Here is a 72,089-nt window from a genome sequence, read left to right as displayed (position 1 = left end):
AATCGATTATACTATATCATCTTTTGAAATTTTAAGTGCTAAGTATATTTTGCAGGGGACATTACTTAGTCTGCTACTATTAAACATTTCTAAAATTAATGATTGGGGTGATGAACCAGAGTGTCTTTATGAAATTTGCTGATGACATCAATTTGGTAGGACAATTAGCACATTTAAAAACTGGATTAAAATTCAAAATGACCTTGATGAGTTGGAGAGGAGCCTGGATATAAACAAGATGAAGTTGATTAAGTTCCTGTAGAGTAATTCATTTAGCCTATTTCACATTTACAGTGGCCAAACCATTATGCAACTCTGATCAGAACTTTTAACCAAAATAGTTTGAATGATCTATCTTCATTGCAGTTTAGTAACTGCAAATGTGAAGTCAAGATTTTTGTGCATCCAACTGGCATAAAAACTAAGTTATTAGTTTAATCAAAATGATGTTGCTGCCAGGGTTCTTCAAGGTATGAATGCCAAGGTTTGGATGGAAATATATCTACTAGAAATCACTTAGGACATGACAGTTTTTCTAAATTGATTTTTTTAAAAAAAATCACTGGAGAAGTCAAAACTACCATGTAAGTTGACAAAGGTGTTAAAAAGGAAAATAGTGTTCAACACATGATTACATGAAATTTGGTAAGTGTTTTTTATATGTTAGTAACTTCATGTTTTGGAGAGAATTTCTATATCTGAACTGTGGTGTCAAGACTTCGAAAAATGAATTATCTGTGAATAAAGTATTTTACGTATAAGTAAACTAGCTTAAGGAATAGTTATGAATGTTTAACAAAATAATTTTAGAATTCAGAAGTAACATTAACATGATTTCTTTAATGGAATTGTTAAAATTTTGGGGTCAAGTTCTATAATGAGAATCTCACACAAATTTTCAATTACAAGGAGAGAAAGTTTTCACACAGATCCAGAAATTTTGTCAATATCCTAAAACTCATCCATGATACACTTCCTCCGGTCAATATATTCAAGGTTAAGAAACATAAGAATTGTCTTCTCAATATATATGGTTTCAGGGCACTTCTATTTTTTTTCTAATTAATAGACTTTATTACCTAGAGCAGTTTTAGGTTTATAGAAATATTGAACACAAGTACAGAGAGTTCTCCACTCAACCACAGTTTCCCCTATTATTAGCATTTTGAATTAGTATAGTAAATTTGCTACAATTGGGGAGCCAACAGTGATAAATTATTAACTAAAGCTCACACTTTACAGTAAAATTTACTCTTTGTATTGGACAGTTTTATGGGTTTTGCCAAATGCATGTCATGTATCCACTATTACAGTATCATACAGAATTTATTGCCCTAAAAATCTGTACTCAGATATATCCATCTTTCTTTTCCTTTCTCCAATCCCTGGCAACAACTAATCCTTTTGTTGTCTTTATACTTTTGCATTTTTCAGAATGTCATGTAGTTGGAATCATGCAGTATACAGTCTTTTCAAATTGGTTCTTTCACTTAACAATATGCATTTAAGTTTCTTCCATGTCTTTTCATGGCTCAATAGCTCATTTCTCTGTATTCCATTGTATGAATGATCCATAGTTTGCTTATTTATTCACCTATTTAAGGACATCCTGGTTGCTTCCAACTTTTGGCAATTATGAATAATTGCTATAACTTGCTGTAGATATCTGTGTTGTTGTTTTTGTTTGGACAACACTTTTTGGTAAATATCTAGGAGTACAATTGTCGGAACGCATGGGTAAAACTGTTTAGATTTGTAAGAAACTGCCAAACTGTCTTTGAAAGTAACAGTACTGTTTTTCATTTCTGCTTGCAAAGAATGAGAGTTCTCTTTCTCTACATCCTCTCCAGCATTTGATATTGTCATGGTTTTAGATTTTAGCCATGTTAATTGGTATCTCATTTTAATCTGCAATCCCCTAATGATATATGATGTTGAGATTTGCCATCTATATATATTCTTTGGTAGGGTATCTATTAAGGTCTTCTATACACTTCTTAATTGGGTTGTTTGTTTACTTAATGTTGATTTTTAATAGTTATTTGTATTTCTTAAATACAAGTTGTTTATCGTATATATATTTTGCAAAAATTTGCTCCCAGTGAGCAGCTCATGTTTTCACTCTCTTAATGGTGTTATTAACAAAGCAGATTTTTAAAAATTTCAATGTAACCTAACATTTTTTTTTTATTCATTGTGATTTTGGTGTTGTATTTGATAACTCACTGCCATACCCAAGGCCACCTAGGTTTTCTCCTTTGTTATCTTCTATAACTTTTTTATAATTTATGTTTTACATTTGTTTCTAATTTCTGGTCTGACATATAAAGAGCTTGGAGATTTTCTCTCCTGTTCTCGCAACAAGACCAGAGTTCAAAAAAACTGGAAATCAACAATATTTCTTAGATTCATCAGAGAACTGAGGTAACAGAGCAAACTGCTGCTCTGAAAACTAGAGAGACAGATAGGTAGATACAAAGAACCACAGCTTATGGGGAACAGAAGCCCAGGAGCAGAATCCTACAAGTGGATCCAGTATCAGAAGGAATACTTTAAATTGTAATTGATGGATTGCTGGAGGCTCAGTGTAGACTAGCTTGAGATTTTAAACTACAAGTGGGCCAAGAGGGGAAAAAAAACTTACAAAGGAACAAAGATAAGAATTATATCAAACTGCTTATCAGAAACCATGCAAACAAGAATACAGTGAAGTGAAATACTTAAAGTGCTGGAAAAAAAACACCATCATTGACTTAGAATTTTTTAACCAGTTAAATTATCCCTCAAAAGTGAAAGAGAAATAAAGAATCTCTCACACTAAAATTGAGGGTCTTTTTTAACAGTAGAACTACCTTGCAATAAGTGGCCAATAAGGACTTTGGGGAGAAGGAAAATGATACAAATCAGAAATTCTGATCTACAAAAGGAAAGGGAAAATATTAGAGAAAGAGTAAATGAAAGTAAAATAAAATATTTTAATTTTCTTATTCATTCATTGGGGGTTGGGAAATGGAGATATTCTAATTCTAAATATTTATTTTTATTTATTAATTTGAATAATTTTATAAAAAGGTGGTTTCCATAGTATACTATTTGGTTATCCAGTGCTATATAGTTCATATGGTGATACAGGATAGATGCTTGATTCTTTCCCAGTAACCAAGTTTTAATATCATTAAAATCTCATGAATTTGATAAAACTCTATACTGATTTATGATACAAATCTCAGCAAAGTAGGAATAGAAAGAAACTTTCTAACCCTGATAAAGGCATACTAAAATACTACAGCTAACATTATACTTAATGGTGAAAGACTAGGATGAAATATTTAAACAACACATATCTGATAAAGGACTTATATCCTGAATATGTAAAGATTTCTTACAACTTACTAATAAAAAGAAAAATAATTCAATAAGAATTGCTAAAAGATTGAAGCTATACCTCACCAAACAAGAAATTTAGCTGATACTTAAGCACATGACAATGTAGTCAGTATTATTAGTCTTTAGGAAATGCATATTAATACCATGATGAGATACCTTTACATTCTTACTAGAATGATTGAATTTAAAATGACTGGTTATTACCAAATATTGGTGAAGAACTCTGATGCATTGCAATACAAACTAAACTAGCTATTTTCAAAAATAATTTGACAATTTCCTATAAAGTTAAGCCTATGATTACCATGGAATAAGCAATTTCACTCTTAGGCCAGATACCAAAGTAAATTGGAACATGTGTATCTCAAAGACAAGATTTCAGACATTTACAGCAGCTTTCTTCATACTATTTGAAAATTTGATAAACTGTTGTATAACCATATAATGAAATCCAAATCAACACTAAAGATGAATTGATTTCTGATAGACACAGTAGCATGATGTGATATTGTGATTTATAAGAAATATATATTTGGTCTTTATCCCTTTTCTGGTATAGTGCTCTTAAAACTCTTGGAATTTTCTAAGTGATGAAAATGATAGAGATGTCTTTTGTTATGTTAATGATGTGACTTTTGGACCCCACATAAGAATGGGGCTGGTTGTCACAAGAACCGATCATCTCATTAGAGGGTTAGAACTTTCAGTCTCACCCCCTGATCTTCTGGGAGGCAAGAGGGGCTGGAGGTTGAATGGATCACCAATGGTCATTAACTTAATCAATCATGTTTATGTAATGAATCCTCCATAAAAACCCAAAAGAACAGCCTTCCAAGACCTGTTTTGGTGAATGCATGGAGATTTGAAGAGAATGGCGAGCTTGGAGACAACATAGAAGCTTCATGCCTTTCCATATCTCTTGCCTTATGCCTCTCCTTCATCTGACTGTTCCTGAGTTATATCCTTTTATAACAAACCAGTGATCTAGTAAGTAGAATGTTTCTCTGAGTTCTGTGAGCCACCCTAGCAATTAATGAACTCTGAGAAGAGGGTCGTGGGAACTCTTATTTATAGCCAATCTGTCAGAAGCACAGGTAACAACCTGGGCTTATGACTGGTCTCTGAGATGGGCTGTTGGGGTGGGGGGCAGTCTTGTGGGACTGAACCCTTAACTTGTAGAATCTGATGCTCTCCCCAGCTAGACAGTTTCAAAACTGAGTTAAATCACAGGACACCCAGCTTGCTAGTTGGTGTGGGGGCATCCCTCCAACATTGGGATTGGGACCAGGAACCCCAAAATAAATGGATAATTCTCAAAGACATTTGAAAGAAGCCAGCCTCCAAAGACTTCATATTATATGTTTTTATTTAATGTAACGATATAAAACAGTTTATATATTGCCAATAGAGGATATTAGAAGATTGGTTGCAAAGGGTCATAAGGGAACGTTTTGGTTCTAGAAATGTTCTATATCATGATGTGGTAGTGATTAAATGATTGCATACATTTAAAATTTTTATCAAATTGTATAATGAAACCTGATTAATATGATTACATGAAAATCATACATTAATAAAATCTGAAATAAATAAATAAATAAAAGGGTAAATCATCTGAGTAAGATCATCTAATTCTAAGGGTAAAATGTTTTGCATTATTCTACACTTCCTTTTTTGGCAAATACTATGATGTGCAATAATCATCATCATCATGCGTCCAAAAAGGATTTAATTCTTTAAGTTACTCATTGGAAATACAACCCCTAACATAAACAAGACTGCTCTTTCAGGGAACAGTTTCTTGAAGAAGTTTATTCTAGTCTGATGCTACACACATATTGTCTTACTTCAGTGTCTATGTATGCTTCCAGACTTCAATTTTAATTTTATTTTGAGCCACATTTTCCAGCCTTGGTTTGCCACATCTTCAGACTCCACACAACTTTTTATTCTGTTCTACAGCCTCTGATAGATTGCCTACCACCTAGATAGGCACTGCCCCCTCCTCTACATATCTGATATTTAGAAAAATATATGACTTACCTTTAACATCCCTCTCTTCCACAGAATGTCCACCACAAAATTGTATCTTACTCTCCAGTAGGTGGAATACAGAAAAATGGGCAACTATAATGCAGTCGAAAGGTAATCAGCATTTAATAAATCATGTGTGTGTGTATTTTAGAAATTTTACATTTCAGAAATGATAAATGACATGCTATTCAAAATTGTATGGAAAATAAACATTATTCCATCTATAAGTTTACAACATAGAAAAATTGAAATATAACAGATGTTAGACTTTTATGGATGGCAAATATCTGAAAATAAAACTTTCGCCGTTATTTTAAGAGATTGTGAATGAGTACTCCCTCGCTCTCTTAATTCCTCCCTCTCTCCCTCTTTCTTTTTCCTCTCTCTTTTTCTCTTTATCACTCATACAAAAGACCTAGAGAGTAACTGAATGGCATAACTGAAAAATTAGATCACTTAATGTGGAACAATATTGCCAAAATGGAATATCTTTAAAATTCTAGAGCCAAAGACACATTGTATTGAATATCATGCTTTCTTATCTCCTAATAATGTTTCCTTGACTTCCTGAAAGTGGCAAAATTCTTTCTGTTTTTGGTATGATAACTTGGTGGAACTGTCAGAAAGATCAAATTTCTTTCAGAGTATTAGATTTTGTTACAAAATTCACAAGTACCAGTTCCCCTGAGGCAGATGTAAATATACTGTCAGTTTTTTGTGTTTGCTTGCTCCCACACTGTGTGATGTACTGTCTCTTGGGAAGTAGATTTGCTTCACTTACTTCTCAAAAGATTTACTTTGAACTAATAAAAATCACTTTAGAAAATTCAAGGTGAAATCAGTTTTAATCAACAATTGATTATGAAGTTTTTGTTTCAAAATTGTTAAAGTTTTAGATATAAACTGAGATGATTAAAATAATTAAGATGGTAAATGTAATATTATGAATCTTTATCAATAAGCCAAATTATTTTACTCAGTTTAAAATCACTGTTGGCATCAAATAATTAACCATTTAAAATAGACATAAACTATTTTATATTCAACTAAGGTGTGATGGTAAAAATAAACTCAGGATTATTTGATAAAGTATAGAGCCATGATAAGTTCTAACATGTATACTTTGACATTACCTTAATAAATAGTAAAAAGCAAGAGAAACAAAACCAAGATAAACTATAAATATAGTCTCTAATATTTAAGCTTCAAGAATTAAACAGAATATTACCTAAATTTGTAGAAAAATTTTAGGTAGTAGATATCTCAAGATTTAAGAGATATAATTGAAAATGTAGTAAAAAATATATAGGTACTTTATACACTCATATAAACACACTCATGCACAATCACATCCACACTCACAAAGTCCAGACTTCATAAAAACGCCAAATATCTGGCATGGTGATATTGACTAAGCACTTGCCATTTAATGTCATTTTCACAATACTTCAGTGTATGCACCCTTTTAACAAATAAGAGCATTGAGATTAATTGGTTAAATAGCTTGCAAAATCTTGTAAGTGGCAACGGTTATATTTCAATTTAGATTTGACCTTTTTAAAGAAAGTTTATTATATTATACTTACCGTGCAGCAGATGTTTGCTGTATGACAACACAAATGTATAAATGGACAACAGTGAGACAAAAATACAACAGTACAAACTAATGTGGTTAGCAAAGTCTTTTATCCAATTGTATCTCCCTGATAAAGAGGCAAAAAAATATTTCTCTCAAAAGAAAAATGTTTGCTGACTTTTTTTCCCTGTATGTGATCTTCAGGATGATTTATAATGAATTTTTAAAAGAGCAATGTTCATACAATGTAGGCATAACTGCCATAACCAGTAAACTTTCACAATTTTCCAGTGTTATTTCTAGGACTCATGTAAATACTTTTCAGTAGATTATTTAATGACATCTGATTTCAACAGATGTGCAAATCAACTGAGATGATATATAAATATGTAGAAAAATGATAATAACAAGAACCTAAAGAAAAGGTTGAGCATTCCATAGGGACTTGATAAAATGATTTAATTTAAAAAATTAATACAACAAATTCATTAAATTGTTTAACAGATTTAGTGAGATATAATTCATATGCCATAAAATATACCCATTATTCTTAATTTTTTTAGTATGTACACAAAGTTGTGCAGCCATCAACACAATTTATATTTAAAACATTTTCATCACTCCAAAAGAAACCCTATGTCCATCAGCAGTCACTCCTGTTCACGTCACACTCCCCCAGATCCAGGGGATCTTTCTATCTCTATAGATTTGCCTATTCCAGATATTTCATACAAATAGAATTATGCAACATGTAGTCTTCAGCATGTATCAGTATTTTATTTACATTATATGGATAAATATTCTATTGTATGGATAAACCACATTATATATATATATATATATATCAATTTGTCAACTGATATACATTTTTCCCATATTCCAGCTAAACTGAATAATGCTGCTGTGAACATTTATGTTCAACTTTTTGTGTAGATATATGCTTTTAATTATCTTAGGGACATAACTAGAAGTGGATAAACTTGGTCATATAGTAATAATATGCTTAAATTCTGAGGAAATAACAGTTTTCCAAAGTCCACCATTTTACATTCCCACCAGAAAAATATGAATATTCAAATTCTTTAAAGTCTTACCAACACTTGTTATCGTGTGTCTTTTGGATTATTGTCATCTTAGTGAATATGAAGTGTCATCTCATAGATTGATTTGAATTTCTTTAACAGCTAGTGCTGTTGAACATCTTTGCCTGTGCTGATTGGCCATTTGCATATTTTGGTGGAGAAATGTCTATACAGATCCTTTACCCATTTTAAAAATAAGGTCATTTGCCTTTATTATTGAGTTTAATAATTATTTAAATATATTCTGATAAATATAAAACTCCAGAAGTCATTGAATATATCTTCTCCTATTCTGGGGGGAATGTTTTTTCCCTCTTGATAAGATACTGCGTACAACACAAAAGTTTTGAATTTTCATGGAGGAAACTTTGTTTTTAATTTTGTCAGTTGTGTTTTTTTGGTGTCATATTTAAGAAAACATTGTCTAACCATATATAATGAAGATTTACTCCTATATTTTCTTCTAAGAGTTTTAAAATATTAATAATTACATTTACTTCTATAATGTATTTGAGTGTATTTTTGTGTATGATTTGTAGAAAAGATCTAGCTTCATTTTTTTGCATCTGGATATCCAATTTTTCTAGTAATATTTGTAGAAAAGACTTTTCTAATTGAGTCATCTTGCACTCTTCTTTGGAATCAATTGACATACATGTAAGGGTTTATTTTTAAACTCTCAACTCTATTTCATTGATCTATGTGTCTACCATATGACAATACCACGGTGCCTTGACTGCTGTAGCTTTGTAGTAAATCTTGAAATCAGGAAATGTGAGTCTTCCAACTTTGTTCTTGTACTTTAACTGTTTGGACCATCTGAGTTTCTTGCTTTTCTATATGAAATTTAGGATCGTTTTAACAATTTCTGAAAGAAATGCTGTAGGAATTTTGATATGGTTAAGTTTGAATCTGTGTGTCAATTTAGGATGTGTTGACATCTAAATAATATTGTTATATTGTTTTCTGATCCATGAATATGAGATTTTCCCCATTTATTTAGAATTTTAATTCTCCCTATACAAGTCTTGCATGCCTTTTGTTAAATGAATTCCTAAGTATTTTATTATTTTTGATCTTATTGTATGGAATGTTATTTGAATTTTTCATTGAGGTTATACTAAATTAAATTTATTAAAATTCAATTCAATTTATTAAAATTCAATTTATTATTTTATATTAATCTTGCTGAACTTGTTTATTAGTTTTAACAATTTGTAAATAAATTCTTTAGGGTCTTTTGTTTATAAGAATATGCCATTTGAAAATTCACAGAAATCATTTTACTTCTTTCTGGATATCAGTGTTTAATGTTTGATTGTCTTGGTTAAACACACCAGTAAATTTTAGATAGAAATGTCAGAGTGGATATTTTTGCTTTTTCTGATCTTAGGGGGAAAGTATGCAGTCTTTTTTTTTTTTAAACATCTTTATTGGAGTATAATTGCTTTACAATGGTGTGTTCGTTTCTGCTTTATAACAAAGTGAATCAGTTATACGTATACATATGTTCCCATATCTCTTCCCTCTTGCATCTCCCGCCCTCCCACCCTCCCCATCCCACCCCTCTAGGTGGTCACAAATCACCGAGCTGATCTCCCTGTGCTATGCGGCTGCTTCCCACTAGCTATCTATTTAACATTTGGTAGTGTATATATGTCCATGACACTCTCTCACCCTGTCACATCTCACCCCTCCCCTTCCCCATATCCTCAAGTCCATTCTCTAGTAGGTCTGTGTCTTTATTCCCGTCTTGCCACTAGGTTTTCATGACCTTTTTTTTTTTCCCTTAGATTCCATATATATGTGTTAGCATACTGTATTTGTTTTTCTCTTTCTGACTTACTTCACTCTGTATGACAGACTCTAACTCCATCCACCTCATTACAAATACCTCCATTTCATTTCTTTTTATGACTGAGTAATATTCCATTGTATATATGTGCCACATCTTCTTTATCCATTCATCTGATGATGGACACTTAGGTTGCTTCCATGTCCTGGCTATTGTAAATAGAGCTGCAATGAACATTTTGGTACATGACTCTTTTTGAATTATGGTTTTCTCAGGGTATATGCCCAGTAGTGGGATTGCTGGGTCGTATGGTAGTTCTATTTTTAGTTTTTTAAGGAACCTCCATACTGTTCTCCATAGTGGCTGTATCAATTTACATTCCCACCAACAGTGCAAGAGTGTTCCCTTTTCTCCACACCCTCTCCAGCATTTATTGTTTCTAGATTTTTTGATGATGGCCATTCTGACCGGTGTGAGATGATACCTCATTGTAGTATTGATTTGCATTTTTCTAATGATTAATGATGTTGAGCATTCTTTCATGTGTCTGTTGGCAATCTGCATATCTTCTTTGGAGAAATGTCTATTTAGGTCTTCTGCCCATTTTTGGATTGGGTTGTTTGTTTTTTTGTTATTGAGCTGCATGAGCTGCTTGTAAATCTTGGAGATTAATCTTTTGTCAGTTGCTTCATTTGCAAATATTTTCTCCCGTTCTGAGGGTTGTCTTTTGGTCTTGTTTATGGTTTCCTTTGCTGTGCAAAAGCTTTTAAGTTTCATTAGGTCCCATTTGTTTATTTGTGTTTTTATTGCCATTTCTCTAGGAGCTGGGTCAAAAAGGATCTTGCTGTGAGTTATGTCATAGAGTGTTCTGCCTATGTTTTCCTCTAAGAGTTTGATAGTGTCTGGCCTTACACTTAGGTCTTTAATCCATTTTGAGTTTATTTTTGTATATGGTGTCAGAGTGTTCTAATTTCATACTTTTACATGTACCTGTCCAATTTTCCGAGCACCACTTATTGAAGAGGCTGTCTTTTCTCCACTGTATATGCTTGCCTCCTTTATCAAAGATAAGGTGACCATATGTGCGTGGGTTTATCTCTGGGCTTTCTATCCTGTTCCATTGATCTATATTTCTGTTTTTGTGCCAGTACCAAACTGTCTTGATTACTGTAGCTTTGTAATATAGTCTGAAGTCAGGGAGCCTGATTCCTCCAGCTCCATTTTTCGTTCTCAAGATTGCTTTGGCTATTCGGGGTCTTTTGTGTTTCCATACAAATTGTGAAATTTTTTGTTCTAGTTCTGTGAAAAATGCCAGTGGTAGTTTGATAAGGATTGCATTGAATCTGTAGATTGCTTTGGGTAATAGAGTCATTTTCACAATGTTGATTCTTCCAATCCAAGAACATGGTATATCTCTCCATCTATTTGTATCATCTTTAATTTCTTTCATCAGTGTCCTATAATTTTCTGCATACAGGTCTTTTGTCTCCTTGGGTAGGTTTATTCCTAGATATTTTATTCTTTTTGTTGCAATGGTAAGTGGGAGTGTTTTCTTAATTTCACTTTCAGATTTTTCATCATTAGTGTATAGGAATGCAAGAGATTTCTGTGCATTAATTTTGTATCCTGCTACTTTACCAAATTCATTGATTAGCTCTAGTAGTTTTCTGGTAGCATCTTTAGGATTCTCTATGTATAGTATCATGTCATCTGCAAACAGTGACAGCTTTACTTCTTCTTTTCCGATTTGGATTCCTTTTATTTCTTTTTCTTCTCTGATTGCTGTGGCTAACACTTCCAAAACTATGTTGAATAATAGTGGTGAGATTGGGCAACCTTGTCTTGTTCCTGATCTTAGTGGAAATGGTTTCAGTTTTTCACCATTGAGAACAATGTTGGCTGTGGGTTTGTCATATATGGCCTTTATTATGTTGAGGAAAGTTCCCTCTATGCTTATTTTCTGCAGGGCTTTTATTATAAATGGGTGTTGAATTTTGTCGAAAGCTTTCTCTGCATCTATTGAGATGATCATATGGTTTTTCTCCTTCAATTTGTTAATGTGATGTATCACGTTGATTGATTTGTGTATATTGAAGAATCCTTGCATTCCTGGAATAAACCCCACTTGATCATGGTGTATGATCCTTTTAATGTGCTGTTGGATTCTGTTTGCTAGTATTTTGTTGAGGATTTTTGCATCTATGTTCATCAGTGATATTGGCCTGTAGTTTTCTTTCTTTGTGACATCTTTGTCTGGTTTTGGTATCAGGGTGATGGTGGCCTCGTAGAATGAGTTTGGGAGTGTTCCTCCCTCTGCAATATTTTGGAAGAGTTTGAGAAGGATAGGTGTTAGCTCTTCTCTAAATGTTTGATAGAATTCACCTGTGAAGCCATCTGGTCCTTGGCTTTTGTGTGTTGGAAGATTTTTAATCACAGTTTCAATTTCAGTGCTTGTGATTGGTCTGTTCATATTTTCTATTTCTTCCTGGTTCAGGCTCGGCAGGTTGTGCATTTCTAAGAATCTGTCCATTTCTTCCAGGTTGTCCATTTTATTGGCATAGAGTTGCTTGTAGTAATCTCTCATGATCCTTTGTATTTCTGCAGAGTCAGTGGTTACTTCTCCTTTTTCATTTCTAATTCTAATGATTTGAGTCTTCTCCCTTTTTCTCTTGATGCGTCTGGCTAATGGTTTATCAATTTTGTTTATCTTCTCAAAGAAACAGCTTTTAGTTTCATTGATTTTTGCTATTGTTTCCTTCATTTCTTTTTCATTTATTTCTGATCTGATCTTTATGATTTCTTTCCTTCTGCTAGCTTTGGGGTTTTTTTGTTCTTCTTTCTCTAATTGCTTTAGGTGCAAGGTTAGGTTGTTTATTCAAGATGTTTCTTGTTTCTTGAGGTAGGCTTGTATTGCTATAAACTTCCCTCTTAGCACTGCTTTTGCTGCATCCCATAGGTTTTGGGTCGTCGTGTCTCCATTGTCATTTGTTTCTAGGTATTTTTTGATTTCCCCTTTGATTTCTTCAGTGATCCCTTCATTATTAAGTAGTGTATTGTGTAGCCTCCATGTGTTTGTATTTTTTACAGATCTTTTCCTGTAATTGATATCTAGTCTCATAGCGTTGTGGTCGGAAAAGATACTTGATACGATTTCAATTTTCTTAAATTTACCAAGGCTTGATTTGTGACCCAAGATATGATCTATCCTGGAGAATGTTCCATGAGCACTTGAGAAAAATGTGTATTCTGTTGTTTTTGGGTGGAATGTCCTATAAATATCAATTAAGTCCATCTTGTTTAATGTATCATTTAAAGCTTGTGTTTCCTTATTGATTTTCATTTTGGATGATCTGTCCATTGGTGAAAGTGGGGTGTTAAAGTCCCCTGCTATGATTGTGTTGCTGTCGATTTCCCCTTTTATGGCTGTTAGTATTTGCCTTATGTATTGAGGTGCTCCTATGTTGGGTGCATAAATATTTACAATTGTTATACCTTCCTCTTGGATCGATCCCTTGATCATTATGTAGTATCCTTCTTTGTCTCCTGTAATAGTCTTTATTTTAAAGTCTATTTTGTCTGATATGAGAATTGCTACTCCAGCTTTCTTTTGATTTCCATTTGCATGGAATATCTTTTTCCATCCCCTCACTTTCAGTCTGTATGTGTCTCTAGGTCTGAAGTGGGTCTCTTGTAGACAGCATATATACGGGTCTTGTTTTTGTATCCATTCAGCCAGTCTGTGTCTTTTGGTGGGAGCATTTAATCCATTTACATTTAAGGTAATTATTGATATGTATATTCCTATTTCCATTTTCTTAAATATTTTGGGTTTGTTTGTAGGTGTTTTCCTTCTCTTGTGTTTCTTGCCTAGAGAAGTTCCTTTATCATTTGTTGTAAAGCTGGTTTGGTGATGCTGAACTCTCTCAGCTTTTGCTTGTCTGTAAAGGTTTTAATTTCTCCATCAAATCTGAATGAGATCCTTGCTGGGTAGAATAATCTTGGTTGTAGGTTTTTCTCCTTCATCACTTTAAGTATATCCTGCCACTCCCTTCTGGCTTGCAGAGTTTCTGCTGAAAGATCAGCTGTTAACCTTATGGGGATGCCCTTGTGTGTTATTTGTTGTTTTTCCCTTGCTGCTTTTAATATGTTTTCTTTATATTTAATTTTTGAGAGTTTGATTAATATGTGTCTTGGTGTGTTTCTCCTTGGATTTATCCTGTATGGGACTCTCTGTGCTTCCAGGACTTGATTAACTATTTCCTTTCCCATATTAGGGAAGTTTTCAACTATAATCTCTTCAAATATTTTCTCAGTCCCTTTCTTTTTCTCTTCTTCTTCTGGGACCCCTATAATTCGAATGTTGGTGCGTTTAATGTTGTCCCAGAGGTCTCTGAGACTGTCATCAGTTCTTTTCATTCTTTATTCTGCTCTGCAGTAGTTATTTCCACCATTTTATCTTCCAGGTCACTTATCCGTTCTTCTGCCTCAGTTATTCTGCTATTGATCCCATCTAGAGTATTTTTAATTTCATTTATTGTGTTTTTCATAATTGCTTGGTTCCTCTTTAGTTCTTCTACGTCCTTGTTAAACGTTTCTTGCATTTTGTCTATTCTATTTCCAAGATTTTGGATCATCCTTACTATCATTATTCTGAATTCTTTTTCAGGTAGACTACCTATTTCCTCTTCATTTGTTAGGTCTGGTGTGTTTTGACCCTGCTCCTTCATCTGCTGTGTGTTTTTCTGTCTTCTCATTTTGCTTATCTTACTGTGTTTGGGGTCTCCTTTTCACAGGCTGCAGGTTCGTAGTTCCCGTTGTTTTTGGTATCTGTCCCCAGTGGCTAAGGTTGGTTCAGTGGGTTGTGTAGGCTTCCTGGTGGAGGGAACTAGCGTCTGTGTTCTGATGGATGAGGCTGGATCTTGTCTTTCTGGTGGGCACGTCCATGTCTGGTGGTGTGTTTTGGGGTGTCTGTGGCCTTATTATGATTTTAGGCAGCCTCTCTGTTAATGGATGGGGCTGTGTTCCTGTCTTGCTAGTTGTTTGGCATAGGGTGTCCAGCCCTGTAGCTTGCTGGTCGTTGAGTGAAGCTGGGTCTTGATGTTGAGATGGAGATATCTGAAAGATTTTCACCGTTTGGTATTACGTGGAGCTGGGAGGTCTCTTTTGGACCAGTGTCCTAAAGTTGGCTCTCCCACCTCAGAGGCACAGCCCTGATGCCTGGCTGGAGCACCAAGAGCCTTTCATCCACACGGCCACAGAGGCGCTCTGGAGGGGGCAGGCGGGTGCCGAGGACCGAGCGGAAGGTGCTGGACAGTGTGGGGTGCAGCAGCCACGTTAGCTGGTACTTCATACCCCAGCACACTGCAGTCTTTTATCATGAAGTTTTTTGTTGTTGAATTTTATTTTGTTCAGTTTGTTTCGTTTTGTTTTGTTTTGGGTAGATGTCTTTAATTAGTTTGAGGAGTGTTATTATATTCCTAGATTGTTTTGAGTTTTAATTTGAAAATGTTTTAGATTTTGTCAAAATAAATTTTTACATCTATTGAAATGAACATATATTATGTTCCTTTATTCTATTAAAGTACTGCATTCTATTAGTTGATTATCAGATGTTAAACCAATCTTTCATTCCTAGGATAAATCACACTAGATCATGGTGTATAATCCATTTTCTATATTTTTGGCTTCAGATAGCTAGGATTTTGATGAGGATTTTGGCATCTATATTCATAAGGGATATTAGTTCATAGTGTTGTTTATTTGTGGTGTCTTTGTCTAGTTTGCTATCAAGGTAATATATACCTCATCAAATTTGTTTGGAACCTTTTCCTTATCTTCCATTTTTGGGAAGAATTTTGAAGAATTCGTATAGATTTTTTTTAAAACTTTCACAGAATTCACCTTTGAAACAATCTGGGCTTTTCTTTATAGATTTTATTTGTAGAAAGTTTTAAAATTACTAATTTAACCTTTTTAATTCTTAAAAAGTTATTAAAATTTAGTTTCCTATGAGTAAAGTTTTTTAGTATTTCTCTTTCTAGGAATTTGTTCTTTTCATGTGTTAATCTGTTGATATACAGTTGGTGGAAATTCTTGTTTAATCCTTTGTATTTCTATGTTCTCTTTCATTCTTTTTTTTTTTAAAGCTATCTTTTATATATTTATTTATTTATTTTTGGCTGTGTTGGGTCTTCGTTTCTGTGCGAGGGCTTTCTCTAGTTGCGGTGAGTGGGGGCCACTCTTCATCACAGTGCGCGGGCCTCTCACTGTCACGGCCTCTCTTGTTGCGGAGCACAGGCTCCAGACGCACAGGCTCAGTAGTTGTGGCTCACAGGTCTAGTTGCTCCGCGGCATGTGGGATCTTCCCAGACCAGGGCTCGAACCCGTGTCCCTTGCATTGGCAGGCAGATTCTCAACCACTGTGCCACCAGGCAAGCCCCCTCTTTCATTCTTAATTTTGGTAACTTGAGCCGTCTCTCTTTATTTTCTTGGCAATACATCTAAAGTTTGACAATATTGTTGATTTTTTAAAAAGCAAACAATTTCTGGTTGTTGATTTTCTCTATTATTTTTCTATTCTCCATTCCATTTATTTCCTCCCTAATCTTTATAATTTTCTTTCTCTTGCTTGTTTTGGGTTAGATTGCTCTAATGTTCTTTTTCATTTCTTAAGGTGGAAGATTAGGTTATTGATTTGAGATTTTTTCTTTTTTTTTTTAAATATAGGCATTTGCCCGTGTAAATTTTTCTTTGAGTACTGCTTCAGTCTCATCCCACAAGATTTGATGTATGGTTTATTTTCACTTTCAGTTATATCAGAGTTGTTTATAATTTCTCTTATGATTTCTTCTTTGATCTGTTATTTAGCGATGTAATTTAAGTTCTCACATGTTTATGAATTTTTCAATTCTTGTTCTGTTTTGTTTTTCTAATTTTGTTCCATTGTACTGAGATAACACACTTTGTATGAATCAAATTTTTAACAAGCTATAGTGTGATAAGAAAGGCATAGGGTAGAAATTATCGTTCCAAAAAGGAGAAATTGGAAGCATAAAATGGGTCTTGGGTCCCAAGCAAGTCTGAAAACTCAGTAGGACAAACTCCATAGATTCTAAGGCCTGAGAATAATTCTCTGTGGGCTTATACTCCACAATCTGGGTCCTCCAGACTGAGGCCCTGCTGTCTCACAGTGGGGAGGACCCCTTGGACTGCTCAGCCTCTGTGCCAACAGCCTTGTCCTCCTGGCCTCTGCTTTCATGGATCTTCCCTCAAAGTCACTTTTTTTTCTTCATTTTTTTCTACCTCTGTCTCTATCAGTCCTGGCTGACAGCGTTTCTGCTAGTATCAAATTCTCATAATCCTTGTTGGTCTTCTGCATAATTCATAGAAATCCAAGACATAAAGGTTTCCCTACACCTTCCTTGAATAATCCATTCTCTATTGCTGAGCTCTGCTGAGATGTTGATTGAATTCATAAATCACATGCTTGATCCATTTTGTAAACTTATCCAATGCTTGTACAGCCACACCTTTAATGTTATCTTCAGAGCATGCTTTCTCATCTTTTGCTGCTACCTGAATAGGCTGATAATTCTCCAAATCTTCAAGTGTTGGTTACTTTTGCTTAACAATTCCTTCCTTGTCTTATTCTCTTTCCTCCAACATCTTACTGTAAGCATAAAGGATAAACTACGGCACACCTTCTACACTTTGTTTGGAAATCTTTTCAGTTAAAAATACAAGGTTGTCACTTACAAGTGCTACTTCCATCTGACAATAGAACGTAATTCACTCAAGTTCTCTGCTACTTTATGAGTCCCCGATATCCAATAATGTGTTCTTCATTTCCATCTGAGAGCTCACCAGAGGCACCATGAACATTCATACTTCAACTGCTTGTTCATGATTATCTGTATAAGATGACAGAAGCTTTTTCTACCATGTTCCTCACTTGTGTACTCACCATAATTGTGTTAAAAATCTGTATTTCTAACCAACTGTCTCTTCAAGGAAATCTAACTTTTTTTCCTATCAAGTGCTTCAAAATTCTTCCAGTCTCCACCCATTACCCAATTTCAAAGCCACCTTGATATTTTTAGATATTTGTTACAGCAGCACCCAATTCCCAATATCAAAATATTTATTAGTTTCCTAGGACTGTTATTATAGTACCACAAACTGGGTGGATAAAAGCAGCAGGAATTTATTCTCTCAGAGTTTTGTAAGCTAGAAGTCTGAAATCAAGGTGTCAGTAGGGTCAGTTCCTACTTGAGGCCCTGAGGGAAAATCCCATCTATGATTCTCTCCTAGCTTTTGGTCCTGGTCAGCAACCCTTGGCATTATTTGGTTTGTAGATACATTACTCCAATTTTTACCTCTGTCTTCATATTACATTCTCGCCGGTAACTCTGTTCCTTCCCAAAGCTGTCTTCCATCTTTGTGTACCTGTGTGCCCAAATTTCCCTCATCTTTCAAGGATACCATGCATTGCATCAGGGCTCATTCTACCAGTATGACTTCATTGTAACTTGATTACATCTGCAAATAACCTATTTCCAAATAAGGTCATATTTATGGATACTGAGGGTTAGGACTTGAGCATATCTTTTGGGGGTACAAAATTCAACCTATAACAGTGTGCTTTAACATGCTCCCATAAATGTGTGTGCATATTGTTTTTTTTAGCACTTTCTTTCTGTCAGTACAAGTTGCTTCAGGTTCATCTTGTATCTTTACTGCCCATATCCTAAAATCAGTCCTTTCTCCAAAGAACTCTGGTTCCTTTTATTATAAATGGTATTAGAACCCAAGTTTTGGGTACTAGATGTGATCCTTTATAACAAAATGTCATTTCTTTTAAGCCCCTTCAGTCGGTAGAGAAATGAAATATATTGTGTGTGTGTGTATATATATATATATTATATATATATATTTCTATACATAAACATGTGTATTTATATATGCTAATCTTGCATTCTTCCTGACCTCTCCATCTCTATCCATTACTATGTGAATCATTCTAGCCTTCTCCCTTGTTTATCTATAAATTCCCACTCCAACAGTGAGAAACCTGGTTCCCACAATCTGCTATCCTTTCACTAAGTCTTTAATTCCTGTACACATGTATAGTAGTGTCAATTGTTATCACATACTCGAGTGTGAAACAATGTTATCAATGAGAGGGTAGTTCTTTTTTGCAATTTCTTTTTGCTTTTATTCTTGCAGTTGCCTATTATTTCTAAAGTTCAGCAACTTTTCCCTACACCACCTTCAGTGGGATTGTTTCATATATTTGTAATATATTTAGGTTCACATGTCAAAACTGCAGTCCATCCTGTTATCCCCTGACCATGTAAATATATTTTTAAATTTGCATACATTAAGGCTCTATTTCATGACTGTGAAAGCTGTAAAGTTCTAAATGCATTTTAATAAGTAATAAAAAATGGTTTTAAAAAATGCATAGTGTCATCTATCCACCATTACACTATTATATGGAATAGTTTCACCATCCTAACAAAATGAAAAAAAATCCTCATGCTTCCTCTATTAGGCTCTCCTACCACAACCCCAAATCCCTGGCAACCACTAATCTTTTCACTATGTCTACAGGTTTTTTTTTGCCTTTTCCAGCAAGGCATATAACTGATATCATACAATATGTAGCCTTTTTGGTTTGGCTCCTTTCACCTATCATTGTGTATTTAAAGTACCCCCATGGCTTTTTATGGCTTAATGGATTAATTTTCATCATTGAATAATATTCTAATGTATGGACCTACCATAGTTTATTTGCCTGTTAAAAATCTTTGTTCTTTCCAGTTTGGGCAATTATGAATAAAGCTACTATAATCATCTGTGTGTAGGTTTTGATGTATATATAGTTTTCAATTTTTTGTGGACATACCTTCATAATCGCTGGATCTTATGCTAAGACTTTGTTAAGTTTTGTTAAGAAACTGCCAAACTGTCTTTCAAAGCAGCTGTGCCATGTTTTCATTTCTAACAGCAATGAGTGAGTCTCTTTTTCTGCAATTTTGTCAGCATTAGGAATTGTCAATATCTACATTGACATGTATTGATGTCTCATATTGTTTTTGTTTTGTTTTGTTTAATCAGTGGACAGTATTTTTGAGAAGTTTTACATAAAAAGTTGAGTGGAAACTACAGAGTTCCCATGTCCCCTCTCATGCTCCCACTACCCCAGTTTCTCCCAACATCAACATCTTGCATTGGTGTGTTTCCTTTGTAACAATTAATGAGCCAATATTTATACATTATCATTAGCAAAAGTCCATATTTGGAATCACTCTTTGCTTTGGGTATTGACAAATGACAAGTATCCACCATTATAGAATAATAAAGAATATTTTCACTGATTCCAATTTTTCCTTCTTTTAATTCATATTTTTGGTGAAGATGTCTTATTTTCTGATAGTCCCTTTCCCCAGTTAGGGATTGTTACCAGGTTGGTGTGCGTTGTGTCAAATAGCTTCAACTGAGGAGGTCAACTGAAGACCCGGACCAGCAATCTCGGTCCTTGTGATAGCAAGCAAAGAATTGCAGACTACCACTTCCGGCTTAAGCTCAAAGCAAAGTTTATTTAAAACATAGTTATGCTCTCAGAGGGAGAGGGGGCTGTTTCTGCTTCTGCGAAGTGAAACCAGCGCTCCTGTACAGGCTTAAGTGTTTATAAGGAGGGTTCTGTGAGGAAGCAGAGTGCGATTATGGGTGAGTGACAGGGGATCATTATTTGATTGACAGTCCCGAGCTATGTAACAAGTTTATTATTGCGCATGACCTTACCCTTGATTTGCTAAGAAAAGCGCCCCCACCCCTACCATCCCCCCGCCCCCCGCCCCGGGATGAGCGGGGGCGGGGGGGGGGGGGCAAAACCACATGCAGATTTTATTACAATGACGATAGTATAATGAGTTTGGGTTTACTGTAGGTTATATGCCTGTCTAGTCTGGGCATGCACGGCCTGGGAAAGTTCCCTCCTGTTACCGTGCCCCCTCTTTATCAGGATAAGTTGCCCACCACATGACCACAGTTTCGCCCCTTCTGGGTGGGGTCAGGGGAGGGTCTCCAGATGGTTAGGGTGTAATTTGACTACTCCCCTCTTGTCTTCTCGCCATTGTCGCCTCCTTGCTGCTAATGTCTGACTAACTACCTAACAGGATCACCAAGTCTACATTTCCTGACCTCTTGAATGCTTTAACATTCTTGTCTAAATAGAATTTACACTTGAAAGGAGTCTGACTGAATATAACATCTTGGTCTTGATACAGAGCAGGGCCCTGTGGGGCTCCTGGTCACAAAGCCTTTCTGTGTCTCCCCATTTCTTTGATTATAGGAAAAAGCCTTCATTCAGCCTCCATGACCTTCCCTGAGTCCCAACGGGCATATTCAAGCAGTTGCTAATTAGGGAAGGGAGGAGATGTGAGACCAGGGAGAAAAAAACAGGAGAAACAATAATGCAGCCTTGGGACAAGGTCCCGATTCCCCATCAATGGATACAGGCAACAATATCTTTGAGCTGTTTTGCAGCTACTGAAACCCCCTCCAGTGGCGGGAGTTAACAGTTAACGATGGTATGCTGCCCACAAGCACGTAGACCCCAGACCAGTTGGAACCTGAAGGTTAATGATGCTGACTCCTACTTACCTCACCACCAACCCATCGGAAGAATGTCCATGAGCTAATCACGCCCTCTTTGAACAATTACTATAAACCTTCTCACTATCCTCTCCAAGTTGGGACACATAGTTTCTCAAGGCAGGAGCCTGCTGTATCCCCCTTTGCCTGGCAAAGTAATAAAGCTATCCTTTTCTACTTCACCAAAACTCTCTCCGAGTTTTGATTCGGCTCCGGGGTACAGAGAAGCTGAGCTTTAGGCATCAGTCTCCTTCTCTGACTCAGAATTTTGTAGATATTAGCTCAGCTATATGTCATGATGCTTGTTCATTTGGTTGACTTAGACCTTTGGCTGCCTATGAGATATGCAATGCCCTTATAATTTCAAGAATTAGTTGGCTTTCTTATTAGATCTTTCCTTCCAGACCTTTCTCTGAGTAAGAATCCTTCTTGAAAATTCCATGCAAATCACATTTATAGAGAGCAAGTTGCCAGAGTGAAGTCATAATATGAAACTTAGCACAACTTTTCTTCCCCAGATAGCAGCTTCCTCAAAAGAAGCCTTATTTTCACCCAAATTTCTAACTCATTTTATTTAGGGAGATTATATTATTTTTTTAATGGAATGCACTTTTTACCTGTGTTCTAAGGAGGAAAGAGAATGTAGGGGCCAGTTGGCACCTTTTGTTTTCTGTATGTAGATCTCTCGTAATACCTCCGTTTACATGGCTGTTTCTCACGCCTGCCCTCTATGTGACCTGCTGATTATGAGCCCAAATCTCTGCTGAAATTAATGAGGCGTATTGGTCATCACTATCACTGAGCACAGTGTACAGTCTAGGCAGAACCGCAGCATTCTCTGATACCTTCATGTGTCCATTTCTACATCAGCTTTCTCTCTAATGAGTTAGCTACTTAAAATAAATTTCTCCAAATAAAAATCTACACAAAAGTTTTTAAAATAACACAATTAATTTTCTTCTACTCTACACCAAGATTCATCAACTGTTAACATTTTGTCTCATTACCTTTATGTCTCATGAAATGCATTTCTTGTACTACTTTCTTTGTATTGCTTTGTTTAGCTTGGCTTGTGTTTGGTTTGTTTATTTGTTTTGCTTTGTTTCTTAACAGATTGTTTAATTAAAATCCATAAGTCTTAAGGCAGTTTTAAAGCCTTGGTAACATACTTTTTGAATCAGGAAGGCCTTCCCTCTTTCTTTCCAGACTGTCTGTTAGGTTTTTTTTGCCTTTTACTTCCATTTTAAAGCATGATGTGTTACGTTGGGATGCTATAACAATTCACCATAGACTAGGTGACTCAAACAACAAACAATTATTTCTCACAGTTCTAGAGGCTGAGAAATACTAGATGAGGGTGCTAGAAGGTTGGGTGTCTGGTGAGGGTCCTTTTCCTGGTTTGCAGATGGGCCTCTTCTCCTTGTATATTCAAATAGAGGAGAGACAGAGAAAGAGAGAGAGAGAGAAAGAGAGATGAAGAAACAGAGCACAGAGAATTTTTAGGGCAGAGAAAATTCTCTGTATGATACCATAATCATTAATACATGTCATTTGACATTTATCCAAACCCATGGAATGTCCCACACCATGAATGAACCGTAATGTAAGCTATGGACTTCAGGCAACTGTGATGTGTCGGTGCAGTTTCATCATTTGTAACAAAGGTACCACTCTGGTGGAGGATGTTGGTAATGGAAAAGGTTATGCATATGTGGGGGTAGGGGATATATTGAAAATCTTTGTACCTTCCTCTCAATTTTACTGGGAATCTAAAACTACCCTTAAAAAGTAAAGTCTTATTTTAAAAATGATGTTAGTTTGGGACCAAACATCCGATTTAGAAGGGAAGGTCAGAAGGGGAGGTGCTCCATTTCCAGGTTTGGGACTTAAATTTTGTAAGGCATAATCCTCTATTATTTCTTCCCATTGTATGGTTACATTGAAGACAATGTGTTAAAAATGGGGACATCAACAATGGAAGGAACCTCAGTCATGGAAGGGCTATGCGGGCAAAAATGCATAATTATAACAATTTGCAGTGAATTTTATATTGTGAGAAATGAGTGTTTAGGGTGCTTTATCATTATATTGATGGTGTTTGTTCCATCATTACGAATTCAGTGATAAATTGCAAGGGGCAGAGAGCAAAAGCATAAAGGTAGAGGTAGTAGCTGATCTAGAGATATCTAAGGGAATCTAAAAGAGAGAATTGACTATGTAATATTTACATCCTTTAATTCTTCCTTATCAGTATTATCTACCACTAACTCATACCATTTTATAATGTCATCAATTACACCAAGTGTATTTTTTTCCATATGGAGATTGTTAATGGCTATCCACAGTTACTGTGGATCACTATGACAGACATATAAAAGTACCATCTGTGTGTTTCTCAGTGACTGCTGTCTTCAAGAATATTTTAGTTTCACATATTAGTAACTTTTGCTTTAATAAGAAAGATATATATAAATTGAACTAATAAGAATTAGGTTCCCAATTCCTGCAGGCTGTTTTTTAAGTAATCAGACACCGAGAAATAATTCCCTACTTCAGTTGTCACAACGATGAGAGAAGTGGCAATTTTTAAACATGATCTGTGGAGAGTGTGGCATTTTTTGATAATGTCTTTAGTTTCAATTTAAGTGTATAACTAACTTACTAGGACAACAAAAAAAGACAGAGGTGATAATCAAATTTCTATAGAACAAGGACTTCAGCAATAACTGGACAGAAGTGTCTAAAATACCTTTAAGACTCCTTGCTAAATTTCACCTCTATTTTTCTATATGAGTTGGCTTTCAGAAACTCTTTATCTTATATATTGATATGGTCATTGATAAATCCCAGGTTTCTCACCCAAGAAAGACTGATTCTCAAATCCTTACCTTCTCATTTTCAAAACAAGTCCCAGGAACTTGGTTTTAATTGGCCCATTTTATGACCATAAGTGTGTTATAGCATGATTACTGCACCCACAAATTAATATGTTTGGCTTTGTGGAGGAACCATACCCAAAACACACAGTGTGGTTCATGGAATAAGAGAAGTACGCTGAGGACTAATGACATATGCAGTAACTTGGATGAACTGCAAGGGAATTATGCTGAACAAGAAAAGCCAATATGAAAAGGTTATATACCACATGATTCTATTCATACAACATTCTCATGCAAAATTACACAGATAGAGAATAGATTAGTAGTTGCCAGATGTCAGAGACAAGAAGGAGGAATAGCATGATGTAGCCCTGTGGTGACCAGAGAGTTGTGTATCTTGATTTTGGTGATGGCTACATGAATGTACACATGTTAAATCTACTAAACCTACACACACACACACACACACACACACACACACATACACATGCACACAAATGAATGCATATAGAACTGGTGAAATCTGAATAAGCTCTGTGGCTTGTACCAATGTCAATTTACTGGTTTTTAAAGATGTTACCTTTGGAGGAAACTGGGTAAAGGGGACTTCCCTGTGTTTTTTTGGTAACTTCCTAAGTATAATTATTTCAAAGTAACAAGTTTAAAAAGAAAACAGCTACCTAAAGTTATAATTAAGGTAATATATATCTTTTAACATTTATGTTTTATTAAAGTTCATTATCAGGAAAAAAAAAAAGAGAAGTATGCTGAGCAGACCAAGCAATTATCCTTAGAAGTGATGAACCACCTTAATTTTTGGACACAGGATGTGTTCTCTGGAACCGGGGAGTGTTGAGATTATCACCTAATGTGACTACCAGAATGTAATTTCTATTCTTTTATTAAAAATACACCAAGTTCCCTGTGAAGAACTATTTCTGCCTACAGGTGCCCTACATATTTCAGATCAGGCATCCCTTAGCTCTGGATAGGCATAATCCAAATTGAACTACTCACAGCATTTCCTCCTTTGTCCAAAAATGACTGGTTCAGGATGGGTTCTTGTCCCAAGGAGGTCTATTAGACAGTCTTGAAATTTGTAATGAACGTATTAAGAGGCGTACTAATTCTCCCTGCAATGATGGATAAAACCTGAACCTACTTCAGGACACTTTTGTCTCCACTTGGAAAGGGACTGCCTGAAAATGAAGAAAACTCAGAGCAAAGTGTGACATTAAGAGTTGGAGGGAAAAAGAGACTCTTGATGACCATTTTCAAGCATATGGACCTAATCTTATTAAAGTCTGACTTTTCCTTTGATTCCTTTTTACCTGTGAACCAATAAGTTTGCAATTCCCTTTACTTTCGTTTGAGTTTAACATTTTGTCACCTGAAACTGAGTCTTGACCAAAACAGAGGGAAGAGAGGGAGATTGTAATCAAATTTTCAAATGAAAATTTGAAACTTTACTGGATCGCCTGGTTTTTATTTGAATAAGCAAGTGAAGTGGGAAACCCCTGTGCAGTCAAGTCATGGTTCATAAAGAATCACTACCATGAATTAGATCACCAACCCTATCCAACAGAATGGGAAACTGGATATGATAATACTCTCTGCTCTGGGACCAGGAATCAGAAATTATACCTGGATTGGAAGGATGCAAGCAATGTGAGATTGGTACAACCTGTCTCTTCTTTGGCCGTGACTCTCTAAGTATTAAACCACTTTTTAAGAGCATGGAAGTATCTCCACTTAGTATACACTTGTAACTACTACTTCCTTTTTAAAATTCTCCTGACTCAAACATCCCTCTAGTGCTATCTGAAAAAGCAGTCTATGTGACACTAGATTTCTTGATAATGTATTTATCACAGATTTTATCATGCCTTCTGCCTAAATTAGTTTACCTCCCACCTAGAGCAGTTTATAAAGCATCAAGTCACCTAAAATTTCTGTTACATAAAATACAAGAATGTATTTCATAAATAGTACACATTTTTTCTAGACTTGTTAGCAAAAAAATTATCAGATTGCATTTTAATGAGAAACATACTAAAAAAGAAAAGAGAGAAAAAGAAAGAAAGAATACCTGAGTTCCAAGTCTGTAATTCACTGATTCTTTGAAATTGTAAAGATCACAGGTCTACTGAGGGAAAAAAAAGGCAAGATTTTTCTTTAATGTTGAGAAAAATGCTGTATAAATATGAGATTATTACCATTTTGTATATGTTTTACAAAACTGTAGTATAACATAATAAAATGATTCTGACAGCTTCAATACCAAAATGTGAAATATCTACTAAAAACTATCTGTTTTTTCTTTAAAGATGTATGAGTATGATTCAAAAGTGATTATATTGATTAATAAATGCCATATCCCACTTTGCAAAATGCTTGTTTACTATCCTTTCTTATGGATCCATTAACCTTTCATGTAATTGATCTTTCTGTAATTTATATTTCACAGTAATACATGTGAAATATTGTTTAATTGTACCATTGAGCATGAAGAACTTTACCAATCCTGATATAGGCATAATACATATTTAGAACAAATGATTTTGCACTTATTCTCCTGTGCTATGAACTGCCTAAGTTATTACCCTCATTTCTTTTTGTGTTGGAATTTATCAGTGACAAAAGAATCCTGATTTAAAGAAATGAAAAGCAAAAGTAAATATGAGATGTTTAAAGTAAGGAGGAATATTAAAATGTTTGGCTAGTTGCTAATTCAATGGAGATAAATGCAACCTCTAGAGATGTTCAGTATGATCTAATACTGCTGCCTTCTGCCCAAAGTGCATCATTGCAGTAACAGCCCTGCCAAACGTTCACTGCTCTCACTTATACCTAATAATACTGATCAAAATGTCCCTTACAATAGTGCTCAGAGATGCACACATATACATATTGGAAACTTTGATTTTAAAACCAGTGACACTTTCGATGGCAACTCTTTTGGCAAACAACTGAAAATTGTTGGAAAAAAATTCTGGAAAAACAAACAAACATAGGTTTAATTAACTAAGTTTAAAAAAAATTTTTTTAATTTTGTATTGGAACATAGTTGAGTAATATGCATTCATTTTTTGATGTTGCATACTTTAAAATAGACAGACTTTCACATATACTTATCCTGCTCAATTCACTCCCTCCTAAATCAGAGATAGAACATCATAGCTACCAGGGGAAGGATCTCTGTGAATTTATGCAGATGGGGTAACTTCTCTGATAACTTCAGGTATCAAAAAGAAGGGTTAGGCTACTTACATTTCCTGAAGAAGCTACTCTTGGAGTAGCAGAATTTAGAACTCAGGGTTGCAAAGGTAAACATTTCTTTACCTACCCATGTGAGGAGTATGTGGATCTGAAAACAGGCAGATAGGAAGGGGAGATTAAAAGGAAACTACTTGGGACATCCTTACAATTACCACTGCTGTGCACACACTTAGTTCACCATATTTCCCTACTCATAAAGAAACAACTGAAGGGTGCACAGTGGAGCACTTCTTTCACTCTCTTCCTCAAAATGTGCAGCCCTGAACAGTAATTAAACATGGTTTCTAGAAATTATAATGTAAGGAGAAATGCACAGCTCATGTAGTAGGCAAAATTTTAAGAATGACTTTCAATGACTCTCACCCTTGTATAAGTTCTAACCTCACTGATTGTGGATGGAACCTGTGAATATGAGGAGTATTATCCCTGTGATTATGGAGCATTATAAGGCAAAGAGAGATTATCTGGGTGGAATTAATCTAATCATATGAGTCTTTTATAAGCAGAGAATTTTCTCTAGATGGTGGCTGAAAGAGGAATCAGAGAGCATGAGAATGATTCAAGACAACACTGCTGGCTTTGAAGAAAGAGGGGAGGGTCCACATTGACCTGGATGATATTAACAATGTTTCCCTCAGTTTGACTAAATTTTAGACAGGTTTCTTTCTAACTATAGGGCCCTGACCTCCTTTAAAATAAGAGCACTTATTTTAGCAAACTTGTAATTGCAAATTCTTCCTCCGCCCTTCTTGAGATGTAAGTGTTCCACAACTCAGAAATGTTTTTCTCAATGACCTGCGAGTCATCCCTTCTAAATGTAATCATCAAGGAAGATAGCACCTCTACCTCCCAGTTTCTGTGGAAGGGTAGAAGCCTGAATTGAATAAGCAGCAATTCCAACTGCCCAACTTCTCCCCTAACCTTAACCAGTACTTGTCCATTATCTCACCAAAATGTTTAAAAATCGTCATGGTTTTTGTTAAAGCAGAGTTTAGTTCAAGGTCTCTCCTGTACTGAAATCATCTCTTTTCTCCGACTGCAATAGTCTTGAAAAATTTTTCCTTGCATGTTTAACAGATCAAATGCAATTTTCTTTTACAGCATGCAAGGACCAGAGAATGGTATCTAGGAGCTGTGAGAGATGTCCTGCCAACAGCCAACCAACAAACGAGGACCTCAGATTTTTAGTGACAAGGAACTAAATTATACCAAATCTGAATTAGCTTGAAAGTGGTTCTTCTCCAGACAATCAAGATAAGAGCTCAACTGGGCCTACACCTTGATTTTGGCCTTGTGAGACCCTAACAGAGAACCCAATTGAGCCCACCTAGATGTCTAACCTACAACATTATGTAAGCTACTAAATTTGTGGCAATTTATTATGGAACAATAGAAAATAAATACGCTTCATTTGAACCGAATAGAAATTTAAACTTCCTGGTTTGAATATCTAGAGTATCATAGAGACTGACAACCTTCAGAATATAATTCTGGCCATGCTCTAAATGGCATGGCCTTTTTTATAGCTACCTTAAATGACACAAATAGATTTTGTTAGTGTTGTTTTTATCTAAATCAGGTACTTGAATGCTAAAACAAAACAAAACAAAACAAAATTCTGATTTTTCTAAATGTCATCATCTTTTTAAGCCAAACTGTGCATACAAATTTGCCATTATACACAATAAACAATTTAATAACCTACATTACATTAAAAATAGTTTAAATAATTATGTTTTAACATTTCCCACATTGGTAACTATGCATGTTGAAAAGATTATTTAATTATGAATATGGCATACTATAGGTAAATATTTGGATTTTACTTCTATTCAGCTAGGGAAGTTTTTAAAGAATATTTAAACGTTAGATTTTAGGGTAATATGAGACAGATCATCTAAAGAAACATGAAACCTAAAGTAGTCAATTTTGATAATTTTTCAAAATGCCTCCAAATGTACATAGTATGTCCGGACTATGTACTTTAATTCTAACCACATTGATATAGATAAATTATGCAGTCTTTCAATTGCTCGTGTCTGGGTTCTTTTAGTCAGAAAAAAAGCCATGCTGTAGCTAGAGGACATTCCTCTGCTTAGCATGTATTTTGGTCTAAAATGAATGTAACTCATCAAACAATCAACTAGAGTACATGAACAAAATGATTTTTATCATAATTACATTTAAAGTTGAATTTTTATGACTTCATTCATGCAACACAGAGCATAATCATCTAAACTATTTACTGAGTCATAACTTAGCTCATATTTCCAAGAATGTTACCTGTTTCTTTGATTTGAGTATTACTATGCAATTAAATCTGGGAACAATGCATTTGGAATTATGCTGTACATTCTATTACAGGAAAGGCAGCTGGAGTACTGAACTTCTTCACACTTTATGCACTAGTGTTGCTTCATGAAAACATTCTTTACTCATACTGAGCTTTCACTTACTGTAAAATCAGCGTGTTATCAATAAATTTGTCATAGATTGCCTGATACATGGAACTGAAAGGCAGTTCCCTACACCTTCATTCTAGCTTTTAGTTTTTCCTTCAGAGAATCTTCTTAGAACATGGAGTTTCCAGACTATGCATATTTTGGTAAATCTTTCCAAAATGTACCTTTATTCTTGCTTTCAGGTTTGGTAAAAGCATTCTTATACACCTGGAAATAGAAGCCTTCCCCACATCACGCATGTTTTTATATATCAAGAATTTTCCGGGAGGGAGGGGCAAGATGGCGGAAGAGTAAGACGCGGAGATCACCTTCCTCCCCACAGATACATGAGAAATACATCTACACGTGGAACTGCTCCTACAGAACACCCACTGAACGCTGGCAGAAGACGTCAGACCTCCCAAAAGGCAAGAAAATCCCCACGTACTTGGGTAGGGCAAAAGAAAAAAGAAATAACAGAGACAAAAGAATAGGGACGGGACCTGCACCAGTGGGAGGGAGCTGTGAAGGAGGAAAGGTTTCCACACACTAGGAAGCCCCTTCGTGGGCAGAGACTGCGGGTAGCAGAGGGGGGAAGCTTCAGAGCCACGGAGGAGAGCGCAGCCACAGTGGTGCGGACGGCAAAGCGGAGAGATTCCCGCACAGAGGAGCGGTGCCGAGCAGCACTCACCAGCCCGAGGGGCTTGTCTGCTCAGCCGCCGGGGCGGGCGGGGGCTGGGAGCTGAGGCGCGGGCTTCGGTCGGATCCCAGGGAGAGGACTGGGGTTGGCTGCGTGAACACAGCCTGAAGGGTCTAGCGCACCACCACTAGCCGGGAGGGTGCACGAGAAAAAGTCTGCAGCTGCCGAAGAGGCAGGAGACTTTTTCTTGCCTCTTTGTTTCGCGGCGTGCAGGGAGAGGGGATTCAGAGAGCCACTTAAACGAACTCCAGAGACAGGCGCGAGCCGCGGCTATCAGCGCGGACCCCAGAGACGGGCATGAGACGCTGAGGCTGCTGCTGCCGCCACCGAACAGCCTGTGGGCGAGCGCAGGTCATTCTCCACACCGCCCCTCCCAGGAGCCTGTGCAGCCCGCCACGGCCAGGCTCCCGTAATCCGGGGACAACTTCCCCGGGAGAGCGCACGGCGCGCTTCAGGCTGCTGCAACGTCACGCCGGCTTCTGCCGCCGCAGGCTCGCCCCGCCTCCTCCGTACCGCTCCCTCCCCCCGGCCTGACTGAGCCAGAGCCCCCGAATCAGCTGCTCCTTTAACCCCGTTCTGTCTGGGCGGGGAACAGACGCCCTCAGGGGACCTACATGCAGAGGCGGGTCCAAATCCAAAGCTGAACCCCGGGAGCTGTACGAACAAAGAAGAGAAAGGGAAATCTCTCCCAGCAGCCTCAGAAGCAGCGGATTAAAGCTCCACAAACAACTTGATGTGCCTGCATCTGTTGAATACCTGAATAGACAACGAATCATCCCAAATTTAGGAGATGGACTTTGGGAGCAGGATATATTAACTTTTCCCCTTTTCCTTTTTTTTGTGAGTGTAGATGTGTATGCTTCTGGGTGAGATTTTGTCTGTATAGCTTTGCTCTCACCGTTAGTCCTAGGGTTAGGTCCGTCCGTTTTTTTTTTTTTTTTTTTTTTGGCTTAAAAAAATTTTTTTTTCCCTAATAAATGTTTTCTTCATAATTTTTTCCTTATTTTCTATTTTTAAAAAAATTTTTAATAAGTTTTTTCATATTTTTTATTTTAAAAAATTAAAAAATTTTTTTTCTTAATAAATTTTTTCTAAATAATTTTTTTCTTATTTTTAGTATAAAAAATTAATAAATCTATTTTTAAAAATTAAAAAACATTTTTTTTTCTTAATAAATTTACTCTTAATAATTTTTTTTCTTATTTTTTATTATAATTGCTTTATTTTATTTTATTTTATCCTCTTTTTTTCTTTCTTTCCATTTTTTCTCCCTTTTATTCTGAGCCGTGTGGATGAAAGGCTCTTGGTGCTCCAGCCAGGCATCAGGGCTGTGCCTCTGAGGTGGGAGAGCCAACTTCAGGACACTGGTCCACAAGAGACCTCCCAGCTCCACGTAATACCAAACGGCGAAAATCTCTCACAGATCTCCATCTCAACATCAAGACCCAGCTTCACTCAACGACCAGCAAGCTACAGTGCTGGACACCCTATGCCAAACAACTAGCAAGAGAGGAACACAGCCCCATCCATTAACAGAGAGGCTGCCTAAAATCATAATAAGGCCACAGACACCCCAAAACACACCACCAGACGTGGACGAACCCACCAGAAAGACAACATCCAGCCTCATCCACCAGAACACAGGCACTAGTTCCCTCCACCAGGAAACCTACACAACCCACTGAACCAACCTTAGCCACTGGGGACAGATACCAAAAACAACGGGAACTACGAACCTGCAGCCTGTGAAAAGGAGACCCCAAACACAGTAAGATAAGCAAAATGAGAAGACAGAAAAACACACAGCAGATGAAGGAGCAGGGTCAAAACACACCAGACCTAACAAATGAAGAGGAAATAGGTAGTCTACCTGAAAAAGAATTCAGAATAATGATAGTAAGGATGATCCAAAGTCTTGGAAATAGAATAGACAAAATGCAAGAAACATTTAACAAGGACGTAGAAGAACTAAAGAGGAACCAAGAAACGATGACAAGCACAATAAATGAAATTAAAAATACTCTAGATGGGATCAATAGCAGAATAACTGAGGCAGAAGAACGGATAAGTGACCTGGAAGATAAAATGGTGGAAATAACTACTGCAGACCAGAATAAAGAAAAAAGAATGAAAAGAACTGAGGACAGTCTCAGAGACCTCTGGGACAACATTAAACGCACCAACATTCGAATTATAGGGGTCCCAGAAGAAGAAGAGAAAAAGAAAGGGACTGAGAAAATATTTGAAGAGATTATAGTTGAAAACTTCCCTAATATGGGAAAGGAAACAGTTAATCAAGTCCTGGAAGCACAGAGAGTCCCATACAGGATAAATCCAAGGAGAAACACGCCAAGACACATATTAATCAAACTATCAAAAATTAAATATAAAGAAAACATATTAAAAGCAGCAAGGGAAAAACAACAGATAACACACAAGGGCATCCCCATAAGGTGAACAGCTGATCTTTCAGCAGAAACGCTGCAAGCCAGAAGGGGGTGGCAGGATATACTTAAAGTGATGAAGGAGAAAAACCTACAACCAAGATTACTCTACCCAGCAAGGATCTCATTCAGATTTGATGGAGAAATTAAAACCTTTACAGACAAGCAAAAGCTGAGAGAGTTCAGCACCACCAAACCAGCTTTACAACAAATGCTAAAGGAACTTCTCTAGGCAAGAAACACAAGAGAAGGAAAACACCTACAATAACAAACCCAAAACATTTAAGAAAATGGGAATAGGAACATACATATCGATAATTACCTTAAATGTAAATGGATTAAATGCTCCCACCAAAAGACACAGACTGGCTGAATGGATACAAAAACAAGACCCATATATATGCTGTCTACAAGAGACCCACTTCAGACCTAGAGACACATACAGACTGAAAGTGAGGGGATGGAAAAAGATATTCCATGCAAATGGAAATCAAAAGAAAGCTGGAGTAGCAATTCTCATATCAGACAAAATAGACTTTAAAATAAAGACAATTACAAGAGACAAAGACGGACACTATATAATGATCAAGGGATCGATCCAAGAGGAAGGTATAACAATTGTAAATATTTATGCACCCAACATAGGAGCACCTCAATACATAAGGCAAATACTAACAGCCATAAAAGGGGAAATCGACAGTAACACAATCATAGTAGGGGACTTTAACACCCCACTTTCACCAATGGACAGATCATCCAAAATGAAAATAAATAAGGAAACACAAGCTTTAAATGATACATTAAACAAGATGGACTTAATTGATATTTATAGGACATTCCACCCAAAAACAACAGAATACACATTTTTCTCAAGTGCTCATGGAACATTCTCCAGGATAGATCATATCTTGGGTCACAAATCAAGCCTTGGTAAATTTAAAATAATTGAAATCGTATCAAGTATCTTTTCCGACCACAACGCTATGAGACTAGATATCAATTACAGGAAAAGATCTGTAAAAAATACAAACACATGGAGGCTACACAATACACTACTTAATAACGAAGTGATCACTGAAGAAATCAAAGGGGAAATCAAAAAATACCTAGAAACAAATGACAATGGAGACACGACGATCCAAAACCTATGGGATGCAGCAAAAGCAGTTCTAAGAGGGAAGTTTATAGCAATACAAGCCTACATCAAGAAACAGGAAACATCTCGAATAAACAACCTAACCTTGCACCTAAAGCAATTAGAGAAAGAAGAACAAAAAAACCCCAAAGCTAGCAGAAGGAAAGAAATCATAAAGATCAGATCAGAAATAAATGAAAAAGAAATGAAGGAAACAATAGCAAAAATCAATGAAACTAAAAGCTGGTTCTTTGAGAAGATAAACAAAATTGATAAACCATTAGCCAGACTCATCAAGAGAAAAAAGGAGAAGACTCAAATTAATAGAATTAGAAATGAAAAAGGAGAAGTAACCACTGACACTGCAGAAATACAAACGATCATAAGAGATTACTACAAGCAACTCTATGCTAATAAAATGGACAACCTGGAAGAAATGGACAGATTCTTAGAAATGCACAACCTGCCGAGACTGAACCAGGAAGAAATAGAAAATATGAACAGACCAATCACAAGCACTGAAATTGAAACTGTGATTAAAAATCTTCCAACACACAAAAGCCCAGGACCAGATGGCTTCACAGGCGAATTCTATCAAACATTTAGAGAAGAGCTAACACCCATCCTTCTCAAACTCTTCCAAAATATTGCAGAGGGAGGAACACTCCCCAACTCATTCTACGAGGCCACCATCACGCTGATACCAAAACCAGGCAAAGATGTCACAAAGAAAGAAAACTACAGGCCAATATCACTGATGAACATAGATGCAAAAATCCTCAACAAAATACTAGCAAACAGAATCCAACAGCACATTAAAAGGATCATACACCATGATCAAGTGGGGTTTATTCCAGGAATGCAAGGATTCTTCAATATACGCAAATCAATCAACGTGATACATCATATTAACAAATTGAAGGAGAAAAACCATATGATCATCTCAATAGATGCAGAGAAAGCTTTCGACAAAATTCAACACCCATTTATGATAAAAGTCCTGCAGAAAGTAGGCATAGAGGGAACTTTCCTCAACATAATAAAGGCCGTATATGACAAACCCACAGCCAACATTGTCCTCAATGGTGAAAAACTGAAACCATTTCCACTAAGATCAGGAACAAGACAAGGTTGCCCACTCTCACCACTATTATTCAACATAGTTTTGGAAGTGTTAGCCACAGCAATCAGAGATGAAAAAGAAATAAAAGGAATCCAAATCGGAAAAGAAGAAGTAAAGCTGTCACTGTTTGCAGATGACATGATACTATACATAGAGAATCCAAAAGATGCTACCAGAAAACTACTAGAGCTAATCAATGAATTTGGTAAAGTAGCAGGATACAAAATTAATGCACAGAAATCTCTTGCATTCCTGTATACTAATGATGAAAAATCTGAAAGTGAAATTAAGAAAACACTCCCGTTTACCATTGCAACAAAAAGAATAAAATACCTAGGAATAAACCTACCTAAGGAGACAAAAGACCTGTATGCAGAAAATTATAGGACACTGATGAAAGAAATTAAAGATGATACAAATAGATGGAGAGATATACCATGTTCTTGGATTGGAAGAATCAACATTGTGAAAATGACTCTGCTACCCAAAGCAATCTACAGATTCAATGCAATCCCTATCAAACTACCACTGGCATTTTTCACAGAACTAGAACAAAAAATTTCACAATTTGTATGGAAACACAAAAGACCCCGAATAGCCAAAGCAATCTTGAGAACGAAAAATGGAGCTGGAGGAATCAGGCTCCCTGACTTCAGACTATATTACAAAGCTACAGTAATCAAGACAGTTTGGTACTGGCACAAAAACAGAAATATAGATCAATGGAACAGGATAGAAAGCCCAGAGATAAGCCCACGCACATATGGTCACCTTATCTTTGATAAAGGAGGCAAGCATATACAGTGGAGAAAAGACAGCCTCTTCAATAAGTGGTGCTGGGAAAATTGGACAGGTACATGTAAAAGTATGAAATTAGAACACTCCCTAACACCATACACAAAAATAAACTCAAAATGGATTAAAGACCTAAGTGTAAGGCCAGACACTATCAAACTCTTAGAGGAAAACATAGGCAGAACACTGTACGACATAAGTCACAGCAAGATCCTTTTTGACCCAGGTCCTAGAGAAATGGAAATAAAAACACAAATAAACAAATGGGACCTAATGAAACTTAAAAGCTTTTGCACAGCAAAGGAAACCATAAACAAGACCAAAAGACAACCCTCAGAATGGGAGAAAATATTTGCAAATGAAGCAACGGACAAAGGATTAATCTCCAAGATTTACAAGCAGCTCATGCAGCTCAATAACAAAAAAACAAACAACCCAATCCAAAAATGGGCAGAGGACCTAAATAGACATTTCTCCAAAGAAGAGATACAGATTGCCAACAGACACATGAAAGAATGCTCAACATCATTAATCATTAGAGAAATGCAAATCAAAACTACAATGAGGTATCATCTCACACCGGTCAGAATGGCCATCAGCAAAAAATCTAGAAACAATAAATGCTGGAGAGGGTGTGGAGAAAAGGGAACACTCTTGCACTGTTGGTGGGAATGTAAATTGATACAGCCACTATGGAGAACAGTATGGAGGTTCCTTAAAAAACTAAAAATAGAACTACCATATGACCCAGCAATCCCACTACTGGGCATATACCCTGAGAAAACCATAATTCAGAAAGAGTCATGTACCAAAATATTCATTGCAGCTCTGTTTACAATAGCCAGGACATGGAAGCAACCTAGGTGTCCATCATCGGATGAATGGATAAAGAAGATGTGGCACATATATACAATGGAATATTACTCAGCCATAAAAAGAAATGAAATGGAGGTGTTTGTAATGAGGTGGATGGAGTTAGAGTCTGTCATACAGAGTGAAGTAAGTCAGAAAGAGAAAAACAAATACAGTATGCTAACACATATATATGGAATCTAAGGGGAAAAAAAAAAAAAAAAAAAAAAAAGGTCATGAAGAACCTAGTGGCAAGATGGGAATAAAGACACAGACCTACTAGAGAATGGACTTGAGGATATGGGGAGGGGGAGGGGTGAGATGTGACAGGGTGAGAGAGTGTCATGGACATATATACACTACCAAATGTAAAATAGATAACTAGTGGGAAGCAGCCGCATAGCACAGGGAGATCAGCTCGGTGCTTTGTGACCACCTAGAGGGGTGGGATAGGGAGGGTGGGAGGGAGGGAGATGCAAGAGGGAAGAGATATGGCAACATATGTATATGTGTAACTGATTCACTTTGTTGTAAAGCAGAAGCTAGCACACCATTGTAAAGCAATTATACTTCAATAAAGATGTTTAAAAAAAAAAAAAAAAAAAAGAATTTTCCGGGGCTTCCCTGGTGGCGCAGTGGTTGAGAGTCTGCCTGCCAATGCAGGGGACACGGGTTCGAGCCCTGGTCTGGGAAGATCCCACATGCCTCGGAGCAACTAGGCCCGTGAGCCACAATTACTGAGCCTGCGCGTCTGGAGCCTGTGCTCCGCAACAAGAGAGGCCGCGATAGTGAGAGGCCCGCGCACCGCGATGAAGAGTGGCCCCCGCTTGCCGCAACTGGAGAAAGGCCTCGCACAGAAACGAAGACCCAACACAGCCAAAAATAAATAAATAAAATTAAAAGTATGTGTCACATTTTTAAAAAAATATATTAAAAAAAAAAGAATTTTCCTTATAATAATCTGAGCCAAGTCTTCTGTTCAGTAGCCATTTTCTTTTATTTCTAATATCAAATTAAACTACTTGCAAATGAATAATGTATATAACTCAAATAATACAGGTGTGTTTTTTTTATCACAGTTATACTCTTTTTAAGAGGTTCTTTTTTAAACTTTCAAAGACAGAAATTGCTAAGGATTTTAAACCACCCTGATTGAATTCTAATCATTTTAACAAGGCACGGCTCCTCATCATTTTCACCTGCCAATGTTTATTGAGCACCCATTGCATTTAGGGCACTATAACAAGCACATAGATGTAGATATTAACTAAAGAAATATACATTGTACTCTTGTGTGACAGAGAAAATGGAGTTTTAACACATTGTGTTTATGGACATGTGTTAGATGATGCTGAGTAATGCCTTACAGGGGTAAGAGGAAAATGAAGATGTAATTAGAGCAAAAATGGTGAAAATATGTGATGAAATTCAGAGAACTGAGCTAGAAAGTTGATCATAAATTCAATTTTTAAAATAAGTTATCAGGAGATTTATTCTTAAGGACTGTGAAATGAATGCTACATGATATTAACATTAATATTATTAATACTGTTCTTTGCATAAATACCAAGTGTGAAAAAGTTCAGTATTTATCTCACTATCTGCCTTACATTCATGATTTTATTTAATTATTCATGAATTCATTCACTCAATGAAGCATGAGTTTTAAGTCAATTATCTGCAAAACATTCTCCCAAGTATTAATGTGGTGAACAAGCCAAGAATGACCCCTACCTTTATGACTCTACAGTCTAATCAGGGAGATTGATGATACGTAAAATTATTTAGATAATTATAACACAATTCTGACATTTTCTCTAAAAGAGAAGTAAACAGTGCTGTGGAAATACACTAAGGATATATCGTTGAAATAGAGAAAGTAGCATTTGAACTAGACTATGAATTCAAAGTGTCCCTGGCAAAAGAAAGAGCATGCACGAAGGTCCTGAAGTATAGAGAAAGGACCTGGTGGTTTTGAGGGAATGAAAATACGCCAGAGTGACAGCAGGTTTTTTAAGAATTTTTCGAAGAAATCAACATCAGTCAGTTAGTGGCTTACAGACCAGGTTAATGATTTTTAGATGTGACTCTAAAAACACAAGAAATTGCTTTAGGGCTTTAAGTTTAGAAGTGACATGATCTGGGCAACTTTTAAGAAGAACCCTATGGCCCCGTGTAGAAATTCATCTAGTTTAGAGGTAGAAAAATGTGGAAGGCCTATCTAGGAAAATAGTATAGTTGTATTTTGGCTAAGGTGTTTCAAATTGATCATAGTATTAGCATTTGGAAATAGGCACTCATTATAGTCCTCTCTTGATATCTGCTGAGTATTGGTTCCAGAAACCCCTTGCAAGGGAATACCAAAATCTGCAGTTGCTAAAGTCCCTTATATATTAATAAAATGGCACAGTGTTTGCATATAACCTGTGCACATCCTTCAGCACAATTTAAATAATCTCTAGATCACTTATAGTATCTAATAAAATGTAAATGCTATGTAAATAGTTGTAAGTACAATGTAAATATGATGTAAATAGCTGCCAGCACATGGCAAATTCAATTTTGTTTTTTTGGGATTTTCTGGAATTTTTAAAATTTTCTTATCTGAGATAGGTTGAATCTGAGGATGTGGAACCCGTGGATACAGAGGGCTGAATGTATATAGCAAAGCATTTCTAAATTTGCATTTTCTAGCCTTCAGTGAGCAGTCTGTAACACCCCAAGACAATAGTCTGACTTTTAATTTTGTGTATGTTTACTCTGTCAATATTTCTATCAATACCCAAATGATTTTTATGTTTCTGCAAATGTCACCTGGCTATCTATTAACTAGCTTCTCCCTCTTCTGTGGTAAAATATGCCACTTTCAACCAAGTGTGGATATTGGTAATTTTCAATACTCAAAAATTTATTAAGACTATGGTGTTTAAAGAAACTTTACTAAAGGTTTTGGTCAACGGATTGAAAGTACTATTTAAGAACTGAAATTTTTTTATTGGCTATTAGATAATACTGTTCTTGAAGTTCTTACTTTACATCCCACTAGAGATGGTCTTGCTTGACTTGACCACCTCTACTGATTTCCTCACCTGCCACCTTGTTGTAACAGCCAACCTATTTCTCCCAGTGATAGTTTTATTGACTATTCCCCTTTAAATCAGCAATCCAGCCTTTTCAATGACAGGCACTGGATCAAAGAGAAAAGAAAAAAGTAACACCTTTTTTTTTTTTTTTTCCATTTCTGCTTGTAGGCTCAACTTTTATCAAATTTAGGATAATCTGTAAAAATGCAACTAATATCACAAAGTTTCACATAATTATGTTGAGCAGCTTAGCCACTCATTGTGTGGAAGTTCTTCATTTCCAATTAAGTCTAGGTAATTAAAATTATGCTTACATAAACACAGGACCCATTTACTACTTTTTTGGCTTAATACGTTTTACTACTTACAAAAAAAGAAACTGTAATCCATCCTCATACATGAATTTGAATTTCTGCACTGAAAAGCAGTCAACTGCTGGCAATTTAAAATAACTAATTTTTTTTCTTTCTGCACATTAGGTGGTACATTAATATTACAGTCCAGTGTTTTACAACTGTTGTATCATATGACACTTGAATCAGTTGAACAGACAAAATTATTTTAGACTATGATGAAAAGGTGATGGACTTTGAAATATAACAGCAAGTTTAGAAATAATGTTAGGAAAAAAAGACTCAGGGATGATCCTGAGAATACAAACCAGGTAAATTTGAAAAATGATGAAGATAGCATACTATACTTCTAGAGAAAAAATAAGTAAAAATGAGAACAAAAAACAAAAGAACTCTCATTAGTATGCTAAACCTTGCCCTCAACTCTAGGATTTTCTTCCTTACTGTAAACTCTTAAGAAAACAAGTGGACCTTAGAATTCATTTGCATACTAAGTGTAGCTCTGTGTAAGTATGTGTATAAGCGTGTCTGTGTTTTAACTATTGGCTATACATTTTACTCAGATTGTTGGATTATATTCTTTTCAGTTAAAATAAAACACAGAATAAGTAAAAGTGTTTGTTCACTTATAACTATCAGTAGGTGTGTTGTTAATATTGAATACACAGATAACCTACATCATAGCTGACCTTACTGGAGGAAAAAGACAATTAAGCTGCAACTTCATTTACTTTCTCATAACACACAGTAATTAATCAGCCCTGGAGAACCTCTTCCAGGCCATTTCTTTTGGCCATAAGGCAAAAGAAACAGCACTTTAAATCTTTGATATAGAATCACCCTGCTTTAAATCACAAATAAAAATATCTTCTCAACATGATTGGCTTAACCTTCAGAATGCACTTTGTATCTTCATCCTTAATTCAAAGTGGTCTCACGGGCTTCCCTGGTGGCACAGTGGTTGAGAGTCCGCCTGCCAATGCAGGGGACACGGGTTCGAGTCCTGGTCTGGGAAGATCCCACATGCCGCGGAGCAACTGGGCCCGTGAGCCACAATTACTGAGCCTGCGTGTCTGGAGCCTGTGCTCCGCAACAAGAGAGGCCGCGATAGTGAGAGGCCCGCGCACCGCGATGAAGAGTGGCCCCCGCTTGCCACAACTAGAGAAAGCCCTCACACAAAAACGAAGACCCAACACAGCCATAAATAAATAATAAATAAATGAATTAATTAATTAATTAAAAAAAAAAGTGGTCTCACATCCTTTGTGAAAGGAACAAGTAAAAATTACTCTTCTGGCCTTTCAAATCTTTCCCCTCAATTGTGTCAATCTTTCTATAAAAAACTTTTACAAAAAATAAGTAAGCTAATAAATTATTTATTTATTGGAGGCAAGACAAAAGACTTTGACACATTTTCTTTCTTCTTTAATGACAAAATCAAATCTGTCTGATGTTTGATAGAAGCAACATGAATGTATTAAGAAAGCTAGTGTAGCCATAATTTCACATTAAGTAAAGAATGTCTAGTCTAAGCCATACCCACCAGTTCCACATCAAAATCGATTACTCATTAAGCCTATACTTCAGGCAGGAGGAAAGGAATTTCAGATGGAAATACTGAGGTAGTTTAAAGAATAAAGGATGACAAAAGTGATACATATAAAAATAAATCTTAACAAGCTTTAACTATTTAAGAATATAATATATTGATACAGTGTATTTAAAATAGAGAGACTTAAAATACAGAAGCAAGACATAGCAGTAGGAAATACGATAAAGGAGACCTGGTGTTTACACAACGTTTTATTCCGAGAGTATTAATAGGGCAGCACTAGTGTTGTAGAAATTGATAAAAACACATATTGTTATAGGAACAATCACAACAGGTCATCTCATTCAGTGGTAATACACAACTCTAAAATTTCACTTGCTTAACAAACGAAAAGTATACATTTCACACACGTTTCATATCTGATGTAGATTGTTAGATGAATCTGCTCCTGGAGTCACTCACGGATGCAAGCTAGTGGAGGCTTGCTCTGGACTGCGCATCTATGATCACCACAGCAGAGGGAAATGAATGTGATAAATTATAAACTGGCTCTTAAAGTTTCTGTCCGTAAATGACATACATCACTCCTTCTCATATCTCATTGGCCAAAGCAAGTTACATGACCACAATTATTGTATTAATTTCAAATTAATAGAATAAATTACTATAGAACAATGAAAATAAACTGAATATCTACACAATAAGAGGTAATTTTCACAAACTTATTATTGATTGAGACCTTCAAGATGGTGGAGGAGTAAGACATGAAGATCACCTTCCTCCCCATAAATACATCAGAAATACATCTACATGTGGAACAACTCCTACAGAACACCTACTGACTGCTGGCAGAAGACCTTAGACTTCCAAAAAGGCAAGAGAATCCCCACATACCTGGATAGGGCAAAAGAAATAAAGAAAAAACAGAGACAAAAGAATAGGGATGGGACCTGCACCAGTGGGAGGGAGCTGTGAAGGAGGAAAAGTTTCCACACACTAGGAAGCCCCTTCGATGGTGGAGACAGGCAGGTGGCGGGGTTGGGGGGAAGCTTCGGAGCCACGGAGGAGAGCACAGCAACAGGGGTGCAGAGGGCAAGGCGGAGAGATTCCCACAAAGAGGATCGGTGCCGACCAGCACTCACCAGCCTGAGAGGCTTGTCTGCTCACCCACCGGGATGGGTGGGGACTGGGAGCTGAGGCTCGGGCTTCGGAGGTCAGATCCCAGGGAGAGGACTGGGGTTGGCTGCATGAACACAGCCTGAAGGGGGCTAGTGCGCCACAGCTAGCCAGGAGGGAGTCCGGGAAAAAGTCTGGACCTGCCTAAGAGACAAGAGACCATTGTTTCGGGGTGTGCAAGGACAGGAGATTCAGAGCACCGCCTAAACAAGCTCCAGAGACAGGTGCAAGACAAGGCTATCAGCACAGACACCAGAGATGGGCATGAGATGCTAAGGCTGCTGCTGCAGTCACCAAGAAGCCTGTGTGCAAGCACAGGTCACTATCCACACCTCCCCTCCCAGGAGCCTGTGCAGCCCGCCACTGCCAGGGGCTCGTGATCCAGGGACAACTTCCCCGGGAGAACACACAGCGCGCCTCAGGCTGTTGCAATGTCATGCCGGCCTCTACCGCTGCAGGCCGCCCCACATTATGTACCCTTCCCTCTCCTCAGCCTGAGTGAGCCAGAGCCCCTAATCAGCTGCTGCTTTAACCCCATCCTGGCTGGGGGAAGAACAGATGCCCTCAGGCGACCTACATGCAGAGGTGGGGCCAAATCCAAAGCTGAACCCCAGGAGCTGTGTGAACAAAGAAGAGAAAGGGAAATATCCCCAGCAACCTCAGGAGCAGCAGATTAAATCTCCACAAACAACTTGATGTACACTGCATCTGTGGAATACCTGAATAGACAAAGAATCATCCCAAAATTGAGGTGGTGGACTTTGGGAGCAACTGTAGACTTGGGGTTTGTGTCCTGCAGCTAATTTGTTTCTGGTCTTATGTTTATCTTAGTTTAGTATTTAGAATTTATTTTCATTGGTAGATTTGTTTATTGATTTGGTTGCTCTCTTCCTTTTTTTTTATATATAGATATAATATTTTCCTTTTACTTTTTGTGACTGTGTATGTGTATGCTTCTTCGTGTGACTTTGTCTGTATAGCTTTGCTTTTACGATTTGTCCTATGGTTCTGTCTGTCCGTTTTTTGTTTTTTTTTTTTTGAGTACAGTTTTTAGTGCTTATTATCTTTGGTGGATTTGTTTTGGGGTATGGTTGCTCTCTTCTTTCTTTCTTTTTTTTATTACTTTAATTTTTTTTATTTTTACTAAATTTTTTTATTTTAATAAAAATATTTAATTTAATTTATTTATTTCTTTTTTCCTCCCTTTTCTTCTAAGCTGTGTACCTGACAGGGTCTTGGTGCTCCAGCCAGGTGTCAGGCCTGTGACTCTGAGGTGGGAGAGCCGAGTTCAGGACATTGGTCCACCAGAGACCTCCGGGCTCCATGTTATATCAAACGGCGAAAGCTCTCTCAGAGATCTCCATCTCAATGCGAAGACCCAGCTCCACTCAATGACCAGCAAGCTACAGTGCTGGACACCCTATGCCAAACAACTAGCAACACATGAACACAGCCCCACCCATTAGCAGAGAGGCTGCCTAAAATAATAATAACTCACAGACACCCCAAAACACACCACCGGACGCGGTCTTGCCCACCAGAAAGGCAAGATCCAGCCTCATCCACAAGAACAGAGGTAACAGTCCACTCCACCAGGAACCCTACAAAACCCACTGAACGAACCTTAGCCACTGGGGGCAGACACCAAAAACAACAGGAACTGAATCTGCAGCCTGCGAAAAGGTGACCCCAAACACAGTAAGTTAAGCAAAATGAAAAGACAGAGAAAAACACAGCAGATAAAGGAGCAAAGTAAATACCTACCAGACCAAGCAAATGAAGAGGAAATAGGCAGTCTACCTGAAAAAGAATTCAGAGTAATGATAGCAAAGATGATCCAAAATCTTGGAAATAGAATGGAGGAAATACAAGAAACGTTTAACAAGGATCTAGAAGAACTAAAGAGCACACTAACAATCAGGAACAGCACAATAAATGAAATTAAAAATTCTCTATAAGGAATCAATAGCAGAAAAACTGAGGCACAAGGACGGATAACTGACCTGGAAGATAAGATAGTGGAAATCACTACCACAGCACAGAATAATGAAAAAAGAATAAAGAGAATTGAGGACAGTCTTTGAGACCTCTGGGAAAACATTAAACATACCAACATTCGAATTATAGGGGTCCAAGAAGAAGACAAGAAGAAGAAAGGGTCTGAGAAATATTTGAAGAGATTATAGTTGAAAACTTCCCTAATATGGGAAAGGAAATAGTCAACTAAGTCCAGGAAGCACAGAGAGTCCCACACAGGATAAATCCAAGGAGAAACATGTCAAGACACATATTAATCAAACAATCAAAAATTAAATACAAAAAAATATGTTAAAAGCAGCAGGGAAGATCAACAAATAATATACAGGGGACTGCCCATAAGTTTAACAGCTAATCTTTCAGCAGAAACTCTGTAAGCTAGAAGGGAGTGGCAGGACATACTTAAAGTGATGAAAGGGAAAAACCTACAACCAAGATCACTCTACCCAGCAAGGATCTCATTCAGATTCGACGGAGAAATTAAAACCTTTACAGACAAGCAAAAGCTAAGAAAATTCAGCAGCACCAAACCAGCTTTACTACAAATGCTAAAGGAACTTCTCTAGGCAGGAAACACAGAGAAGGAAAAAACCTATAATAACAAACGCAAAACAATCAAGAAAATGGTAATAGGAACATACATATCAATAATTACCTTAAAAGTAAATGGATTAAATGCTCTAACCAAAAGACATAGACTGGCTGCATGGATACAAAAACAAGACCCGTATATATGTTGTCTACAAGAGACCCACTTCAGGCCTAGGGACACATACAGACTGAAAGTGAGAGGATGGAAAAAGATAGTCCATGCAAATGGAAATCAAAAGAAAGCTGGAGTAGCAATTCTCATATCAGACAAAATAGACTTTAAAATAAAGACTATTACAGGAGACAAAGAAGGATACTACATAATGATCAAGGGATCAATCCAAGAGGAAGATATAACAATTGTAAATATTTATGCACCCAACATAGGAGCACCTCAATACATAAGGCAAATACTACCAGCCATAAAAGGGGAAATCAACAGTAACAAAATCATTGTAGGGGAATTTAACAGTCCACTTTCACCAATGAACAGATCATCCAAAATGAAAATAATAAGGAAACACGAGCTTTAAATGATACATTAAACAAGATGGACTTAATCGGTATTTATAGGACATTCCATCCAAAAACAACGGAATACACTTTCTTCTCAAGTGCTCATGGAACATTCTCCAGGATAGATCATATCTTGGGTCACAAATCAAGCCTTGGTAAATTTAAGAAAATTGAAAGCATAACAAGTATCTTTTCCAACCACAACACTATGATACTAGAAATCAATTACAGGAAAACATAAGTAAAAAATACAAAGACATAGAGGCTAAACAATACACTACTAAGTAACCAAGAGATCACTGAAGAAATCAAAGAGGAAATCAAGAAATACCTAGAAACAAATGACAGTGAAAACACAATGCCCCAAAACCTGTGGGATGCAGCAAAAGCAGTTCTAAGAGGGAAGTTGATAGCAATACAATCCTCCCTCAAGAAACAAGAAACATCTCAAATAAGCAACCTAACTTTACACCTAAAGCAATTAAAGAAAGAAGAACAAAAAAATCTCGAAGTTAGCAGAAGGAAAGAAATCATAAAGATCAGATCAGAAATAAATGAAAAGGAAATAAAGGAAACAATAGCAAAGATGAATAAAACTAAAGCTGGTTCTTTCAGAAGATAAATAAAACAGATAAACAATTAGCCAGACTCATCAAGAAAAAAAGGGAGAAGACTCAAATCAACAAAAATAGAAATGAAAAACTAGAAGTAACAACTGACACTGCAGAAACACAAAGGATCACATGAGATTACTACAAGCAACTATAGCCAATAAAATGGACAACGTGGAAGAAATGAACAAATTCTTAGAAAAGCACAACCGTCCGAGACTGAACCAGGAAGAAATAGAAAATATAAACAGACCAGTCGCAAGCACTGAAATTGAGACTGTGATTGAAAATCTTCCAACAAACAAAAGCCCAGGACCAGATGGCTTCACAGGCGAATTCTATCAAACATTTATAGAAGAGCTAACACCTATCCTTCTCAAACTCTTCCAAAATATAGCAGAGGGGGAACATTCCCAAAGTCATTCTACGAGGCCACCATCACCCTGATACCAAAACCATACAAAAATGTCACAAAAAAAGAAACCTACAGGCCATTATCACTGATGAACATAGATGCAAAATCCTCAACATAATACTAGCAAACTGAATCCAGCAGCACACTAAAAGGATCATACACCATGATCAAGTGGAGTTTATCCCAGAAATGCAAAGATTCTTCAACGTACGCAAATCAATCAATGTGATACACCATATTAACAAATTGAAGGAGAAAAACCATATGATCAACTCAATAGATGCAGAAAAAGCTTTTGACGAAATTCAACACCCATTTATGATAAAAGCCCTGCAGAAAGTAAGCATAGAGGGAACTTTCCTCAACATAATAAAGGCCATATATGACAAACCCACAGCCAACATTGTTCTCAATGGTGAAAAACTGAAACCATTTCCTCTAAGATCAGGAAAAAGACAAGGTTCTCCACTCTCACCACTATTATTTAACATAGTTTTGTAAGTTTTAGCCACAGAAATCAGAGAAGAAAAAGGAATAAAAGGAATCTAAATCGGAAAAGAAGAAATAAAGCTATCACTCTTTGCAGATGACATGATACTATACATAGAGAATCCTAAAGATGCTACCAGAAAACTACTAGAGCTAATCAATGAATTTGGTAAAGTAGCAGGATACAAAATTAATGCACAGAAATATCTTGCATTCCTATAACCTAATGATAAAAAATCTGAAAGAGAAATTAAGGATGCACTCCCATTTACCACTGCAACAAAAAGAATAAAGTACCTAGGAATAAACCTACCTAAGGAGACAAAAGACCTGTGTGATGAAAACTATAAGACACTGATAAAAGAAATTAAAGATGATACAAACAGATGGAGAGATATACTATGTTCTTGGATTGGAAGAATCAACATTGTGAGAATGACTCTACTACCCAAAGCAATCTACAGATTCAATGCCATCCCTATCAAACTACCAATGGCATTTTTCACAGAACTAGAACAAAAAATTTCACAATTTGTATGGAAACATAAAAGACCCCAAATAGCCAAAGCAATCTTGAGAAAGAAAAAGGGAGCTGGAGGAATCATGCTCTGTGACTTCAGACTGTACTACAAAGCTACAGTAATCAAGACAGTATGGTACTGGCACAAAAACAGAAATATAGATCAATGGAACAGGATAGAAAGCCCAGAGATAAACCCACGCACATATGGTCACCTTATCTTTGATAAAGGAGGCAAGCATATACAGTGGAGAAAAGACAGCCTCTTCAATAAGTGGTGCTGGGAAAACTGGACAGCTACATGTAAAAGAATGAAATCAGAACACTCCCTAACACCATACACAAAAATAAACTCAAAATGGATTAAAGACCTAAATGTAAGGCCAGACACTATAAAACTCTTAGAGAAAAACATAGGCAGAACACTCTATGACAAAAATCACAGCAAGATCCTTTTTGACCCACCTCCTAGAGAAATGGAAATAAAAACAAAAAGCAACAAATGGTACTTAATGAAACTTAAAAGCTTTTGCACAGCAAAGGAAACCATAAACAAGACTAAAGGACAACCCTTAGAATGGGAGAAAATATTTGCAAATGAAGGAAATGACAAAGGATTAATCTCCAAAATTTACAAGCAGCCCATGCAACTCAATATCAAAAAAAACAAATAACCCAATACAAAAATAGGCAGAAGACCTAAATAGACATTTCTCCAAAGCATATATACAGATTGCCAACAAACACATGAAAGGATGCTCAACATCATTAGTCATTAGAGAAATTCAAGTCAGAACTTCAATGAGGTATCACCTCACACCAGTCAGAATGGCCATCATCAAAAAATCTACAAACAATAAATGCTGGAGAGGGTGTGGAGAAAAGGGAACCCTCTTGCACTATTGGTGGGAATGTAAATTGATACAGCCACTATGGAGAACAGTATGGAGGTTCCTTAAAAACTAAAAATAGAACTACCATATGACCAAGCAATCCCACTACTGGGCATATACCCAGAGAAAACCATAATTCAAAAAGAGTCATGTAGCACCATGTTCATTGCAGCTCTATTTACAATAGCCAGGACATGGAAGCAACCTAAGTGACCTTCGACAGATGAATGGATAAAGAAGATGTGGCACATATATACAGTGGAATATTACTCAGCCAGAAAAAGAAACGAAATTGAGTTATTTTTAGTGAGGTCGATGGACCTAGAGTCTGTCATACAGAGTGAAGTAAGTCAGAAGGAGAAAAACAAATACCGTATGTTAACACATGTATATTGAATCTTAAAAAAAAAAACAAAACAGTTCTGAAGAACCTAGGGGCAAGACACAAATAAAGACGCAGATGTAGAGAATGGACTTGAGGATACGGGGAGGGTGAAGGGTAAGATGGGATGAAATGAGAGAGTGGCATGAGATATATACACTACCGAATGTAAAACAGATAGGTAGTGGGAAGCAGCCACATAGCACGGGGAGATCAGCTCGGTGCTTTGTGACCACATAGAGGGGTTGGATAGGGAGCATGGGAGGGAGATGCAAGTGGGAGGAGCTATGGGAATATATGTATATGTATGGCTGATTCACTTTATTATAAAGCAGAAACTAACACACCATTGTAAAGCAATTATACTCCAATAAAGATGTTAAAAAAATAATAATGAAATAAAATAAAATAATTGGATTATTCTTTCAAGTAAAAAAAATTTTTTTTCACAAACATTATTGACTAAAACAAACAAGACATGAAATAATGTACAGTGTGATTAAATGAGAAAAACAGGCAAAACTAAATTATGTTTAGTTATGGATACATAGGAAATATAATTTTAAAGAAAATTAAAGAGATTAGTGTCAACAATTTTAACATAAATCTTACATCCAAGTCAGTTGCAGATGACTGTTATAATCATGTATAAATAGCTGGGAACTTCCGCAGTGCTAACCATAAAAACTGCTACGGTTCGTTGTTTTAATTTATTTGAACTATGCATTTATATTTTTCTGGATTGTTCTTTACATTACTATTGTACCATACATTATCTATGTATGATAGAATCATAATAAAATATGCATAACATAATTTAGAAGCACATGAATTGTTCCCACAATGAAACATATCTAGTAATTATGATTCAACTCATGAGAAACTAAAATCTTGAAAAAATTTAGAGATGATTATTATTTTTCCAGTGGGCAAACAGAACCTCAGATAGTCTCGCTGAATTTTCTGGCAGTGTCCTTTGAACTTGAAAGGTATTTTGTGTCTCTGAACTTGTTTTGTCATTTATACCATCCAGATGATAAGGGAACCTGGATAATATGATTGTTGTGAAGATTTAATAATACGTGGTATAAAACTACTTTGCATTATCTTATAAATAATAATATTTATATCATTATTATTAAGATCACACAGTGAATTAGTAACCGAACTGGGACTGCTCTTGAGCTTTCCTCCTTCACAATGTAACCCTCATTCCCTAACACATTCTGCTTTTAGGTTCCTCAAGGGGTCTGTGCAATTTAGTTATATTTTCAGAAACATAAATCATCTCTGTCAGGCCTAGCATGTCTAGGCAAACATTCCATTATGGTGATATTAAATTTTAATTTTTTGGAAATAAAACTGTATCCAACAAGAATAACACCCTCATTAGATGAAAATACACTGCCTTTCGAGGTGATGTCAAGAATTGTACTGAGGATATAATCAGCTACTCTAGAATCTTAGAAAGAAACTCTACCAACCACTAGAATTATTCTCAATAATTTACTGCTTCAGAAATAATGAGTATGATCAGCTTTGAAATGTTTGTATATGAGACTTACTAAAACAAAAACAATAGAAATTTAGAGATTTTTTTTTTAACTTGCCTGATATCAGCAAAAGCAAATCATGGTTTATGATTTAAGTCACCAATGGTTATTTTTCTATCTGTTGAGTTTCAACAGCCTTAATATTCACAGTATGAAATTCATTGTGATACAAATGGATGGTTAAGGCAAGCAGAAACACATTTGTTTAATTTTAAAACGTATTTTCTCTTATTTTACACTAGATTTCAGCTCATTAATTTAATACATTTTCTCTACTGCAACCGGAATCCTTATTAACATGCTCATAATAACAATAACAAGCAAGCTACACAAAATTGTTTTAGGTCATTTAGTTAAGACTTAAAATTTCCACCAGGTGGCGACCTATCCTCTAAAATACTAGAGAGAATGAGCCAAAATGAATGAAAATTCAATAATTAAAAGAATGTTTGAAAAGTTGAAATAATCAAATACAAATTATTTTATATCTTAAAATATTCAAAATAACATTATAAATTGAATTAAAGTTTAATTATTAAACAGGCATCTTAATATTTAATTATTACAGTTTTAGGGTTTTTTTTAACATGGGGGTAAGAAATCTTTTTTAAAAACAATTTTAATAGAGACTTCTTATCGTTATCAAAACTAAATAACAAACTTTAGTAACATGTTTTCTTGAATGATGCACATATTCCAAAATATTAGTCATGCATGTAAAGATCAATTGAGGCAAGTCATTAATTATATGGATGTACAGATATTAAGAAAACAATACCTAATTGCTAAGAACTCACACTCTACTAGGAAAAAAAATGAAAGCATAAAATATTTATAATATAATTTGATAAGATACCACAATTATGTTTTGTAAGTTCAGTGGGAGAAATTTTTATATTACAAAGTTTTTTGGAGAAAAGAGATTTTCATAGAAGAGATAGCAGTTTAGTTGGGTCTCAAAGAAGGTAAAATCAGTATTTTTCCAAATGGGAAAGGGGAAAAGTGACTCAAACAAGGGAAACCAGTGTGTAGAAAGCCAAAAATATGAGAAAAATCCTGGGCTGTTTGGGAAATATAGCAGTTCTGGGAGTGGCCAAGGACTAAAGTGAGCAGAGATTCAAGAATGCAAAAGCATGGCCGGAAGTGATTCTGAAGGGCTTGAAAAGCTACTAAGAGGTTTTCAAGTATAAGCTATAATAAATGAAGCCCATTGAATATACTGAAGATATAAAGGATTAATTGGGAAGCTGGAAAATCAGAGGCAGATTCTGTAGCCTGGGAAAGAGCAGATGAAAACCTAATCCAAATTGTGGGAGGTGAAATTAAATTAAAAGAAGGTGACAGACACAGAAAATATATAAGGAAATGCACATCTTATTGGCGACTTATCATACTCCTTTAGTCATTAGTATGGAACAAATTCTTGTCATGTGCCAAAAATTTCCAAGCTGATTGTTTCTCCATTTCACCTGTATAATATTAACAATAGCCATATAGCTCAGGTGAGGGAGAAAAAGCAAGTATTTCTAAATTTTTTAATTTAAGAGTTAGAATCAATATTGCCTAAATCAGTAATAGAGTATGCCTAGGTAAGAAGCAAACATGGGGTTAAGGTAGAGAGACGGAAGGTAGTGGTAGTTATTTTACATTTGATATAGTGATCTATCCAAGGACAACCTAGTAGTCATGTACAATAAGTATTGATAGCTGAGAATATGGATGAGGCTGGAACGTTATAGAGATATGAGCTATAACAAAAATTTGCCAGTCAAATCTGAAAAGCCATGTTTTAGTAATGAATGAGGTTGCCCACAATGGTAGTAGGAAAACAGTAAAGAAGGACTCTGGAGAAAATTGACGCTAAAGTAGAAAGCAAATTAATATAATATAATATAATATAATGTAATGTAATGTAATATAATGTAATATACATTTGACTCTTGAACAACTCGAGTGTTAGAGGTGCCTATCCTCCAAGCAGTCGAAATTCCACGTACAACTTTATAGTCGGCCCTCCGTATCCATTGTTTCGAATCCTCGGATTCAGCTAACAGTGGTGGATCATGTAGTACTGTAGTATTTACTATTTAAAAAAATCAGCATATAAATAGACCTGTGCAGTTTAAACCTGTGTTGTTCAAGAGTCAACTGAAATATTATATATATAAAATAATATAATATAATAAAAATACTAATACCTAATATGCATTGAGGTTTTATCTTGTGCCAAACACTAAGTAAAATGCTTTAAATGAACTAGCTCTTTTATCCTCTAAACTTTATGAATCAGGCACTATTGTTATTCCAATTTTACAGATAATAAAATAAGCAGAGAGAAGTTACATGAATTGGTCAAGGAGACACAGCAAAAGTGGGGCAAAGCCAAGTCTTAAACCTGGATTATCAGAGTCTATACTTTGAACTTTTCTTTCCTAGGTTGTACTGTTTTTTAAGACGGAATTCTATACAACCTCTCACATATTTTCCTTTATGACTTAATGAAATGATGTGTTATATTAACAAATAACCAAATGATGAAACATTCATTTTTGCTATGAAACCTACTTGGGTATAGTGTATTAACTTTTTTGGTACTATATTGGATTCACTGCTTGCTTTCTTGCTTTCTTTTTTGTACCCTTTTTTCTTTTTTAACAATTTTTACTTCTATATCTGCAAGACTGGGTTAGTTTCTGTTTATTTGTTTCTTTTCCTAGAATATGTTTGTTAATAGGGATTCTGGGAATGTCTTTAAGCCTTACTTATATTTCAACACATTAAAAATTGGAGCAAGTGATCATAACTTAACCAAGAGAGTATGTAGAGGGTTGTTGTTATTTTTGCGGCTATAGTTTCATTGGTTCTTGGTTGGAAATTTTTTTAACTTTAGGTTCAGGTCAGAGAAAGAATCAGTAGAAAGAGAGGTTGACATTACAAGTGGGAGGAGAATTGATGACTAATATAAGTACTAAAGAGACAGCTAGATAAAGAGATAACGTGAGGACAAATGTTAATCTTAGGATGAAGGTGTATATCTTTCAAAAACAAAGGAAACAAAAAAAGGAATGAGGATGCAGAGAAATCAGCTGAAGATTTCCACCTCCTGCAGCAAAAATGGAATAGGCAGTGGAAAATTATCTACTTAGGGACATGGGCATTTAACCACTTCACTCATTCAGGAAAAAAAAAAGTGAGATAAACAACCAATGGCACTTTCAGAGAAAGGCAAAGAGAGATTCTGGTTTTGAAATACAGTGTTGTGTATCTCAAGCACTGAATATATAACACAATTGTTATCAAAGCAGAAATGCAAAACTTGGAAGTTTACTCTTCTCTCTCAAGAAATTCCATGCTGCTGTCTGCCTTTCTTATATTTGGAAAATGAGTAATAATCGAGCACACATATTTGAAAATTAATAAGTTGGTGTGTGTTTAGTTGGTGATTTTTGATGATCCATCATAAGTGAAAGAACATGACAACCAAAAATTAGAGAACAGCAACCAAAAGGAGCACATCAAATGTCCCAAACATAAATGCAGGTGCTTTACAGAGGGTCAATTATTTCTCATTCTTAACTACGATTCTACTTTTGTTCAAAATAATAACTATCGATTATGCCTTAATTTATATCTATGCTGTGCAATACTGCAGCCACTAGCCACATTTAATTAATGTGGCTAATTAAATTTACCTTAACTGAATGTAAATACAATTAAACATTCAATAACTCAGTCATAATAGCCTCATTTCAAGTGCTCAATAGCCACATGTGGCCAGTGGCTACCACACTGCCCACTGAAGAAATAGAGTATTTCCGCGGACCAAGGCAGCTTTAATGTCCTCTTCAGTTAAACTAAACTTTAGACAGGCTGATTCCAGATCCAGATTCTAGGTCTTGACCTCCCTTTCCTTAGAGCCTTTTTTTTTTTTTTTTTTTTTGAGACTACTTGCAATTGCAAATTCTTACTCTGCCCCTTTGAGATGTAAATCAATTTAAAAGCCTCTTGTCAGTTTTACAACCCAAGAATATGTTTCTCAAGGACTTAAGAATCATCCCTTTGAAATGTAAACATCAAGGAAGATAGCTTCTCTATCTCCCAGTGTTTGGGAGAAAGTAGGAGGGTAACTTCAGTGGGCACCTCACTCCTATAATAAAGATACGAGGAAGTTTACTTTTCCTTTTCCTAAAATGAATTAGCAAATGCACATGGCCTACGCTCCTCCTCCCCCAGTCTTAAAATCATCCTGCTCTTTATCTCAGTGGAGCTGAGCTCAGACTGAGTTCCAGCCTCTCTTCCCTTGAATAAAGTCTTCCTTGCCTGTTTAATATTATCTGGTAAAATTTTTTGCTCTGACATCATCAAAGTAAAAAGTTGTATTACAGAGTGGGGATCTATGTTAAAGAAGAGTAAAGGAAAAATATTCTGTTAAAAATTGGCTCATGTTAGAACACAGTCTTGCCTGAATTTTCAAGAAAAACTGTCTCTTCTTCCTATGTTTTTTCATGTTCTTTACGAAGGAATACTCATGTCTAGAGAAGAAAAAAGAAATTACCTCAAAATTACAAGGTATCCTGGCATAGTGACTTAAGAATAGCAGGAGCAATTGTTCTTTATGTTATAATTTTACACTCTATTTTTCAAAATAATATTAGTTATAAGAGATTATAAAACAGAGATAACACAATTCACTTCTCAAGCTTTGAAAAAACTAGTAAATCTTTTACCTGAGGTGTCAACTTGACAACTCCAAACTTGCCATCCTAAAAATGTAATTGATGAGTGAAGTTAGAGTATTTTTTTTTCTCCTTCTATGTCTGTAGACTAAGCCAAATAGAAGTAAATTTGTAAGTCAGTTAAGGTAAAATTATCTTTTTTGGTCTGGTTTCTTGAATTCAAAAATGAATAAAGAAAATTATATAGAAATTTGTATACATGCATGCAGTGCATGTATGTACACATGCATACATCTACAGATATGTATTTATATAATTTATTAATTTATATTTTTATGGAGAAGAAGGCATTTTTACAGATACAGGTTGTCGAATGACAATTGATATTATCAGCATCACATGAAACATACCCATCATATATCATTTAATATTTCTGGGTTTAGTTTTTTCACTCTGCAAAGAGAGTTTGAAAACACTTGTGTGACAACCTATATAAAAACCTATTCTATTTCTATATCCCAATATTTCACAGTTATGTGGCCCACACCTATTTTTCCCTTATATTATTTCTATTGATTTACAAAATGATGCACAATAGTTTGTATCAAAATAATAAATCTTTTCTATTTCAAATTTATTTTAACTTTCTTAATATGTAAGTGACATTGCTGTAATTGTGAGTACAAGTGGTATAACTAGCTCTGAGAAAAAATTCATCCTATCTTCTTAAGTATAAAACCCACATGGTAGAAGCCGAAGCTAATGGCCATCCAGAGGGAAGCTGACCTGTTATAGGCATTTGATGTACCCGAGGCATCAATCAATGTGATTTACAGAGGCAACAGGGCTCATTGACTGGTCCAGCAAGTAGTTAAGTGAAAAAAAGTGGACTAATAAAGTGTGTAATGTATTTTTTAAAAAATTCTGCTGAGGAAAGTTATTCTTACTACTTGTATATCTAAATAGGTTAAATATATTAATGAAATATTCCAGGTCATTTGGTAACATTATAACATCTTACATAGACACAGTATGGCATCATTATAACACTCATTCCTCCAGTAAGAATTAGTCCATTTATGAGGACATAATATTGATTTACTTTTCCTAGTGCATCTTGAGGCATATTAAAAACTTGACCCTTATCCATAAATAGGTGATATATTGAGGAAGCTATAAATACTAATATAGGACAAACATACATGTGTATAAAAAGTTAACATATCACTTACATTAACATTATGTTATAATGTAAGCATCTAAGTCCCGATTAAATCATAGCTTGGCTTTGGATATTTAATAAACATTACTGTAGAATATAACAGGAAGAAACATAAGCTTCCAGAAGTCAATGAAGGATTCAACACATGAGTCAGACAGCAGAAAACAAAAGGAAACAAAACAAACAAACAAAGAAACAAAAACCCTAGGCAATGAAGTATAGGCCAGTCCTATATGATTACAAAAAAAAAAACCCCTTTCTCCAAGTTAGTATTCATTTCTCCTTTAGAAGAAACTGAGTTCTCAGGTATCTTGCTAATGATGAGAAATCGTGTGACAAATCCACCAAAACTGTTCATAGATGTAGGCTTGATCCTGCTAGTGGTCATTGAGAAAACAAAAAACAAACAAACAAAAAACACCACTTTCCTATTCCCCTTTATTTGGTTTTCTTCCTCTTAAATTCATGTCCTATTTCTAGCTTCACCTATGAATTCCCTGCTCTAGTCATTGAAAGTATTTAAACCCTTTTGAGTTAGTTTAACCTAATAAAGTTAAACACATTTTACAAGGTAGCTTCTGGTTGACCTGGAAATCCCCTTCAGTTCTGGTTTCCTTAATATTTGTTCAAATGGTCTGTTGCATAAGTTCTTTGCCTGGGTTGGAGACATGATTCTGGTCCAACTAAAGAATGTTCATTTATTAGAGATTAGAAGAAATATCTCAATAAATAAATTTATAAATAAAGAGCACTGGAAATTAAATTGAGATTTGCCCTAGGTTTTATGTCAAGGTAGGGTGGGAATGGGTGCAGGAAAAGACCTCTGAGGTTCTGATATCATTAGAAAAGTTCTCATAGAGGAACGATTTCATGAAGATATATATTAAAGGTCCTCAGTTAAAATAAGTAAACCACATAGTGTTTCTCTGTATATTGCCTTATTAACTACTCTCATAATATTTTCCTCTATCTATACTATTAATATATCACCAATCCCTTAAGTAGTAGCTGTTTGTAACTTATTAGCACTTGTCTATACTATTAGAGAAAGACACCTCTTGGGGACTCTGGCTTACCTTAGCCCCAGAGTCTCTTGCAGCAGACTTGTGGTCACATATGTGCTATGTGACCCAAGCACTTCTGGCTATCACTAACTGATCCAGAAGTAAACACTTGATTGAAACTGAGCAGTTTCTTTTCTCCCCAGTGTTTAAAATTTGGTGCAGTGATATCCTAAAATTAAGATATCCTGGTGCTGACTAATGCTAATTTAGCACTCTGAAAAGGGTTTTTCAACCCCTCCTGCTTAAGTTTCTATCACTGCCCTGATCCAGGCTCTGCTTGAATCCTGGTGTTCTGACCCTTCCCTTGACTTCCATTTTCCCAAGTTTGATTTCTGTTGTTTATTTAAAAATAATGTATATGGTCTAAAAATGAATATCAGATTCTTTTTCTACATAATTGTGACCCAAACTAAATAAGTGTAGTTGAGAAAGAAGAAAACAAAATGTACTTAAGCTGAGAAGAATTGACTTACAGCAACATGATGATACATACCTGATCATGTGAGAAATAACATTTCACATATTGAAGTAGATAGGAGACAATAGATCTGCTTATGTGGATAATAATCCAGAGAATGCTCCAAGGCTACTGAACTGTCGACAAATGGATAGGGGCACAAGAGGTTTGCACTGAAGGGATGGTGCATTGAACCCTGGGGTGATCTTGTGTTCACATTATGTTTTCAGAACATCATGATCACAAACTCCTGCATTTGAAATACATTCACGCACATATACAGCACATGGGTGAGATCAGGAAACAGTATTACTTTAGGTCAGCATAGAGTAGTTTTGAACTAAAGACTGTGGGTATGCATCACATTTTAAATTGATGGTGCAGAGAGATGAGTGCCATGATGTATGAATTTGTCTTTATCATCTTTGCTTTTAGATGAAAGGATAATTTATCTATGAAAGAAGGAGAAAGATAAATTTACTATGAGACAAATATATCCATATGCATTCAAATATAATGAAATTGTAAAACACAATAAGCCCCTGTAATTCCTTTAGTCATATACAACAATGCATATTTACTCTAGGGAAATGGTCTCAGCCTTATTCTTTAATGTGATTTGATTTGGTTTTCTACCTGACAGTATTAGACTTCAAAATCTTGGAGGAGCAGAACTGCATTATCAATTCAGTTAAGGATTTAAGAAAATAATAAAATAATGCAAAAATATTAGGCAAAAATGTATCTTATACAATAAGCCAGAGAACAACAAAGTAATGGATAGTTACATCAGGAAGAAATTGAAATCACTTTACAGTATGATATGCACTAAAATAATTGAAATTAAATTAACCTGAGTAGTAAAGTTGACAGCAGACATAGGCAACGAGGTATATTCTTTTGTGAATTCACATTTATAGAAAACCTCTCAGTTTCCAGGAGTAAAAAAACAATTAAAATATTTAGTAATTATTTTCTCCTATAACAAGTGTTATTTTCCAGAAAACATCAAGAACAGAGGCAGAAAAGATACTAACAACAGACAGTTGATAGTCAGAGTTTAGTGCAAGAATGTTTGAAAGAAGTGTGGTCCTAATTTGAATCAACATCTAATTAGTTCATTTAATTACTCCATGCCAAGAGTAATTGATTTCAGTCTAAGAAAGAAACACTTATACTATAGGGATAAAAGTAATTTTGACCCTTTAAATTGGAAGCTGGGCAAAGGTTGCATGGAAAAAGTGTGCAGCAACATGAGTGAGGTTTTATCTTCTACTTGAACTCTTGTTTCAATAGCCTCCCCGCAATTATCATCACATTAAATACCAATGTCATTTAGACCTCGATTATAAAATACTCATATTATTGAAACAACTTTCACATCATCTGTACAACAAAGTATCATGAACAGATACAATTAAGAATTTGGATACTAACGTTGTTAGCAGCTTTTGGGTCAAAAAAGCTATTAGCTATTCATAGGTTATTATTTTTATGAAATACATGGTGTGATGCTTTATTCTTATAGAGGCAAGAACTGGGTTTTGTTTGTTTGTTTGTTTGTTTTACCACATTGCTTCCTCTTTGAATCTGTGAGAGGGAGAAAAATCCTCCCTCTGCACTAGCTTTTACTTCTCTACATCTATCAAACGAATGTCTTCTCTGATGAAGAATCATTTATCCCCACCCTCATCCTGTCCTTAAATGCTTGATGTTAGAATGGGGCATTTCATGTACCATGAAGCAGTTTCCTGGTGTGACTTTATTCCAAGACTATGGGAATAAAGAAGCTGAACCTGGTCTAAGCAGCATTTTAGGCAGTGCAGGGGGCTCCTTTTATTTATTTTTTTTAAAATTCCTTTTCTTTCTTTTTTTTCTTTAGGGTGCACACTTTATTGAACTGGTCTCAAGTCAGTGCACAGGTGAGCCCTGCTGCCTCCGCACCTCAACCTGCTCCCAGGGGGACCAAAAGCCTTCGTACATCTTAAGTTGGGGGGAAACAAGGGGAGCCATGATGGCTGGCCATTCAACATAAACAAAAAGAGCAAGTGTTAAGGAAAAGATTTTTATAAAAATTGGATTACATAATGTACACAGAAGCAATGCTATCACCCTTGCCTGTGTGGACTCAGGCAAGGACTGGCCCTTTTCCTAGTGAGAAGTGGGGTGGCATTGGGGAAGGCAAGGGGCTTTCTGTAACATGCAGCTCACGATATTTGGAAAGAAGATTTAAAAAAAAAAAAAATGTAAAATCAAAGTCCTCGGCCACTTTGCAGAACTTTGGGCTGCTCACTCCAACCTACTGCTGTCACATTTGATGTCAACATTCTCAAGGACCTCTATGAAAACACAGTGTTGTCTGGTGGGACCACCATGCACCCAGGCATTGCCAACAGGATGCAGAAGGAGGTTGCTGCCCAGGCTCCCAGCACGATGAAGATCAAGATTATCGTGCCCCCTGAGCACAAATACTCTGTGTGGATGCACATCTCCATCCTGGCCTCGCTGTGGACCTTCTTGCACCTGTGGATCAGCAAGCAGTAGTACGAAGAGTCTGGCCCCTCCTGTGTGCACCTCAAATGTTTCTAGGCGGACTGTTAGCTGCATTAAACCCTGTCTTGATCAAACCTAAAACACAGAAAACGAGATGAGATTGGCATGGCTTTATTTTTTGATTGTTTGTTTGTCCTATTCTATTCTGTTCCATTCTGTCCTATTCTATTCTATTCTATTCTATTCTTTTTGCGGATTTACTCAGGATCTAAAAACTGGAACAGGGAGCTCCTTTTAAAATATGGAGACCTGAGGGACCTTCAAGATGGCAGAGGAGTAAGAAATAGAGATCACCTTCCTCTCCACAAATATATCAGAAATACATCTACAAGTGGAACAACTCCTACAGAACACCTACTGAATGCTGGCAGAAGACCTCAGGCTTCCCAAAAGGCAAGAAACTCCCCATGTACCTGGGTAGGGCAAACGAAAAAAGAAAAAACAGAGACAAAAGAATAGGGATGGGACCTGCACCTCTGGGAGGGAGCTGTGAAGGAGGAAAAGTTTCCACACACTAGGAAGCCCCTTCACTGGCAGAGATGGGGGGTGGGCAGGGGGGAAACCCCAGAGCCACAGAGGAGAGTGCAGCAACAGAGGTGCAGAGGGCAAAGCGGAGAGATTCCTGTACAGAGGATCCATGCCAACCAGCACTCACCAGCCTGAGAGGCTTGTCTACTCACCCGCTGGGGCGGGTTGGGGCTGGGAGCTGAGGCTCGGGATTCGGAGGTCAGATCCCAGGGAGAGGACTGGGGTTGGCGGCGTGAACACAGTCTGAAGGGCTAGTGCGACACAGCTAGCCGGGAGGGAGTACAGGAAAAAGTCTGGAACTGCCTAAGAGGCAAGAAACCATTGTTGCAGGGTGTGCGAGGAGAGGGGATTCAGAGCACCGCCTAAACGAGCTCCAGAGACGGGCGAGAGCTGCTGCTATCAGCGCAGAGCCCAGAGACGGGCATGAGACGCTAAGGCTGCTCCTGCAGCCACCAGGAAGCCTGTAGGCAAGCACAGGTCACTATCCACACCTTCCCTCCCGGGAGCCTGTGCAGCCCGCCACTGCCAGGGGCTCGTGATCCAGAGACAACTTCCCCGGGGAAAACACAAGGCGTGCCTCAGGCTGTTGCAAAGATATGCCAGCCTCTGCTGCCACAGGCTCGTCCTGCCTTCCATCCCCCTCCCTCCCCCCACCGGCCTGAGTGAGCCAGAGCCCCCTAATCAGCTTCTCCTTTAACACGTCCTGTCTGAGCAAAGAACAGATGCCCTGAGGTGACCGACGACGCGCAGAGGCGGGGCCAAATCCGAAGCTGAACCCCCGGAGCTGTGCTAACAAAGAAGAGAAAGGGAAATCTCTCCCAGCAGCCTCAGGAGCAGCGGATTAAATCTCCACAATCAACCTGATTTACCCTGCATCTGTGGAATACCTGAATAGACAACATATCATCCCAAAATTGAGAGGGTGGAGTTCGGGAGCAACTGTAGACTTGCGGTTTGCTTTCTGCATCTAATTATTTTCTTGTTTTATGACTATCTTAGTTGACTATTTAGAGTTTATTATCATTGGTACATTTGTTTATTGATTGGGTTGCTCTCTGCCTTTTTAAAAATATATATAGATAGATATATATATTTTTCCTTTTTCTCTTTTTCTGAGTGTGTATGTTTCTTTGTGTGATTTTGTGTGTATAGCTTTGCTTTTACTATTTGTCCTACAGTTCTGTCTGTCTGTTTTTTGTGGTTTTTTTTTCTTTTAGTATAGTTTTTAGCTCTTCTTAAAACATTGGTGGATTTGTTTTTTGGTTTGGTTGCTCTCTTCTTTCTTTGTTTTTATTACTTTAAAATATTTTTATTTTTAATAATTTTTTTTTACTTTTTAATTATTTTATTTTATTTATTTTTTCTTTCTTTCTTTTTTTCTCCCTTTTCTTGTGAGACATGTGGCTGACAGGGTCTTGGTGCTCCAGCCGGGTGTTAGGCCTGTGCCTCTGAGATGAGAGAGCTGAGTTCAGGACATTGGTCCACCAGAGAACTCCTGGCTCAAATTAATATCAAACAACGAAAGCTCTCCCAGAGATCAGCATCTCAACACTTAGACCAGGTCCACTCAATGACCAGCAAGCTACAATGAAGGACACCCTATGCCAAACAACTAGCAAGACAGGAACACAACCCCACCCATTAGCAGAGAGGCTGCCTAAAATCATAATAACGTTGCAGACACCCCAAAAGAAACCACCGGATGCAGTCCTGCCCACCAGAAAGACAAGATCCAAACTCATCCACCAGAACACAGGCACCAGTCCCCTCCACCAGGAAGCCTACACAGCCCACTGAACCAACCTTAGCCACTGGGGCCAGACACTAAAAGACAATGGGAACTATGAACCTGCAGCCTGCCTAAAGGAGACCCCAAACACGGTAAGTTAAGCAAAATGAGAAGACAGAGAAACATACAGCAGATGAAGGAGCAAGGTTAAAACCTACCAGACCAAACAAATGAAGAGGAAATAGGCAGTCTACCTGAAAAAGAACTCAGAGTAATGATAGTAAAGATGATCCAAAATCTTGGAAATAGAATGGAGAAAATACAAGAAACATTTAACAAGGACCTAGGAGAACTAAAGAGCAAACAAACAATCATTAACAACACAATAAATGAAATTAAAAATTCTCTAGAAGGAATCAATAGCAGAAAAACTGAGGCAGAAGAATGGATAAGTGACCTGGATGATAAAATAGTGGAAATAACTACTGCAGCACAGAATAAAGAAAAAAGAATGGAGAGAATTGAGGACAGTCTTTGAAACCTCTCGGACAACATTAAATGTACCAACATTCGAATTATAGGGGTCCCAGAAGAAGACGAGGAAAAGAAATGGTCTGAGATAATATGTGAAGAGATTATAGTTGAAAACTTCCCTAATATGGGAAAGGAAATGGTTAATCAAGGTGAGGAAGCACAGAGAGTTCCATATAGGATAAATCCAAGGAGAAACATGACAAGACACATATTAATCAAACTATCAAAAATTAAATACAAAGAAAAAATATTAAAAGCAGCAAAGGAAAAACAACATATAACATACAAGGGAATCCCCATAAGGTTAACAGCTGATTTTTCAGCAGAAACGCTGCAAGCCAGAAGGGAGTGGCAGGACATATTTAAAGTGATGAAAGGGAAAATATTGCAACCAATATTACTCTACCAGCAAGGACCTCATTCAGATTCGATGGAGGAATTAAAACCTTTACAGACAAGCAAAAGTTAAGAGAATTCAGCACCACCAAAGCAGCTTTACTACAAATGCTAAAGGAACTTCTCCAGGAAGGAAACACAGAGAAGGAAAAGACCTACAATAACAAACCAAAAACAATCAAGAAAATGGTAATAGGAACATACATATTGATAATTACCTTAGAGGTAATTGGATTAAATGCTCCAACCAAAAGACACAGACTAGTTGAATGGATACAAAAAAAGGACCCGGATATATGTTGTCTACAAGAGACCCACTTCAGACATAGGGACACATACAGACTGAAAGTGAGGGGATGGAAAAAGGTATTCCACACAAATAGAAATAAAAAGAAAGCTGGAGTAGCAGTTCTCATATCAGAAAAAATAGACTTTAAAATAAAGACTATTACAAGAGACAAAGAGGGTCACTACATAATGATCAAGGGATCAATCCAAAAAGAAGATATAACAATGGTAAATATTTATGCACCCAACATAGGAACACCTCAATACATAAGGCAAATGCTAACAGCCATAAAAGTGGAATTCGACAGTAACACAATCATTGCAGGAGACTTTAACACCCAACTTTCACCAATGGACAGATTATCCAATATGAAAATAAATAAGGAAACACAAGCATTAAATGATACATTAAACAAGATGGACTTAATTGATATTTATAGGACATTCCATCCAAAAACAACACAATATACTTTCTTTTCAAGTGCTCATGGAACATTCTCAAGGATAGATCATATCTTGGGTCACAAATCAAGCCTTGGTAAATTTAAGAAAATTGAAATAGTATCAACTACCTTTTCTGACCAAAACGTTATGAGACTAGATATCAATTACAGGAAAAAAGCTGTAAAAAATACAAACACATGGAGGCTAAACAATACACTACTTAATAACCAAGAGATCACTGAAGAAATCAAGGAGGCAATCAAGAAGTACCTAGAAACAAATGACAATGAAAACACGATGACTGAAAACCTATGGGATCCAGCAAAAGCAGTTCTAAGAGGGAAGTTTATAGCAATACAATCCTACCTCAAGAAACAAGAAACACCTCAAATAAACAACCTAACTTTACACCTAAAGCAATTAGAGAAAGAAGAACAAAAAAAAAAACCCGAAGTTAGCTGAAGAAAAGAAATCATAAAGATCAGATCAGAAATAAATGAAAAAGAAATGAAGGAAACAATAGCAAAAATCAATAAAACTAAAAGCTGGTTCTTTGAGAAGATAAACAAAATTGATAAACCATTAGCCAGACACATCAAGAATAAAAGGGAGAAGACTCAAATCAATAGAATTAGAAATGAGAAAGGAGAAGTAACAACTGACACTGCAGAAATACAAAGGATCATGTGAGATTACTACAAGCAAATATATGTCAATAAAATGGACAACCTGGAAGAAATGGACAAATTCTTAGGAAAGCACAACCGTCCGAGACTGAACTAGGAAGAAATAGAAAATATAAACATACCAATCACAAGAACTGAAATTGAGACTGTGGTTAAAAATCTTCCAACATGCCAAAGCCCAGGACCAGATGGCTTCACAGGCGAATTCTATCAAGCATATAGAGAAGAGCTAACACCTATCTTTCTCAAACTCTTCCAAAATATAGCAGAGGGAAGAACACTCCCAAACTCATTCTACGAGGCCACCATCACCCTGATACCAAAACCAGGCAAAGATGTCACAAAGAAAGAATACTACAGGCCAACATCACTGATGAACATAAATGCAAAATCCTCAACATAATACTTTCAAACAGAATCCAGCAGCACATTAAGAGGATCATACACCATGATCAAGTGGGGTTTATCTCAGGAATGCAACGATTCTTCAATAATGCAAATCAATCAATGTGATACACCGTATTAACAAATTGAAGGAGAAAAACCATACGATCATCTCAATAGATGCAGAAAAAGCTTTTGACAAAATTCAACACCCATTTATGATAAAAACTCTCCAGAAAGTAGGCATAGAGGGAACTTACCTCAACATAATAAAGGCCATATATGACAAACCCACAGCCAACATCATTCTTAATGGTGAAAAACTGAAACCATATTCTTTAAGATCTGGAAAAAGACAAGGTTTTCCACTCTCACCACTATTATTCAACATAGATTTGGAAGTTTTAGCCACAGCAATCAGAGAAGAAAAAGAAATAAAAGGAATCCAAATTGGAAAAAAGAAGTAAAGCTGTCACTGTTTGCAGATACTACATGATACTATACATAGAGAATCCTAAAGATGCTACCAGAAAACTACTAGAGCTAATCAATGAATGTGGTAAAGTAGCAGGATACAAAATTAATGCACAGAAATCTCTTGCATTCCTATACACTAATGATGAAAAATCTGAAAGAGAAATTAAGGAAACACACCCATGTACTACTGTAACAAAAAGAATAAGATACCTAGGAATAAACCTACCTAGGGAGACAAAAGACCTGTATGCAGAAAACTATGAGACACTGATGAAAGAAATTAAAGATGATACAAACAGATGGAGAGATATACCATGCTCCTGGATTGGAAGAATCAACATTGTGAAAATGACTCTACTACCCAAAGCAATCTACAGATTCACTGCAATCCCTATCAAACTGCCACTGGCATTTTTCACAGAAGTAGAAAAAAAATCTCACAATTTGTATGGAAACACAAAAGACCCTGAATAGCCAAAGCAATCTTGAGAAAGAAAAACGGAGCTGGAGGAATCAGGCTCTGTGACTTCAGACTGTACTACTAAGCTACAGTAATCAAGATGGTATGGTACTGGCACAAAAACAGAAATATAGATCAATGGAACAGGATAGAAAGCCCAGAGATAAGCCCACGCATATATGGTCACCTTATTTTTGATAAAGGAGGTAAGAATATACAATGGAGAAATGAAAGCCCCTTCAAAAAGTGGAGCTGGGAATACTGGACAGCTACATGTAAAAGAATGAAATTAGAACACTCCCTAACACCATACACAAAAATAAACTCAAAATGGATTAAAGACCTAAATGTAAGGCCAGACACTATCAAACTCTTAGAGGAAAACATAGGCAGAACACTCTATGACATAAATCACAGCAAGATCCTTTTTGACCCACCTCCTAGAGAAATGGAACTAAAAACAAAAAGCAACAAATGGGACCTAATGAAACTTAAAAGCTTTTGTAGGGCAAAGGAAACCATAAACAAGATAAAAAGACAACCCTCAGAATGGGAGAAAATTTTTGCTAATGAAGCAACTGACAAAGGATTAATCTCCAAAATTTACAAGCAGCTCATGCAGCTTAATATCAAAAAAACAAGCAATGCAATCCAAAAATGGGTAGAAGATCTAAACAGACATTTCTCCACAGCAGATATATAGATTGCTAACAAACACATGAAAGGATGCTCAACACCACTAATCATTAGAGAAATGCAAGTCAAAACTACAATGAAGTATCACCTCACACCAGTCAGAATGGCCATCATCAAAAAATCTACCAACAATAAATGCTGGAGAGGGTATGGGGAAAAGGGAACCCTCTTGCACTGTTGGTGGGAATGTAAGTTGATAAAGCCACTGTGGAGAACAGTATGGAGGTTCCTTAAAAAAGTAAAAATAGAACTACCATATTACCCAGCAATCCCACTACTGGGCATGTACTCTGAGGAAACCAGAATTTAAAAAGGGTCATGTACCACAATGTTCATTGCAGCTCTATTTACAATAGCTAGGACATGGAAGCAACATAAGTGTCCATCGACAGATGAATGGATAAAGAAGATGTGGCACATATATACAATGGAATATTACTCAGCCACAAAAAGAAATGAAACTGAACTATTTGTAGTGTGATGGATGCACTTAGAATCTGTCATACAGAGTGAAGTAAGTCAGAAAGAGAAAAACAAATTCCGTATGCTAACACATATATATGGAATCCAAAATATATATATATATATATATATATATATATATATATATATATATATATATATATATGGTTCTGATGAACCTAGGGGCAGGACAGGAATAAAGACGCAGACGTAGAGAATGGACTTGAGGGTAATGGGAGAGGGAAGGGTAAGCTGAGACAAAGTGAGAGAGTAACAATGACATATATACACTACCAAATGTAAAATAGCTAGTGGGAAGCAGCTGCATAGCATAGGGAGATCAGCTCCTTGCTTTGTGACCACCTAGAGGGGTGGGATAGGCAGGGTGGGAGGGACACACAGAGGGAGGAGATATAGGGATATATGCATATTTATAGCTGATTCACTTTATTATAAAGCAGAAACTAACACACCATTGTAAAGCAATTATATTCCAATAAAGATGTTAAAAAATAATAATAAAATAAAATAAAATATGGAGACCTGCAGAGGGCTTCCACTCCATCTGTAAAGGATAATGCAAGTGGTCTCAGTTCTGCAGGTGCTGGCATCAGCTTCTTATATCACAGTAAACATTCTTTAATTACTACAGAAACATACCTAATTTTAATTCATCACCTAATTCAATTACATAGAATGTATTTTCTTTCCAAAATTATCCATTATTTTAAAATATCACATACTAAACTCCATCATGTTTTAATGTATGCTTCTAGGGTAGATTCCATAAGTGTATTAGTCATCATTTCATTTCACATAGAGCCATGGCTGACTGAGTGCAAATTGATCTTTGTCCCACTGAAATCTTAAGGGCAGAAAAATAGAATACGAATATCCTACTTTGCAATGCCACATAGTACTCCCTCTAGGCTGCTTTACATTTTGTTTTATGTTCTGTGATTCCTAATGTTGCCTTTAAAAAGGTTTCTGCTCATTATCAGATAATATAAGTTAGTTGTAAAACTTTGGAATTGACAGAAAGCTATCATTAACTCCATTGCATATTATATGTAGTCATGTATATATGTATGTATATATATGTGTTCCTTATTGTATTTTAGGACTATTCAGTGAAATCAAAATTAAAATGTTTAATATTTACTAGTGCCTCATGAATATATTCCTATTTCATTAAGTATTTTTAAATGTGAATTTTAAGTACTGAATAGTATTTCAATATATAGGTATATCATTATTCATGTAACCAATTCCATAATGGAAAATCAATTTCCATGTATATATTATTATTATTATCATTATTATTATTTTGTAATTCCTTTAAATGATAGCAGAAAAATCAAATTGTAATATTGTGTATCTTTGATGACAGTTGAAACACAATATACAATTTATCTAATATTCTATAAAACATGATGTCCATTTGACATTGTACATTCCTTTTTGCGATGTTATCTTCCAACTCTCCCACATTTAAACCTTTGGGCTGTTCCCTCTGAACTTAGTCAGATGACTTATACCTTCAACATCTTTTCTGAAGGTCTTCTTTATGCCTTTGCTATAACTGAAACCTGGCTCTTCCTCAATGACATTCCCTCCTGTAAAATATTGTTAATTATTTTTCATTCAACATCTCTCTTACCATTGGGTCTGAAGATGGAATCACTGTTCTCCTTATTGCTTCCAGATTATTCTCCTTCCTTGCTTCCTAGAAGTGCCCTCCTTATAGTAATTGTTAACTGATCCCCAAATCACAACTGTTCACTCCTTAATTTTAACTTCTGTTTCACCACCATGATCTCCAACAACCCTGACATAACTCTTGGTGATTTCTCATGCAATATAGATGCCATTTTCAATAATATGACCAACAAGCTTCCTTTCTTCCAATGTATAGTCAAATGTGAAGAGCTCAGAATTTTGAATACGATTTTCTAGTTCCAAAACCTACCTCCACCATGATGTAGTTGTGTGTCCTTGGGCACGTTACTTAACATCTATGTGTCTCAATTCCCTCATCTGTATAATAGATGCATCTAACTCAGAGTTTTTGTTTTTATATGTTATACTAGTGGTGTCCGGTGTGTAGTACATTTAATAAAATTGTTGTATTTAATTAAAATGTTTCACATTTTGCTTTCCTATCCAAACCACTTAAACCAGTGGTCATACTCTGTTTCATTAATGATACTTTAACCCTCCATAATCTCAATTTTAAGACTCTCACTCTCCAACCACCACAACCTTCTTTTTCCACTCATTGCCAGTAGTACCAACTCCACAATTCTCTGTGCCCACTCAAATCCTTGGGTCTATTGCTTTGCTCTCTCATTCACCGTTTCTATGTCCTAACTTCTCGACCTACTCATTTAAATTTCCCAGGGTCAGCATTAAAATCAATCTAGCGGTTTCTCCCACTATTTCTTTGCCTCTCTCAAGTCCTCATACTTACCTGGCAAAATGCAAACCCTAGTAAACACAACTTTCGTTTTCTTCCTCACCTGCATGAAGCTGAATATAGGTGAGGGAAAAACACAACCACACTGACAGATCTCATTCCAAACTCATGGCCACTAACCTCAGAAAACGTTTTTTCCCTCACCAATCCTCATCTATTTCCTTAGTCCATTCACTCTCTTAATTCCTTAAATGATCAGTTCAACCCCCTTCTCTCTCTTAAAGCCTATGACAACTGTTCCACTGCTATTGATTTTGCTTCTCCCCTCACCAGAGAACAGCAAAGCAATTAAGAAACTTTCTATTTCCCATCTCTGTTTCCAAAATGTATTTGTATTTGAGCTCATATAATTTTCTCTCCTTTCTGTAACTATGGTTAAATCTGTACTTTTATCTGTGACTACCTGTTGTGTTATGTCTACTAGATCTTATCTCTTCTCATCTATTTATGGATATTGATCCACTCTTTTCCTTTATTTCTTTTGTTTCACAGTGTTCTCCTCACTGAGTAAGCAAACATGCTATTATATCTCCTACTAACAAATGTCTCGGCCAACCACCTCTTTCCCATTAATGACCTTTCTCTGCTCCTTTCTCAATTAAGATAATTATTTTCAAAACTGTTGAGAGCGTTATCTTTATTCATTCTTTCCATTTTTTTCTATCCACTCTCTTTTCAACACATCCCACTTAGGTGTTTCCCCACCTCTCTGCTGAAAATTATTTTGTCATTTTTAATATCTATTTTCTTACTTTATTCATCAGCAATATTTGACAGAGTATTAAAATCCTCTTTTATATTTTCTTCATTTGACTTTGATTATACTTAATTTTCTTCATTTTTTACTTTCACTTACTGCTTCTTCTTAGTTTATATTTTCCATCATCCTCCAGATTCTCAAAGTTGGAGTTCCCTGAAACTCACAGCTTGGACTTTTCTCCCCCACATCTTTAGTTATATAAACCTCTAAAAGTCCCTTTAATGCTAATGAATTACCATGTATTTCTTCCTCCTGGAACTCTTCCTGATGTTCAGATTCATATAGCCAACTTTCCTCTTAATATATCATTCAAATATATAATAGCTACCTCATTTATAGCATGCCCAAAATGGAACTCCTGTCATTTCTTCTCTGAAACTACTAATTCCTCAGTAGTCACACTTAGTACACAGCAATTCCATTACTGCAGGTCATAAACCTGTAGA

The sequence above is a fragment of the Eubalaena glacialis genome, chromosome 4, assembly GCF_028564815.1.
Source record: "Eubalaena glacialis isolate mEubGla1 chromosome 4, mEubGla1.1.hap2.+ XY, whole genome shotgun sequence".
Taxonomy (NCBI): Eukaryota; Metazoa; Chordata; class Mammalia; order Artiodactyla; family Balaenidae; genus Eubalaena; species Eubalaena glacialis.
This window is presented reverse-complemented; position numbering follows the sequence as displayed.